The sequence below is a fragment of the Zychaea mexicana genome, assembly GCF_025766255.1.
Source record: "Zychaea mexicana strain RSA 1403 chromosome Unknown BDB00scaffold_18, whole genome shotgun sequence".
Taxonomy (NCBI): domain Eukaryota; kingdom Fungi; phylum Mucoromycota; class Mucoromycetes; order Mucorales; family Lichtheimiaceae; genus Zychaea; species Zychaea mexicana.
The window spans coordinates 439514-510071 of record NW_026516681.1 but is presented as its reverse complement, the minus strand read 5'-3'; the positions used below and the strand labels follow the sequence as shown (position 1 = coordinate 510071).

The window sequence follows — 70558 nt, the reverse complement described above, 5'->3', positions numbered from 1 at the left end:
AGCCGAGGTGCACCACCGTGGCCGCCAGACGGAAGGAGTTGGCCATCACGCCTCGGTTGTTGCGGTACTTGGAGATTTGGAAGTTGCCGTAGCAGACCACGGCGTGGCCTTCCGCGACGTTGTTTTCGACCAGGTACATGAGCACGTCCGGGCGCGAGGCAGAAACCTGTCACTCAGTGTAAGTCACTCAGAAATAGAGACAGAGTCAAACCACTTGAAACGCCACAAAAACAACTGTCGCAAAGCACGGTAAACTTGGCGAAAGGGTCTCTTGTCGCCGTGTTTCGCACTGCGAACTCTACGCTCTGGGTGACGACGCCACCGATAATGCTTGAGTGAACCATTTTTAGATGAAAGTGTACGAGATAGTGTGGAATAAGAGAGAGAGAGAGAGAGAGAACACAGCAGAAACAAGGTAGTACCTCAATTTAACTTGTACTTGAATTTTCGTACCACTGGCGTCATCGAACATGCGATATAACCTATAAACATCTGTCGGACAATCAGCCAGGGTGCCAATACAACTCTAATTGCCTTACGACGGTCGTAGCACAACTTATGGGAACGTGTAGCTCAAAAACGACTTTTACTGCCTTTGTACGGCAACCACACGACACTGACCAATTGGTAAGTAGCAAGTTCCCAATGCACTATCCGGTATACCAAACTTCAGCCTGTCCTTTTTTGTAAGGCTTACAAGTAGAATTTTTGGTACTGCAAGGTTGGGTGCATCGAATGCCTGAAGTTACAAAATTTTGTGCAATACGTATTAAAAATACATATCAGTGTATCTACGTGTGCAAAAAGAGCATTTGCTTTTGTGTACTCTTAAATACTTTAAGGCTTGATAATCAAAGTAATACTATAACTCGTCTATTTTTGCTCGCTTAAAAAGATTTTTGAACTTACGCGACCTCCTCCCCATTTGCATTGGTTTGGTCTGGTTTGGTTTTTACGAGGCAGTGCGTTTGTCGATCTATGATATAATACTAACAATTATTCGTGATATCCATGGGCGGCGGATACCATTCAGTTTTAGGTGAGTATCTTTTATAATGTTTAGTGATGCTGCAGAAATTGTCATTACGTGCTTTGTTTTTAAAAGGATGTGTCGGCTGTCATCATAATATGTTATGAGGCTAATAAAGTCATAAGCAACACGGTATGCCTCAAATTTTGCTGCTGGTTGTTCGTTTTTGTGCGTTTTGACTTGGTCGTATCGTGTTCTGCAAAAATAAGACATCGAGTAATTTAGTGTTAAAACGATACAGAAAGAGTCGATATTAAACGACTAGTAGTAGCACTATTTTAATACCTTCTGTGCACTTGCGTCGTGACTGCAGTATCATACAGTAACAACTAGCACTACTTTTTGAATGTTTTTGTATAGTGAAGGATAGACACTGGTCCTTTGACTGCAAAAGTATTTTTTCCGAGCTTGACCTCAAGCTTGTTGTACCAATATCCTATAACGTCTTGATGACGTAGAATATATTTTAATGCGGGAGATTTAATCCAAACACCAAGCACAGTAAGCAGTTTGATATGTAAAAACTTGTTTATATGAGGACATCCATGCAATGAATTCTTTGGCTTATATTTCTCTTACCCAAACCGGATCTTGTGCTCCTTACTGCATAACGAACGTATGCCTTGTTTATATTCCTTCACGCCGTTCGAAGAAAGCATAGCGCCCAGAAAACGTGATTACTGAAGGGTTTGTATCGAATGTTGAAGGCATACAAGAGTGTCTTTATTCGTCATTTTTGGTGATGTGCGATTAAAACAATATATAAAAGGGACAATTGTCAGGGAAAGGAGTATGATAAAGGGACCAACACTTTCTCTTCTTCTCCGGTGCGGCGCATGCGCTCATGCATAACGCTATAGGAATACGCGTATGAATTTGAGCTGTCGAAGACCAGTGCTTGTGGGTGGCCGACCATAGGAGATATTGCCTCTCATACCACTACTAACAAATCAATCAACTGCGAAACCAGCCACTATAATTCACTCTCCCAGTAAAGCTGGACGTTTGCAATTCGATAAAAGTCGTGATAAAAAGGCGCTGCCGGTCTCTATCTCTCTGTTCTTTTTCTCTTAGCATTTCTACTGACTCTTCTCCGCGTTGTTTCTTCACACTGTCATGACGATCCCAGTTTTGTTGCTGGTGAGGCCAACGTATTGTCGAGATTCTCAATCCTACTTATTGTGTATTGGAAGCATGAGCACATCTGTACGGGTGAGTACTTTGTGCTTACACGGCTCTGATATAGGCGGTTCGGTTTGACCGTACATATGCATTGTAAAAGCATGCCACTTCTCGATGTTATTCTGTTGCAGCTGGCAGGTCCGAATATATGCTTACATCCTTCAAGGGAGCAGCTTTGTAATTAAGTTTATGCTATTCTCTAGATTTGTATGTCTCAAAGGTAGACAAGCAGTCAAACGTGTTAATTGAAGAGGGTAGGTTGCTTCATACGGAGACGCCTTGTGTTAATCAGTGCTTGGAGGGATAATCTTCAGTTTGATCACTTACAGCTTTTTCGAACCATTTCACATAAAGTGTTTCATCCACGATTACAACATAGTCAAGATTCAAAGGATGGTATTCCTAGATGTGACGCTCTTATAAAGAAATGAAGTTGCAAAGTTGCCACCATGGCTGCAATATAGGCAGTATTTTGGAAAAGTGCCTTCATCTGATAACTCCAGTTGTATTCATACTGTACATAAATGTTGCCTCTAGTGATGATGGTTCCTTTATTATATAGAGACAGGTAGAATGTCCTGTAAAAGTTTAACTTTCCCAAGCACACAAGCTTGAGTTCTCACTTTGGCTACTCGAGATTTAGAGCTCGAACCAATATAAAGAGCAGATGATGTATTATCATGTTAGTATTGCTTATAAATAAAGAATACAGTTATTTTCTACCATTTGATCGCTATGTGATTTTTTCTGCTGACCACATGGCCAACATGATCCACACCAAACAAAGTATTATTGATTAAACGCTCCCTTTGCGACAAGTGGACCAGGTCCCATGTCAGCAAGGACTCTGCTCCTGAAAACAAAAACAGCTGACCCTCTGGATTTCCAGGTAGTAGTGTGCCCGGGCAAGGAGGGTTCCCGGGAAAAGACTTTGCCGAACACGAATCCGAAAGGAACCTACTCGACTTTACCACACAGGTCTCTTCTTTCCCTCTGCAAAAGACCGAAACAAAGAAACACACACCTTTTTACCGCCACAACAATAGCAACAACAGAACACGCACACGATCAAGCTCAATTGCAAATCGTTCGAACTTGCCTATCCGCACACATCCCGCGTCTTTGCTTCTTCTTCTTTGCCTCCTGTTTTTGCTCTTCACAAAGCCGTCTGCCACTTGCCCTGATTGATTGCCGTTGCTTTTAATTCTCATTTTAAATCCTTGATTTATTTATATTCGCCTGCCTTTCTCTCCACCCCTTCGCCACATGGACAAGTCTTCCCAGAACAATCTATACGCTGGATTATTAATTTATCGGTTGCAGAGAAACGTTGAATATCTATTATTAAACGACTCGTTTACAAACAAAAAACACTGGTTCTGTCCCAAAGGGCAAGTGATTGGTCAAGAAGACGAAGTCAAGTAAGCTTTTTTATATATATCACTTAGAATGACAAGGGCATAGAAGCACAAAGGAAGATAAATTTAGCTAATGTCAAAACTGTTTCCAATCCACATTAGATGTGCTTTGCGTGAAACGTTTGAAGCAACTGGCTTGAGCCCCAAGGATCTTCGCGTGGAAGAAGGTTTTAAAATTGAACTCAAATACCTTTCTGGTACTCGGTAAGCATTTGAGGGTTGATGATAAGTTTCTTTTTGGGAGACTACTTGATGTGGAAAGTGGGGAAATTAGATCAGGGTTGTTGATATGCAACGTACATGTCTTTGTCGTTAGTCCCAAGAAAGTCGTTTATCGTTTGGCTCAGATACTGGACAACCATGCTCGTTTGCTCCCTAATGCAGACGGCGTGCATTTTCAATGGTGTAACCAAACTGTTGCCACCGAAAAAGTAATTTTCAAGAGCATGGAGGATGTCTTCAAGTACGCCCAACAGTTCATCGAAAACAAGTTGAAGGCGCGTCAGCATAATCGTCGCAATAGGGAGAACAATGCTGGGGACTCGATGGATCATCGTCAGCGAAATCATCATCATAGCCACCACCGTCAGCAGCAGCAGCAGCAGCACGGGCCTGCAGCGATGCGTAACGGGTCCTCTCCTCAAGTGAATGGTATGGTGACGCACCATCAAAATCACCATCATTCGCAACAACAGTCGTCTCCCTCTTCACAACATCATCAACAGCAACAGCAGCGACGTCAAAACCAGCAGAACGAATCTGCTGCAGCCATGAACCCGTTGTACAAGACGCGACTTTGTGAGCGTTTTGAAAAGGAAGGGACGTGCTCGTACGGATCCAAGTGCACCTTTGCCCATGGTATTGCTGAATTGCGAGAGCGTGCCCCAGAGGAGGAACAGCAACAGCATCATAACGGTGGCATCAGCAGCAATGGCAATAGCCAGAACGTTTCATCTTTATCGCCATCGCCTGGTAATGCGTCTGCGTCTGCTGGTACGACCGCTGCTTCTGTTGGCTCAACCAAACCAGCAGCATCATCATCCTCAAATGCCGAGAGCAACCCTTTGTACAAGACCAAATTGTGCGACCGGTTTATGAAGGACAACTTTTGCCAGTATGGGCCAAAATGCCACTTTGGTGAGTGATTTCTCCTTGCTGTTGGGAAGTGTTACAGGAACAGAAAAGGGATGGTAAAGATGGTTGGAGAAAGCTAACAGGAAATATCTGCAAAACTTTCTCATGTTAGCGCACGGTTCACAAGAGTTGAAGGAAAGACCCGTGTTCAATAATAACAATAACAATAGCAATAGCGAGAATGGTAATGGCAGACGGACTGAAGAGGAACAAGAACAAGAACCACAGCACCACCATAACCAAAACAATCAGTTGCAGCAGCAACATCGTGTCGCTTCACCGCCTGTGGAGCAACAGCAATATCAACAACAACAACAACAACAACAACAACAACATCAGCAGCAGCGCTATTCCAGGCAGCAGCAGCAGCAGCAACAACAGCAACAATATCATCAGCACGGAGAAGAAAGATCGGTGGCGGATGGCTCGTGGCGAACTCGAACTCACAATAATAACAGCAACACACTAAATAATAACAATCGTAACAACACTACCAGCACCAATCACCATCACCATCTCAACAATGGTAACAAGGTTGTCGATGAAAACCTAAAATATCATATTAATGGCAACCCGAAGCACACGGACGTGTCAAGGAGGGATATGGTCGAAGATATACCCAAACCGATTGCTGTGAAACACAATGGCCGGTCCAACAGCAACAACACTACTACAACTACTAGTATTACTACAGTTACAAATTCTACTACGACCAATAAGAGCATTGAAAAGCTTGGGGTCACAGAAGAACGTAATTCCAACAACTCGCCGTTGCAAGAAGTCATGAACGGTAGAATTAGCGTAAGGTTTCTCCCCTGATCAGATTATATCGCATACGAGGCATCTTTTGATTGGAAACTCATATACATTTTCCTCAAAGCCAACCAACAAATCCTGGATGAAGGTGGTCCACTTGTCAAAGGAAGAACAAGCAAAGCTTGAAATGTAAAGTATCTCTTGGGTTGCTGCGCTAAGGAAGGATATGTGAAGGTGCTTCTGGGATACCGGATATTCTTGGTAAACTGGAGAAAATAATTTACACATGGCATCGACATCGTGCCTTTTTTGCTATAGGTCGCCTCCTGCCAAAACACCTTCGCCAACACCTGCCAAAGCAGCTCAGGAGGAAGCCATTATTGGTGACTTGAAAAGGTTCTTTGCCGAGCACAGCGCTAGTCAGGCAACCAGCAACGGCAAGCTTACAGATGACGTAAAGGAAGTGACCAAGCTGGAGATGCGCAACGACTTGTCGAAGCGCCAATTGTTATATATCCTTTTGGCTAGTTTGCTTGAAGATAGTCCTGCAGCTGTCGGTGCAACACTCAAGACACGTATCTCGCTTTTCAAAACGGTAAGTCACTGTTCATTGTGATGACTCTTTAGCGCTTTATGTGTGTTTGGTTTTTTATGTATATATTTGCTGATGACAAATATTTGTAAACAGTTTGTGAAAACAATGACGGACCAACGCACGTTGCTGAAGGCCTGGGAGAAATTTGTGACGAACCGTAGCCCTGCTTTGTTATCAAAGACCGTCATGGCATTCTCGACATGGTATGATTGCGATCTTGTGGATGAAGAGGCCTTCCTTATCTGGTACGATGTACTACCGGATGGTAGCGACCTGAAGATCAAGAGCACCAAGTTCATCGAATGGCTAAGCACTGCGGATGAAGACGATGATGAATAGTTTCATTATTATATTGTTATTCTCTTTCTCTCTCTTTCTGCGTCTGTCCGTTTTTCTGGTTTTTCTCTAATTAATCCAAACAAACAAAAAAGATTCCATTTGGTACTTGTTATTTAAAGTTCTCTTCATGTAAGAACTCAAGTACGTCTATGCCAAATTTTTTCATGCAAAGAAATAAGATGTGGCGGGCATTACTACACATAGGATTTGCCGCGTTTCTTTCTATTTCTTGCCACACGCATAATGGAATCAGTCCTATCAACATACACACCAACCATTCCCCAGAAATGCATTTACAAGCAACCCGATATTGATGTATTTACGCACAGTAAAGCTTTCGAGCGACTGATGACATTTGTTGGCTTACTGAACTCCAGCGTCACGAAAAAAAAGATTTCAGATCCATGTCACATCTCTGAGGTAAAAGAAGGAACTTGGCACTTTACTTGTCACATTACTAAGGGTTAGAAGTACCAATTCAAGTTGACGCCAAGAAACTAAAATATACATTTTGAGTGTAGCAAACGCAGAGAGTTCTTGACATGTTGGACGAAATGGATGACTGGCTTGCAGAATTTCCACCCCTTGATAACCCGCAGCGATTTGGAAACAAGGCGTTTCGACAGTGGGCAGATAAAGTAGAGAAGGTAAAAAAAAAAGAATAAGGGCCATCGGTTGTATTGGTTGGGACGATGTTGGTACTGGAAGAAGAAGAAGACTACTGACAACATACGATATAGGAATCCGATAATCTGATGCGCAAAGCACTCCCCGAACGTTTGCATCCGGCGATCCCTGAATTGGCTGTGTACCTGACTGGTGGATTTGGCAACAGCACGCGGATAGATTATGGCTCAGGGCACGAGTTGAGTTTCTTTGCATGGCTGGGCGGCATCGCCTTGCTCGGTGGGTTTACTGCGGATGACTATCAGGCAATTGTTTTAAGGATATTTGTCAGGTAAATAGAGCAACAGCACCTGGCGAGTGAGGGTGGATGCCAACATATAAGAACGAAAAAGAGAAACTAAGCAGAGGTTCCTTAGGTATCTGGAGTTGGCGCGCAAGGTGCAGCGAACATATACGTTGGAGCCGGCAGGAAGCCATGGTGTGTGGGGACTGGACGACCATCAGTTTCTTCCATATGTTTGGGGCAGTGCTCAGCTCATAGGTAAGAGAGAGAGAGGGAATGGAGTGATAGTCTCACTTTTTCCACGACTGAAAAAGGGATATGACTTAGATCATCCACGGTTGAAGCCCCGGTCGGTCACTAGCAGAGACACTGTGGATGCCATGGCGGACGAATACATGTATTTCCGATGCATTCAGTACATCCATGAGGTAAAGAAAGCCGAGAAGGAGGGGTTGTTTGTGGCAATAAAAGTAATCTTTTGTGGTGGTGGCAAAACAGGTCAAGCGCGGGCCATTCCACGAGCATTCGCCTATGCTGCATGATATCTCAGCGGTGCATTCATGGAGCAAAGTGAATTCGGGGATGACGAAAATGTACGTTGCCGAAGTGCTCAAGAAGGTGCCTGTGGTGCAGCACTTTATGTTTGGGAGCCTTTTCCCTTATGAAAAAGCAGCAGCAGCAGCAGCAGCAGCGGAGACTTAAGGCGATTGGTTGGTGGCATCGCGATAAGATAAAATAAAAGATATGATAAAATAAACAAAAACTTTCCCACCTTTGCCTTGATCCACCTCGACCGTCACAAAGCCTTCCTTTCTCTCTCTCTCTCTCTTCTCTCCCTCGCTTTCTTCCTTCTCACACACACACACTCACACACACACCTAGAATGAAGCGACTCACAGCATCCGCCTCCAGCACAACGAAAAACCTTCCTCCAGTCGACCTGGTGGTGGATGACGCACCGGTTCACTTTATTGGTCCTGCCACCCGAGACAATCCAATGGCGCACGTCCGCACACGCCTCATGGGCAATGTTGTCTTCCACGATCGCAAAATCAAATGGAACCGAATCACCCTGCAGCTCACGGGCAAGGCTGGATTAAAAATCCAGGCACCGATGTCTGCCTTACCTCGCGATGCCATCACTGGTCCTGCAGACATGACAGGCACGACTATACTGCAAACAACCGTTACGATTTGTGAAGTCGAGAAAGAGCTGATCTTCACAGGTGCCCCTATCATTGATTTTGGTCTGCATATGCCCACCCATCTGCCGCCATCCATCAAGGCCAACCATGCGTTTGTCGAATACACCCTCGTGGCGAATTTCTCCGCCGGTTCTTTCTTTAAAAAATACAGGATCCAACGGACGGTCAACGTCAGGCGCCATTACTTGCCTAATCTGTCTGCGTTGATACCGAGTGTCGAGTATCATGGGGTGCGCGAATGGTTCGAATGGTCAGCTGAGGTGCCCAAAGCCGCGTCGGCCGAAGTAGGCGAGTTGGTTGTAGCACTGCGATGGAGCGTTGAAAAGGAGCGAGTGGAGGTGGACCGTGTAGAGTTGGCGTTAGAAGAGTTGGAGACATACAGGTAAGAAGAAGGAAGGAAGGAAGGAAGGAAGGAAGGAAGGGCTGGGAAAAGCGTCTCTCGTCTCTCTGCTAAGCAAACGTCGTCGTTTCACATATTGGATGCTTGTAGGTTCTCCATTAAATCTGGTGTGCACAACCTCCCACCCAAAGTCATCCGATTTCCAAGTACCACATACCACCCGCCCTCGTTTTCGACAAGCTCAGAAACACATTTTATTCGCACCCCACTGCACTTAACGCAACACCAACAGTTGTCGACTTGCAAAAGCACACAGCCTGTTCGCATGCACACATTCAACCCATTCTTGGAAATCTCTCACAAATGTCGACTCACAATTCATTTCACTCCTGGTAGCAATGCCAAACCGTTTTCCTTGGAGTTTCCTGTCATTATCACTGATTGTCCGCCCACAGGAACCAATGTGTCACAAGAAGAAGAAGAAGAAGAACAACAACAGCAACACCAGCCGAGAGCTAGGCCCGGAATCGGAGGTGATGATGCTGTCACTGTGGATTTAGATTTGCCCGAGTATACGCCGCGCTATGAGCAACAATTATCCGTGGAGTAGTAAACCCTCACACCATCACAGGTTACTTGTACTTATAAGAAGAACAGACCATTCTTCTGCTTCTTCCAGTCCTTTTTCGCCCTTTGCTGTATAAATTAATGTCACTCCAATTCCTTCCTCTTAATCACATCACTTTCTCTGTATATATATAATTTCATACTAATACTTAATAAACAATTGAGATTGAAAAGGCACGCCAATGGCTCAGCTAGTCGATGCAGCAGAACAAACCATGGATGACAAAAGAAGTAGATGCCTCTGACCGTCGCATCAAGTACAATGTAGCCTGATACTGTATGATTTAAAGTTAGACAGAAAATAAGCTTCTATATGCATTACAGCAAACAAACAAGGGGCCCCGTGAGGAGTTCATGCAGGAAACCTTACACATCTATGTGATCATACATACATATTTTCTGCCTCCTAACCTTTTTCATTGACAGGATGTTGGATTTCTTGGATATAACATATTAAGATGATATCGTTCCTATATACCATGACAAGCTTACATATTATTTCCGCTCTCAATTGCCTGATACTGTAGGTGTAATCCTAAGCGTGATATCGCTTACGTACTAATATGAAAGATTCGAGTTGAGATGCATTGTAAACATAGCATCTGTCAATGTAATATACTCAACCAGTTAGTATGCACTCCACAATATCTACCTACGAATACAGTACATAGTGAGCTGAGTCATCAAATTAAATATATATTCGCTTTAACAAAAACGGACAATCGGTCCAACCGTTCTATACACATAAGCATATGGCATGCCATACACTCCATGTTATGACTATTGCGAATGTAGTACATACAAAATATAAATCACAAATTGGGAGAAGTTGTATTTTTTTAAAAAAGCAAAGTTGCAACGCTTTTAGCCACCAGCAAAGCAAGCCATACTGATGTTACCAGGAGCCACTACGTGGAAGTCAAACGTTGCTTCGGCTCCCGCCCCTCCCCACACCTAGCACATAACACCGTCAAGGCTGGTGTGGATCATCGGTCCCGACAACAACCAACCGTAAATCCGTTTCCTTCCTGTCCTTCTGCTGCTAGTCGTAACTATTTAAGAAAAAAGGGAAACTATACAAAAAAAGATCTAATAACCACTATCCTACTTCTTCTACCCTTACCACCAACCACTCCTATCGCTATTTACAAAGATACAAATATAATAGCGAATATGCTGTACAATGCTAGCTGACTTTCCTGAAAAGAAAAACCAGCCAGGGAAGCCACTCTTGAAAAGTAACATGGGGCTTACACACACGGCGGCCCAGCTTCCTAGCGCTTTACTCAGCAAAGTTCACTAGCTTCTACTATACTTACAGACATCGATAATAGCGGCTGTGCTGTCTTGTGCTAGGTGATTTTTCTGAAAGAAAAACCAGCCAGGGGAGCCACTCTTGAAAAGTAAGACGGGGCTTACACACATGGCGGCCCAGCTTCCCAGCGCTTTATTCAGCAAGCTCACTTACAGTGACAATGACAATGGCGGCGATTATCACAGGTTGTTGGTACTTAAGCGGAGGAAATGGCTGCACAAGTTTGAGGGTTCAATAAGTTGGCCAGACTAATCTAACGCCACTAAAACTGTCATGTCACTATCAAAGCCGTTTCCCTGCCATTGAACTAGCATGCAGCTACAGCTGGTGTGTCGGATTTCTGAAAGACCTAGTTTTGAAAAGAAAGGATCCAAACGTTAAGAATAAACAAGTTGCAACTCACAACGTGAATCGTCTTCAACATTAACCAGTACTTACAATACTTTGATAACGTTCACTGCCAACAGCAACGAATGCGGTAAATGTGCATATACACAGAGAGAAAGAAAGAAGCTGCTCAAAGATCTTTAGATGGGAGCACGAAGAGGGTCTAAATTTAATAAAAATAAACGCGATTACTTTACTTTTGAATCGTTTACTTACCATAACGACAACAATGACGTTTTTCCACCCGAAGGTAGAATACAGCACCATAATTATGGCAACTGTTGCTATAGAAACACAAAAAAAAAGAGTTTGAATGGAGTTTCTTCAAAATTTGATGCATAAAAAGGAAGACGTACCTGATCAAAACGCGAAAAGCAAAGGAGTGAAAGCAAGTGAAAGAGATCATATGCGCGGTTCTTTATAATCCCTCGCTGGATGTCAAAAATCATTATGCAGCCAAATTTTTAGAATGATGTTTTTATAAAACAGGAATTCTTTATTATTTTGTCAGATGATTGTATGAGTGAGAGTGTGTTTCAACATGTTAATATGTTACAAAAAATTGATGAAGAAAAGGAGGAAAAATGGAAAGGAAAAATGGAAAGGAAAAACTGTTCTATTATGAACGATGGTTCTTTGAGGCTTTGTTCTGCTGTCGTTCAGAAGCTGACTCGGCTGCCCGGTTAAAATCTTGGGCGTAAGCGACCAACGAAGCGAATCGGTTGTTTGTGGCTGATCCGGGGCTGTTGCTGCCGTTGTTGCTGGTAGGAGGAGGGGAAGTGTCAGAGCGTACGGCGCCATAGCGAGGAGGGGAGGTGCCCAACAAGCTAGATCGAACGCTGTTAAGCGAATCCGAACGACTATGGCGGCTGCGCGGGTGACGCGAACGACGAAGCATAGAGTAAACACGCAAACCATTGCGAACTTCACCAATAGCACCCTCCCAATGCATACGCGAGTAGGTTGCGAGCTGACGGGCTTCTTCACGGAACCGGCGTTCAAATCCACAATCAGGCAACAGGCGAATGATAGTACCGACAGGAATCGAAAGAGCACCAATCAAGACGGTCACGAGCCATTGCATGGGTGTCAGAGGGGTCGTCTTGAATGCGATGCCGCCAAAAGTGACGATCAAATACTGGCCGAGGACGACGGCGACTTGTACAGCAATAAAGATCCAATTATTGAAGATATCCTTGAATACGTTGATGGAACCGTCAATGCGGCGGCAGTTGATCTCGTTAAAGACTTGCAAGAAAACAAAGATGTTAAAAACAATGGTGCGCAATACTGCTTGGTCGTGAGTGCTGTCACCAAGATGGAAGATGGGCTTGCCAAGATAGATAACACACAAGTTGATGATGATCTGGAAGATGGCCTGGCCGAGGATCATTTTACCCATTTTAAAGTTGATCAAATGAGCGTATTTTGAAATGGGCTTGCGCTGGAGTAAGTCGTCAGTAGGTGGTTCGGTGGCCAGGGCCAATGCAGCGAGTGTATCCATAATCAAGTTGACCCACAGCAGTTGGACAGCACTCAACACACTTTCAGAATTTTCGGATCCGACGGCACTGATGAACGACAAGGCAACAGCGGCAATGTTGACGGTCAGCTGGAAGGTCAAGAACTTGCGCACACCGTCGTTGACAGCACGGCCCCACAGCAAAGCCTTCATGATCGAGTTAAAGTTGTCATCCATGAGAATGATATCAGATGCTTCCTTGGCGACCTCGGTGCCAGCAATACCCATACTAAAACCAACATCGGCCAACTTGAGTGCAGGTCCGTCGTTTGTACCGTCGCCAGTCATGCCAACCACCTGTTCCTGTTCTTGAAGGCGTGTTACAACAATCGTCTTGTCAGTAGGCGAGGAGCGGGCCAGCACTTGCAAGCGGGGAATCACCTTGCGCTGCTCTTCCACCGACATAGCGCGCAACTCAGGTCCAGTCAATGCTTCACCGCCCTTGGTAAGAATGCCTGCGTTACGAGCAATGGCCTTGGCTGTGTTCAAATTGTCACCAGTAATCATGCGGACAAACACACCAGCCTCGCGGAACTTGGCAACAGATTCCACAACACCAGGTCGCAAAGGATCCATAATTCCCACAATGCCGATCAAGGTCAGTTCTTCAAGTGGAGGTTCGTCGTCGTCAGATGCGTTTTCGAACTGGTCGGTCTTGATATCGCGATAGGCCAAAGCAATTGTGCGCAAAGCATTGTTGGCGTACTCCGTAATGATGTTGTTCCAGCGGGTGAGGACATCCTTGTCAAGCTTCTTGGTGTTACCTTGGGCATCCAAATAGCGAGTACAGGCGCCCAGGACAATCTCGGATGCACCCTTGACGTGGATACGGTAGTCGGCCTGGGACTTGGTCGAAGCAGTGTTTTCTAGCACCTCAATGACAGTCATCATGGACTTGCGCTTGGATGAGAAGGGGAACACCTTGGTAACCTTGCTGTCGTGGCGGATATCCTCGTAGCGGCTGCCGAGCCCCTTGGAAAAGCCGAGCAGAGCACATTCGGTCTTGGAGCCAACAAAGTCGACGTTGCCATTTTCGTCCTTTCCTTCGAACGCTGTGGAGTTGACTGCAATGTTTTCAAACACCAAGTTTTGAACAGACTCGGAATGGACCTTCTTGCCCCAGTCCTTGATCTTCTCAACAGTCTCAAAGGACTCGTCGGCCAAAGTACCGCGTACGACAGTCATTTTGTTTTGGGTTAGCGTGCCAGTCTTGTCAGAGCAAATGGCCGTGGCATTTCCCATGGTTTCACATGCAGCCAAGACGCGGACCAAGTTGTTATCCTTGAGCATTTGCGTTGTGGCAAAGGCAAGTGCCATAGTAACGGCCATGGGCAAACCTTCAGGCACAGCAACGACGATGATGGTGATAGCTTGGATGACGATACTGATCATGGCAGCAGCGATTTCGCCACCGGGAGGGTATTCTTCCTGGAGCGAGGCAGTAACAAAGTATTTAATGACCAATGTCAAAAGCATGGCCAAGGCAGCAGCAAAGCCGAGTTTTGCGATTTGTTCGGCCAACACATCAAGCTTGACTTGGAGGGGAGTGCCTTCTGCTTCGTCGCCACGCATGGACATCATGGTCTTGCCATAAAACGAATGCTCACCAACAGCAATCACAAGCGCACGACCCACGCCTTCCAAAACCTTGGATCCGGACAGGATGAAGCAGTCAACACCATTGCCTTCGGCTTGCTTTTTCATGGTATCAGTTTCGCCCGTAGCCGAGGACTCGTCGCACGCCATGTTGTGACCTTGGAGGAAGATGCCATCGACGGGAACAATATCACCCGGCTCTAGTTCGAGAACATCGCCGACATTTAAATCATAGACGCTAATTTGCTGTTGTTTGCCACCCCGCAAGACCTTGACTTCACGGTCTTCTTTCTTGGCATTGAGTTTCTTGAACTGAGCTTCCTTCTGGTAGTCGTTGATGGCGTTGGTGAACACGACTGCTAATACAGCCACGAGAATCGCCGTGCCTTCCACCCTAATTTATTTTAGTACACAAGTCGGAGAAATACCCACCGCGCCACTCTTTCTCCATTTTCGTTTATCACCCTGTGTCACCTATATTAGCCACGAAACTTACCAACCAACTCTGGGTTCGTCCGGATCGTGGCGTGGGCTGTAATCTTCGTAAATGCCAACGGCAAGGGACACGAATGACGCAATGGTCAGCATGACTAAAGTTCAATAGTTGACGTCGGGTCATTTAGGAGTGAAAGTTTAGCTCATTATGTTTTGTTTGTGAAAAATGACTGTCCCGTCAAACTTTGGCAACAATCTAAAACATACTCAAAGTCTTGTCATTGTAAGCAGCCCACAGTAATTCCGAAAAGGTTTTGCTTTGTGCTTCAGGCAAAATATTTCGGCCAAAGACAGCTTGACGTTCGTTGAACGGCTCGTCACTTGATCGCTCGACACCTTCGTCAGCAGAGAGACCCACGCGCAGGTCAACACGTAGCTTTCGAGCCAGCTGCTCGGTGCCGCCAAGACGTTTAAGCAAGTCTGGATTTTTAGGATCGACAAGGTGTGTGAGTTCATCAGCAGATACCCCAAAGGAGCCCTGGTGATCTTCGTTGATCAAAGGCCTCCGTTCGTCTCGAGGCATCCTTTTTGTTCCTTCAAGACGTGGAAAAGTGAATAGAAGAAGAAAGAAAGAAAAGAAAGGAAGGTGATTATTATTTTTGTTGTTGTTGGGGGAGGGAGGAAGGCTTGTTTGCTTTATGCGTGTAATTTCGCGGTACAAAGCCCGACTTATATTTCCCTGCTGGAACCCACGAGCCAATTCTGTGCAGTGGGACTCAGCGTTTTCCTTTGGAATATTCTGTTGAATTATGTGGCCTTTAATATTGGTTTTTTCCAGTGCTGGGTTATTCACCGTGAATATTCGGAGAGCTAATAATTCACGGCTCCAGCGTGAATAAACCTTCTTTATTTGGAAATGCTTAAGGGAGAGCAAGAGAGAGAGAAAGCAAAGACTCGAGAGTCCATTTGTAGCGCCTATCTTTGGTAGGGAGTGGGGTCTGACTCGTCCAGCATATCTTCCAGGCTCTCCTGGCCCGCCTCATTGTGCTCATCATTCAGCATGTCGATCCACTCGTTTGCGAGTGCCATCCACTCATCGTGCAAGATCTCCGTCGACTCCTCGCTGCTGTTGACCATTGCGAGCAAGTCCTCCTTGGTGGCTGCTGTTGCCAGCTCATCTTCTTCAATCGGGTATTCACGCGGGGTTGCCCGCTCCTTGATTTTTCCTCGCTGGTTCTTGAGATCTGCCCTGATCTGCGCCATTCGCAGCACTTTCGGCCAGCCCAACCGATTCCGTGGATTCGTGTGTATGTACCCCATGTCGGTGAATAGACGCTCGCAAGATGCCGAGTTAACGACAATTTCGTGAGCGCGCAACGCCACGAATGCCAGCTGCTTACACTATCCGTCGCCCAATACGCTCTTCCAGTACGGCCTGAGCGCCCCGTCCTTGTCCTCTACCTTCAGGAACGGTTCGACCTGCGTCGGGTGAAAAAAACCCCCTCTCCGGCAGCATAAGCGGCTACTTGCACAGGCAGCATGCTGCAGTCCTCGCCGGTCCACATAGTGTAGTATTTGCGGATGAAGGCGCCATACACGAACGGGCTCAAGTGGATTGGCGACTCCTCAGGATGGTATTGGCCGGGGGTGTTGGTGACAAGGCGATCCTTTATGCCGGGATGCAGGAATGCAGCCACTAGCAACAGTGGCTGTTCCCAGGAGTACCAACGTTTCTCCAGTCGACCGACAAGTGATTGAGTTGGGCACATGGTAAGTCGAGGACAAAGCGTGGCTTGCGGGTGATGAACATGGGGGCGATATCTTGAGCAAAGACGCGCACAACATCGAACAGCCATGCATGATTTGATTGCAAAATATCGAGCGTCTTAGCAAAAGATGCCATCATCTTAATCAGTGCAGTGCAGGTATTCCATAGCTGGTGGAATTGACAATGTTTCTAACATCGCTGGGTGTTTGTGGGGATGCGATCGCAACGACCTATATGTAGATAATGCATGGATCAGTGATATAATAAAATTGTGGTGTTTGAAGGCATGAGCATATCTTGATGGCGTCTTTACTGCCCACAGTGCGTTGGAGGCTATCATAGTAGCTGGTCCATCATGTGGCGGCGGGCTGGCGTAAACTCTTGGTCTTGCTGTACTGGTTGAGCTGCGTATCTCGCAACGCGCTTGCAAGGATAGTCGATCGGTTGAACGCCTCAATGACTTTTATGGACTCCGTGATGCATGCCTTGAGGTCTGGGAACAACTTTAGGAGATCAGCAATGCAAAGGTTCAGCTGGTGGGCAAAGCATGGCAACCAGACAATGTTGGGATACTCCAGACGCAAGGCTTTGCCGGCGGCCGTGTAAGCACTAGCGGAATTAGTCACTACAGCGGTGACCTCGATTGTAGCAGCTAAAGCTTCTTGTCAGGATTGTGGATAATGTGTTCCAGCTTTCTCTTGACCTCCTCCGTGGTAGCGACATCACAAGAAATGTCCTTGGCATCCCATACGATGCTCTCGCCCTTGTCCTAGCTGAGGACGATACCGAGGATTGATTCCTTGGAAACATTACGCCAGCCATCATAAGTTAATGTCACACCGCTCGTTTCCTTGGCCTTCTTCGCGATGTTGCCGTTGGCCATGTCAGCAACTCTATCCAGAATGCGTCCCACAAGGGCTTTGCGGCTTGGAATGCTGTTTTTGATCAACCGCATATGCATATACCAGGTTAGTGTATAGAGCTCAATGACTCAAGTAGTAGATGGATGGGACAAACATTCAAGCGACTATTCAGGTGGTCAAACAATGCAATAGTCTCAGGGTTTTCAATCCATCGAAACGTGAAGTTGTTAGAAATAGCGACGAGCAATATCAAGTTGTGCAGCTTCTCGATCCAATCCTGGTCTTCCCACTGGCCATAGGTGTCAAGGGCTGATTGCCGAAGTAGCCTGGTAACTGAGCACTGGTGGATGCGGAATGCTCAGACTGTACCTGTCTGACCGAGTCTTCCGGTCGATATCCGATACGAGCGATCGCTGTCGACTGTCGACAACACTGTTATAGGCATTTACGAGATTTTACGCAGACAAATGTCGGATAATACTTTATCCGAAATAAAAAACGCAACATCAAAGTTTCGACTCGCCAGCCTGCCGTTTATGTCCTGCGGTCGAGGATGAGCAGCATTTTTTCTGGTCCTGTCCCGTGAAAGCACAAGTGTGGTCGACCATCAGCGTGCGCTTCCTTGTCGACCATGGGTCTTTGACGTTTGATCACATTAGGTCTCTCAACACCTCCCCGCTCACGGTCAAGCCAGAGTTCAAACTGTCCTTCATATGTATCATCGCCACTACCATACTCCACATATGGAACTCCCATTGGCATCAAGTGTTTCAAGGATCAACCTTTTGGCCCGACGGTGTAGCAGCCCGCATTACATTAGCGCTTCGTAGGATACATACTATTTCATAGTGCGCTTGTCAACTCCCTTTCTGATATCACATCAAAGTCGAGAGCTCGGATAAATAATGGGCCGTCATCGTTTTTATTTTTTGGTGCTTGCTCGTTTACAAGGGTCCCCTCTTCCTTTCTTCTCCCCCCTTTTTGCATCGCGCCTGTATTCTTGCCATGTCTTTAACTAACTCTACCAATGCTGCTGGTCCCATACCGAAGCTGTGGAATTGCTTGGTGATCCCGATCGTTACTGCATGGATTGCAGAAAAACGAAACCGTTTGCCCTTTTTGCCGGTAGAACAAGACCGTGCAGGACGTGTATTGTCTGTCGTGACAGACAGACACTGAGAATGCCAGTTTCACTCGACTCAATGATCTTCATTGACAAGTTGGGCAACTTTTACCCTTTTGCTGTCCGTAATTCCACTGGTGATGTCACTACTGAGGTCTTCTCTTTTTCGGACTATATCATTTACGAGGATGAAATGCGCACATGGTCAGATCAGCGTATCATTACACGTATTTTGGAAGCAGTGCAGCTCTGTGACAACTACAGATATTATGTGATGAACACTGGCGATCCGGCACTTCGTGAAGCTATTTCATTTACCGCAAGATGCGTTTAATCTGTAGCTATACAGAATTAAGTAAGCTAATCAACCGTTCAAGAAAGGCATCAATAAAAATGAACAGATGGGCAAAGTGTTTGCGTACAGTTTCGTTGAGAACGGATTAATTTTATATGTTAGATACCTGTTCGTGAGCGCCGGCGTGTCACTCTACGGATGGTGACCGATCGGGATCTAGGAACGATCGAGCTTACCGTTCGCCATCCATCGCAACATGCAGCCGCTCCAGCTCCATGCCCAGAAGGTGTATCACATGAGGTGCGTGAATTTATTGCAGCACATGCAATGACTCGTTCAGCGCCAGATATACATAATGATATCATCGATGAATGGGGCTATCATGCGGCGACGGCGGCACAGATGTATTACGTGGGGCGAGACGTTCCGTACGTGGTATATGCTACACGATGACCAGTTTGTTTCCTCCTGGCTCTTGGTACAGCAGTATATGATTCAAGGATATACGGAGGTAAGTAGGTTAATACAGAAAACGAACTCGCCTTCTGTAGACCCTGTTTTTGCTTTAGTAGATTATCTAGAAAAAGGTAGTGTTTTTGCCTTATTGTATGAATAAAAAATAGATTTATTCTGACACTGCTGATGGTATTGTTGCTGTGGGTTTCGTCACTCCTTTTTTTGCCCCTTTGGCTGGTTGTGTTCATGTGGAAGAGTACCATATCAACTCCACTTTTAAGACAAATCGTGCTGGTATGGAGCTATATGGTGTCATTGCCTATGTGAATGATGCTGGATTCCCTGTTGCATATATGCTTTGTGACACAAGCAATGCAGACGCCACAATCGAGCATCCAAAAACACAAACCTTAGAGCGGTTTTTAGGAGAACTCAAAGACAGGAGACTATAACCAGAGTTTATGTTTAGTGATGGTGATGCTGCGCAACTTGGTGCGATCCACGCGACATGGGATAGTCGTCGTTGTCTATGTCAATGTCTTTGGCATATAGAGCATTCTATGGAAAGGAAGCTTTCTTCTAGAAGAAATGCCACATCCACTTATTATGACGTCCAAGAAGCGATGGTCCAATTCCCGTTTGTCTCGCATCAATTCACACCGTCCGCCACCACTGATTTGAATCGCATTATGTGTGATAAACCAAGAAGAGAGGAGATACTGAAGATGGTGGGCAGGCACTACAGCCGTCATCCAATGATGGCTGAAGGTATTCATAACACGTGGTGCAGAATTATTAGGTAGATGTATAAACACTCATTGATATACTTATACACCTGTTTCTGTCATTCTTTTGCTTGGTTCTATATATAATAGGGACAGTATTTGCTAATTCTAACGATATATGGCAACAATGCGCCCAGGAGATGTACGACTACTGCGTTATGCATAATCTGCATCGTGCATGGGCTTATATGTTTCGCCGATATTACCAGCTTGACAAGTGGATAACATAGGCAGCTAGCTCTGTCCCTGATCGCATCCCACTGTCAAGAACAACCATGCTTGTCGAAGCACACTGGAAAGTGCTTAAGCGTAATCATATGTATACGTACAACCGTGCTAGATTGGATCTCTTGGTATTCGTCATTATACATAGCTATATACCAAAGCTAATTAACCGTTTCAATACCGAGATCGTGCTTCGTCAAAACCTGACACGCTGGGAGAAAGGATTTATCCAAGAATGGAACGCGGCATTTCTTCGTGCAAACTACATAAACCCAAACCTGGCTCAAGGCACATACTTGGTATGTAAACACATTGTGCGTGCTTTTCATAATCTGTTCTTCATCGACATCCATACAGTATATATTGTTTCGCTACTACTATAAACAGATTCAGTGTGATGCACAATGTCAGCAATAAAAGCGGTCTGCTGTTGTTGATTCTTTAAAGGTTCGCTTGTAGCATTTGGCGGTGTAGAGATTTCTTGTCGGCTATTATTAGTTGGTGGGCTTAAGCAAGTTCGCATATGAGCATAATATTTGTTTTCGGTACAATTTAGAGTGCACTTTGGGCAAATCATGTTGAGAAGTTAAAGAAACTATACCCTTCAATCAGTTTCATTATATTTTTATCAAGTACGCACGTCCTATAACTAAATGCCTGTACCTGCATTTGCATACATATTTTAATTAATGCCAATTCTCTTGAGTTATGTGCCCCTTTTTTCTACATTTCTTTCTCGTTTTCAACTGGTAAAACCACGATGTACACACAAGACTACGCATCATCCTTACACGAGCCCATGGTATTTGATGAACAAGACCAGTATTCAGTCTTACGTAGCCGTATAGACGAACTTGATGAACGTCAGCAGCGTATCGAAGTGATCTGCGCTGAGATATTGGAGATGTTGAAATCAAATGACAGCCAGCAGCAGCAACAAGTTGAAGAGACAGCAACTACAGCCAATAGCACGGTCAATTGGATAAAGGAGTCTAAGACACATAATATCAAGAAGGAGCATGTTATGCACCTGGTTATACAGCAAGCAGGTGGATTGGAGGGAGCAGCTGCTGAGCTGGCTATGGGTATGCTGACAAAAAGCGTCGTCAAAGGATCCCTAGTAAGATTGAAGATAAACTTCCGTGCTCCAGAGAAGAGGCAAAAAAAGTTCCGTTGAAATCGATCAAGCAATCCTTGGTTGATAAATGCATCAACGAGGTTGAGCGGCTTGCTGTAGAACATGCCAGAGTACCATCGGACCGTTGCGTCAACCATTGGGGTGCTCGTCATTTTGTACGTCAAGCGTGGCGAAACTTTACCAAAAGTGGCGACGATGAACGCAACTCGCGTAAAGAAACGCAAAGGTAATGAAAAAATTCATTATGATAATAGTTATTACCTTGCCTTTTTGTTTTTGCATAAGACTGGTGTATAAATGGAGCCAACAACGAAAGACGCCGCCAAAGATAAGCAACAAGAAAGAGGCGGCAAGGAAAAAAACGAACAACACCGATTTCGCGTGGCCGCAAGTCGAAAACGGCACGGCATTCAAAAATGTAAGTGTTGTGATAAGCTGAAGAATGACCAACGATAGCAATAGCAGTTAATTCATTGTCAATACCAAATTGATTATGCACGAATGTATATAGATATGACTTTATGATATATCCGCCTCTCTTGTCCCTCAACCTTAACAGTGCATTATTGTACGATCAATCACACATTAAGAAGAAGGCCTCGCGTTATTGAATATGAACAAAATTAACTAGAAATGAATGGTTACACTATCATAATACCGCTCAGAAGTAAAATAGCATTTCCTGGTTGTTCTTGGTTTCTTTTATTTTGATGAAATCTGGTAATATATGGTTATTTGTATTCTGATGCTATCTGGTTTTTTATGGTTTATTTCTTTCTGATGGATTCTGCTTGTTCGTGTTCCTGGTTTTTGCTGGTGAAATCTGGCTGTTCATGTTCCTGGGTTTTGCTGGTGGAATCTGGTTATTTATGGTTCTGCTGGTGATTACTGGTCAATTCTGGTTCTGGTTAATTCTGGTTATTTACCCCCAAAAAACCAACCAGATTTAACCAAAATTTTTCCCACAGTGATCATTGATAACGAAGCAGCGCAAATCCGTATGGAAAACCGCATGCGTTTGCTTCGACGGCTCGACCGTGAGGATGAGGCAGCCATCTGCGAACTACGCGCACAAATCCGTCTACGGGAAGAGAATCTGCTGCAGTTAGACGAAGAATACAGGGAAAGTCTTCGGCCACTTCAGTTGGGGCGCTATGAAGCTCAACAGCACGATCCTGATCGATATCTAAACAATACTTTGACAGAACGCACTCAACGCGTACAATACAGCAACCACCATGGTCCAGCAAATGAATGTGTGGACATGCTTAGCTTTCTTTCCTGTTTTCCTTTCTCTCTCTCATACATATACTTCTTCTTTCTTCTTATCTGTTCCTTCTTTTTTCTTTTGATAAATTCTGTTTTAAATTATATTGTTCTACTTCTTTTATATACACATGTCTTTTAGGATTGCTTTTAGTTTTTACGTCGGTTGTCGCATAGTATATTAGATTGAGCGATCTATTGGTAAGTGCTAATAAGCAAAAAAGTAACCGAAAGAAACGATGACTGCTCATATTCTTCTCGGCTAAATATGTATCCGAGCTCTCGTCGACTTGAATGTTACGTTTTTCAATTCGGATACATATTTGCCCGTTATTTGTCTGCGTGAATTTTCGTAAACGCCTTAAGCAGGTGGCCGGTCCTGCTGCTGCCGCATTTGCTGAGACACTTCTTGCCATTGGCGATGGACGTGCTCCTTATACAGAAAGCATAGAAATTCCTCAGGAATGGCGTATGGATGCAGCAGACACCATGGGTCTTATAGACGGCATAATATCCCAACATCCGCAATCCACAGCCGCAACCTGAAGATTTCAACGCTCGCGCCATAGTGGCAGCCAAAAACGTCCACGTCGATGTGATTAACGAGGCTGCCTATGGTGTTTTTCCAGGTGAAGGGCGCAATTATGCTGCCAATGACCGTATCATAGACGCTGATGAGCCAGAAGCAGCAGTAGTCAACTATCCCGTCGAGTTTTTGAACAATCTCAGCGCTAATGGCATACCTAGCCATACGTTGCAGCTCAAGCCTGGCATGCCTATAGTGCTCATGCGCAACTTTGATCCCGACGCCGGCCTATGCAATGGAACCAAACTTTTCTTGACAAGGCTTCTTGATCGGTGTATTGACGTGAAAAGAATTAACCAAGGGCATCGTGGTCCGGAATTTTTCCTTCCACGTATCAATATGTGTACAATGGAAGGAGATTATCCCTATCTTCTGCCGCCGCCAATTCCCTGTCCGCCCTGCCTTACTATGACCATCCACAAAGCGCAAGAGCAAACCCTGCAATATGTCGGTGTCCGCCTTGCAGAAGATGTCTTCGCTCATGGCCAACTATATGTTGCGCTATCTAGGGCGACTGACCGTAACAATCTTCACGTTGCCATCGATATGTCGGGGTCTGGACCACCACAAACCACCAACATCGTCTACCAAAAAGTTCTCTTGCATCCGCCGGCCTCTGTTCCTGAGCAAGCCGAAAATTCACCACCAACCTCTCCCACAACAACAATCACCGCATCTCCTCCACCTCCATTACCTTAAAGCCCTTTTCTGCTCTTTTTCTTTTTGCTTCTATTCTCTTAATTTAACTTATCATCAATTAACGTACAATAAAATATTCTCACCTTTTCATGGTATTTTTGTAAGTAGATCTGATGCGAATCGATAAGATATAGAACTGCGTGCGTGTCAACTCAATGGTGCCGTCATCTTTCAGCTAATTACGACAAGCAGCAATAACTTAATACTACGATGTTCAAATGAAAGCGTACACATTAATGAATCTACAAAAACATGTAAGAGCTGTCGATAGCAACAAATATGTAAGTTATCTTCATATTAACAGTGAAAATACCAGTCAAAAGTTCCTCTGTCGTCCCTTTCAAATTTGACAAACCAATGTGTAGTAGGGTTTCGTGTCATAGCAATAATGCTAACGTTTAGGGTTATATGTAGTCATAGCAATCAATAAGCTCGCGAAGCGAGCAGTTTCGGGTTTAGAAAAGGGGTGTGGGGGGAAAACCCCCCCCCCTTCGGGGTCTGGGCGAACCCCCAGAAAACATCAATGTTGATAATGATATGAAACAATAGCCAATGTAGTGTATCATAAATGTACAAAATGCCTAAGATTCAAATAATGATGTTGTGTATGTATGTTGTTTATGCCAAATTTTGAATAACCATGTTTTTTTTTCCGTAAGGTAGTCTGTTATTGTAGTAAAGAATATTCGATATTCAAATAATGATGCTGTATATCTGCTAAGTATATTCGTTGTTGATATTTATGAAATGATTTTATTGATGGATTTTGGATCGTTTAGATGCGAGTGATGATGATGACCGATCTTTTGAATTTGATTCTGATGTTGTTGCGGTAGTAGTTGTTGTAGATGATGCGAATGGTAAAAATGGGTTGGGTGGTAAAACAAAGGAGCCATGTTTGGCAACTTTCAATGGAATTCGAGCTGTTTGGTATATTTCGAGGGTGGTTACCATCTTCTTCTTTAATATTGATGCCAATTCAATCAATGGGCCGATTCGTGCAACATAGTCTTTTGTACAACTTGGATATTCGATTGGCACTGTGTGACGGACTCGAGACACATAGCCCTTGGGCGAATCCATGTCAAGCATAGATACTTGTTGACCTAAATTTAGCTATAATTCAGTAACAGGTTGACATGATAATACCCCTACCCCAACCAGAATTATTGCTTACCAATAATCATATATCCTATCATGTGCACACGTCGTACAAGATTTGGTGCTCTTTCCACAATTTCACGCAGCATGTCCTTCATGACAACTGGCATCTTCATACGTGCATCCTTGAACTCTTCCGTTTGATCAGCCACTGATCCTACTTCCATACACCCAAGCTCCTTTAAGCTACCAGTATATATACAGTCCATGCGCCGACCGATTGCTTTGCGTTTTACTTCTTCAGTTGCAGACAGTGTTCGCTTGTTGTTGGTTTGTGTTGCGTTAGTTTTGCTCGTTTTTTCTTTCCTATAACCCCCCAAACAAAGAATCCATGCCAATGTACTTAGTATACGACCTACGATGACTGTCCCTATTTACCATTAAATATTATTACCCTTGTGCGGCGATATTCGATCCAATAAAAATATCGTTAAGGAATCCCCATGACAGATACTGTTTGTCTGATTCCAGATATGTGCTTATGTCCACATCATGGATGAATGGATAGGCCGTTTTCACCAACGTCATTGCAAACCAAGCTAACCACGGCTGTTTCTTTGGGTCATGCTCAATGGTTCGGGAGTAGCTATAAGCATCCTCGGCAGTATTCTATGAACAGAATAGCCAATAGAAATGGAATCGTTTGAAAAAGAAAAAGAAAAAAAGAAACCGTCGTAATCTAGAGAGAGAAGAAAAAAGAGAGAAAAGACTGCCACTAGATTTTTAAACTTACCAATTCATTAAGTTCATCCAATTTTCCTTCGATAGCGTCATCGACAGGTGTGAGTACTTCATCACCAGTTTCCTGAAGTTCTTTTAACTCCTCTTTGGTGAACACATCTTCCCAATGTTCATCACTTAAGTCAAGAATAAACCACTGGCTCGGACTAACTTTAGATAAAGGTACCAAATCAGTCCATCACAGCTTTATAGCAAAAACACACTGCCTTTTTTCTGCTTCTACTTACTGCCGAAAATTACAATTTAAAGCAAATTGCAGCATCTTTTCTTCAACTGATATTACTTGATCGGTTTCCGCCTCTTGACTTGCTGCTGCACGTTTTGTTGCTTCCAGAATCCAAAGTCTATTTTGGTCCATTTCGTCGAATAACGCTTGCACGCTTGTTTTTTCTTCTTCAGTTATCCCAAGGTTGAGATAACTGGTATTGGTCTTTTTTGTGCTATTGGGAGATTTTTTTTTTGAAGGACTTGGATTTGGAGTAGATTTATTATTGCTACTTTCGGTGTTGTTGATGTGCTTTCTTTTAAACTCTTTTTCGATCATTTTCCACGATGGCTTTTGACGGATCTACATAGTTGCAAAGAGAATAAGAAGATTTGATTGATTTTTCGTTTGATTCACTCTTACACTATAAAATAATAGTCATAGCAGCCAATGCTTTTATTAAAATAACGTACCAACTGTATTTCATCACAGCTAAAAGCTTCAAGCTCTCTTGACCATTTTGTCATGATGTCATCGAATTTATCGCCTTCTTCATTTTCAATGATGATCTCAACAAGAGTATCTATTATTTGCTGATAGGACACAGCCACTTTCCCGTCAATGTCGTCGTCGTTGTTATTGTTATTGGTGGTTAAATTGCTATTGCTGTTAAAAAAGATTACAGTGAAGTGACATGAATATTTTTTCCGTGTTTAGGTACGAAGTATATGAAAACTACGTGTACCTTTCTTTATATGCTCAGAATAGATCATGTTGGGTTTCTAAAAGCGAGCAACATATTTTTTGGTTAGTATTCGTTAGCATGGTTACCAAAATTACACACTGAAACAAACAATGCATCCTATTTTTTTAACAAAAGAGAAACTTACAGCAAATAATAAGCTTGCTATATGATTGATAACAATGAACAAAAAGCACCAACGTTGACGAAAGGGAAGAATGACGAAAAAAATATAGAAGGTACGAAGAAAAAGGCTTTGGTTACGGGAACGGCTATTTGCACCACCCCACCTGCACCACCCCTCGGGTAGTGACTAGCTTTTCGGAGGTGAATTGGCATGGCGGGTGGTGAGAAACGATGAAGGGTGGTGAGAGATGAATGTGAAACGAGACTATGGCGTATTGTTTGTTTAATGCATAAATATGTGTAGCAGTACCACCACGTTTTTCAATTGTATCCATAACTATAAGAAACATAGTGATCATACAAACATTACGAGTTTGCTGCATAAATGTCTATTTTTTTAAAAAAAAGGGACCATAGTGAGAAAAAAAAACGCGACTAAATACACTATCTGTCAAAATAATGTAAATCATCAGTAGTAGCCTACAGTCATCGCAGTATTGAGCACTATCGTTGATGAGAACGTTTGCTAAAGACTATGACACACTAATCAGGATGTTGCTACCGAAAGAATCAGAGAGTCTTGAGTTGAGAATTAAAGATGTGATCCTTTTTATAATTTTGTGTGACAAGGAAAAGAAAACGCGTCCTTCCTTTTCCATTCAGCAAGCATGTCGACATTACAGACGAGATCAGCGAACATCCCCGAGGAAATCAACCAAACGTACGAATCGTACGACATTGCAATTACATCCTTGCAATCTTGGGCGTTGAAAAACAAGTTCCAGCTTTCAGTAATCAGAGCTGATAAAACAGGCCCCAAGCGAAGGTGCCAACTTGGCTGTAAGCACTTTGGTCAGCCCCGTGACCAGACACCGAAAGAGCAACAATCGCAGCAGCAACAAACAACAATTGTTATTGACGAGGAAGGCGGCATTCTGAGCAGCAGCGAGAAAAAGAAGAAAGGACGTAGCAAAGATTCTCAACGGATTGGTTGCCCTTTTAATCTGATGCTACGACCATTAGACAGTAAGAGCCAGCAATGGCGTGTGGTGAGTATCTATGATGGCGGACACAATCACCATATGGCTTTGGAACCTAGTGCCTACCCACTGCACCGCCGTTTGAAAGGAGACGTTCTCCAGACAGTGCGTACCTTAATCCTCAACCATGCCACGAACAGAGTCATCACAGACTTCCTACGCAGCAAAGGCCATTCTGGTACCACCGCAAAGGATATTTCAAACATTCGTCAAACAGTGTTCAACAACGACCCTGACGGTGCAATGTTCAACCTGATCAACCTTCTGCAAGAGAACGATTACCACGTCCGTTTTGACTCGAGACAAGAAGGGGAAAAGATTTTCCTCAATGCGTTGTTCTTTGCCCATGGCGATGCTATAAAGGTTGCAAACCAATTCCCGGAGGTGATCTCCATGGATGCCACCTACCAGACCAATCGCAACAAAATGCCATTTATAAATGTGATTGGTACCGGAAATGTTGGCGTGAAGGCGTTAAGAAGCTTTTGTGTAGCTGGAGGATGGGTCTCGAATGAGACCACAGGGTCGTATATGTGGTTTGCTCAACAGCTAAAGTCAGTTGTTTACTCGTCTTCGACAGCGGTTTATCCAAAAGTGTTCGTCACAGACAGTGAAGCGGCATTAATGACTGCGCTTGATTCCACTTTCCCTGAGTCTACGAAGATACTGTGTAAAATCCATTTGCATAGAAACTTCAAGACGAACCTTCGAAAGCTTTTTGACACTCAAGAACAATGGGACCAGGTAGAAAAGGCGCTCAACCTTTTGATGTCTAGCTCTTACAAGGACAAGTTCGATGATATGATGGAGAAGGTGTCCGATGTAAAACTAGAGCAAAAGGCGCTTACTATGTTTGAAAATGCAATACTGTGTTGTTCAGACCCTGAAAAGGCACGAAGCTACTTGAAAAGGTAGATGATTAGTGTACCTTTGAATGTTGTCCAAATCCTTGTGGGGCTTTATGATTGATCTAGCTCATATACTCTTTCTATAGTAAACTTGCCTTTAGGGAAAAATGGGTTGGCAGTGAGACTGGCCAACTGCGACACCTTGGAAATACCAGTACCAACCAGGCTGAAGATGCTCACGCCGAAATCAAAAAGTACATCGATCCATCCAGCAGCCTTCATCTTTCTTTCACACATCTGAATATGTGGTATAAAGACAAGGTATATATACATACGTTTTGCTGAGAAATGTTCGCATCAATTCATGTTGTTGCATACTTATATTTAAGTATCGGCACGTTTGGGGTTTGCGATAAGCAATACTGTGTAATTGATGATAGACGCTTTTGTAGAACACCAACTGGAATCAGCAGGTTGATAAGGAAGCATTGAGTGCTAATTCTCATCTTCCTGAGGCATATAAAACGCGACTTGAGCTCCTCAGTCGTAATATATCTCGCTTTGCTTTTGAAGCCATCAAAGACCAGTTGAGATTTTCGAACGTGCTGAAGACGATGCATTGCAAGTGTGCCTTAAAGATCCATTACGGAATACCATGCTGTCATATGTATCCAGCTGACGGGCCCATTCCATTGTCGATTATCCCTCGGCGTTGGCACTTGTTCCCAGAAAAAACAGCATCGAATCTCAATGGTATGGCTATTGCAGAGTTTAAGACAATGGTGAGTATGTTCACCGACGATTTATGAGCCGGTTTTCTTTTCTTCTTTTTTGCAATAGACGAATTTGTCGATGTGCTCTCTGCACCTAACGTTATAGCAGTTGTGGACGACCACGAGAAGCCAACGATCGAAAAGCAAGTCGCCGCTGAGCTTGTCCGGATTGAAAACCTAGGATTCAATCTCCAAAACCAGCAGCAACTAGCAGATCTTTTGCATAAATTGAAGGCAATCAGTAATGATTCGTTCATTGATATGCATGAACTGCAATCTCCACCTGTGCCAACAAAGAAAACAACAGCTCGCACTACTGCAAATAACGCCAGCAGCAGCAGCAGCAGCCACAGCAGTAATAGCAACAAACGCTTGCCAATTACACTCGAAATCCAAGATGAGCAAAGCAAGAAAAAGGCCAAGACGGGCTTCGGAGCTGACGCAGCAGCCACATGGTATGTACCAATCATTCCAGTGTATAATATAAGCTGATTGTGGTGGGCCGTTAAAATAGGGAAGGAAAGGGCAAGGATCTGGCGGTGCCATTGGCTGGTGTCTTAAGCACCGATGTACCCAAGCAGCAAGTCGCCACTATTGTTAGTCCTCAGCCTGATGGTAATTGTGGTTTTCGTGTCTTGGCTTTGGACTTGAAAAACGATGAGGATATGTGGCCATCCATCAAAGACGATATGTTTGTGTTTTTGCAGCAGAATCGCGCTATTTTCTTACATCTCTTTAGAGAAGATGAACTGGCTTCAGTGGAGCATAAGTTATCCGATCGCTCCTCTCCTTGCAATACTGCTTCATATTTCAATCATTCTTGTGCAATTCTAGCTGCCAATGCGTTCTCAAAAGCCATTGCTTGGTATTCTGTTGAATTCTCAACTCTATACATACCTTTCCTTTCCGCTCCTACAGGTAAACCTATCAGTATGCAGTTGAGCAATTTTCATTTCTACCATGTCTCTTTTAGACCAGCTGCCCAAGTTGTGTACCCTTCTGTCCATCGCTCCCATAATCTCTTTTGTACCCGCCACAACTTCACCAACCATTCCTACTTAATCGACCACAAAAAATAGACCTCTTCCCTTCTCTCTTACTTTAATAACGTCAAACAACCAGCTCGCAAACAGAAATATTGCTACAAGATGTGTAATCGAATAACGTAAGCAAAAAGAAAATAGTGTCAAAGAAGTGTACTAATTATCAATCAGACCATGAAAACATGATATATTATGTAAACACCCATAATACAATAGTTATGGTCTTGCTGTAATCGTACTATTGCAGCACTTTGATTTATAAGAAAATTGAAGATCACTTTAAAGAAGAACCGGTACTTTGCTGATAGTTAACGAGTAGTCTAGTTACCTTGAACAATAACAGATAGACCTATTATAAAGATTTCATTGAAATACATGCCTCCTCTCACCACCCTTCATCGTTTCTCACCACCCGCCATGCCATTTCACCTCCGAAAAGCTAGTCACTACCCGAGGGGTGGTGCAGGTGGGGTGGTACAAATAGCCGTTCCCATAAATTGACCAGTGCGCTGGTTAATCTTAAAAAAAAAATCGCCTTCCCCCATTCTTACAAATGCTCCCCCACCACTGTTCCTTTTTGGGAAAAATCTGGTCATTGACCAAATAAAGTTTTGGTCATTGTTTGGTCACTGTCATTTCACTTTTCCCTGCTTAAAGGTGTCCGACATAGGTTTATAGTTCTCTTTTGTTTATATATCGAAAGATATATAATAAATAACAAGTGAACACATCCAGTGAACACATTCTTGCGGACACCTCCACAAGTATATATTTTTAGGATGTGTGTAACCTGACGAGGATTGAAAATAGAAGGGGGTGTCCGTATCAAAAGCCTAGTTTATATTTACTATGTTTGTTACAATGATGGAGATACAGGTACTTATATAAAAAGTATGGTATGTAAAGGCGATGACAGTTATTTATGATAATGAAGACAAAGAAGTTACAATGATGAAGGAGGTATGGTATTTATATAAAGAAGAAAAGAAAAGACTTTTTTTAAACAAATGGAAAGGCAAGTAGACGTATTACAACATGACAACTATGATACACTCGTTTTTCTCTTTTTGGATGTAGCACCAACGGGTGTATTCATCGCAGAGGGTATAATTAGCGTCTTGATGGTTGGTGTACTCGGCACGTATCCAGTTCCATCGTCATCGTCTTCGCCATCACTTTCACCGTTCACACCAAACACCACATCCAATGTTTCCTTGACAACTCCCTAATTATATTTTATAGATTAGTATTTGATATCACCAGCTACTATAAAAGCTTTGTCATTTCACCTTTATCCTGATAACTTGTTCAAGAAATGGTATATATGTCTTGGAAAACGGTTCTTCTAATGTAGCAGCAATGCGTTTCTCTTGTAAAGGTCGAATTCTACACACATAACCATCAGGCATGTCAAGTATCATGGCGTTCATCCGGAGATCTGATAAAAAATGAGCAAACATTAGTAAAACAGTAAACCCTGCCATATAATTGACACGCTCAAAGGAAAGCTACTTACGCGTGTTGACCATACCCACAACTCGAATCAGCCGAATCTTCTCTTCATCATTATTGACAGCCGAAGCAAGTCACAAAGCCATGTCTTTCAGTGTCTTCGGCAACTTCAAGAATTTTTCTTCTATTTCTTTTGCTCCTACTCCTGCTTCGTCCGCGTAACCATGCTCACTGGCACCGTACTCCAATTGGTCTTTTTTCAGGATCATGTCTGGTTTACATGCTTGAGCTTTGCCTTTGATGGAGCCATCTGCTCCTACACGTCCTTCATTGCATCTTGCCGAACCAGCGGCAGATTGTTGGTCGCTTCTAATAATTATTAAACACTTTCAGTCCCGAGAACCCTACTATACCAATTAAAATTAACCTTGAGATTTACCTTAATGAATCCACTTTAAGGTTCTGAAAACACATATCCACAGTACGCCAAATCAATATGATGAGGTCACATTCGCCGCCTGACACTGCTGCACGCTGAACGCTGCCCCAACGATAAGAGGAAAGGATATCGAGGATCGAACGTCGAGACCAGTCGAGATCAAATTTGGCGATTGGATGAAATCGATGCTCTTCAGCAATGTTCCAAAGTTGTTCCACATCAGTCTATATATCGATCAAATCAATGCTCTTGTTACTTGTTTTCTTTTGTTGTTCAATACAATTATAAACAACGTACCATGTTCTTGAAGTTTTTATGAAAAGTCTTCATTTCTTGTTGTACAGGTGGCAACTCTTTCACGTAGTCGTTATGGATCTTGGTTAATTGAGATGGTTTAAAGACTTTGCTCCAACAGGGATCGGAAATGTTTAATATGAATGAGTGAACCACACTAACATTGTCGAGGGGACCGGTTGAGGTTATAATGGTTATGCTCTGGTTTATTAGTACTAATTAAACAAATAGCCACAATAAGTTGGTGTAACCAAAATAATTTTCATAAAATCAAATTATATATGTCTTAGCATGCATATATTTAAAAATTTTGAAAAAATAAAAATTGAATTATTTTTATTATCTAAAAATAACACCTCATAATATTGAACATGAACAATACAATCACATTCAACAATGACAAAATCGTCCTTGATACCAATAAATTAAGTATGTTTTTAAATAATAATAATATAAATATTAAAGAATTTGCTGAAGAAACGATTTATAAAAAATATGATATAAATTATAATATTAAAAAGAATAAATTATTAATAAAACGTAAAGCATCAAAAAAACAAAAAGAGACATCTAAAAATAATTTAAATAAAGCGAATATTGAAAGAGATATTATTTCTGTTAAAAAAAGTAAAGAGAAAACATTAACGGAAAATATAAAACTAAAGGAAAAATTACATAAATATGAGAAATACTATGAAAACTCCGATACATTAGGGGTATTCAATTACAAAAATGAAAATTTCGTATGAAATGAAAATCCGAACGGTTTCTAAAAATGGTACTCGAAAATTTTCATTTTCATTTTCAGTTTTCATTCGGATAAGAACGTATAGGAAATCAAAAAATGAAAATGAGAATGAACCCATTCCCTTTTCTGGTATTTCGTGACACCTTTACCGCAGCCATTTTATTTTGTGTTGCGCAGTCGACCATTACATCATAGCTTAGCAAAGTATGCGCAGTCGACCATTACATCATAGCTTAGCAAAGTATGCGCAGTCGACAATTACATCATACCTTAGCAAAATATCGGATCCGCAGCAGGGTTAGCAAACATATAAATACTTTGTTTGTCGCGTAAATAAACGATATCTTTTTAATATCTTGCAAAAACATACTCTTCTGATTTTTCTGGCCTTATACATCAACATCATGCAACGCGAAAACTCCATCACTGAACCATCCTCGGCGACTGTCATCCCGGAATCGCAATTATTTACATTTAACAGTAACAGCAGTTCAATGTCGAACGATGGAAACAAGAACAAGCGGCGCAAGGGAAATCCATCTAATGCGGACGAGTCTTCAGGTAACATGATTTTTTCTGTCATATTGCTGTCATGCTGTGTATAGTTCTAATATTTACAAACATTGCATTTAATATAACAGAGAAGAAGAAGACTAAATCATGGAGTAAAGATAACGTTACCCCTAACAGCAAGTCATCCGAGACAATACTGTTGGAATGGTTGCTTGAACCTGGTAACTATCAACGCTACCGAGGTACTGGCGGCAATACGGCCAAGAATTCGAAGACGCAAGGAAGCAAGGGCAATTCGAAGGACACTAGAAAGGTGATACTTACCGAGATCGTCTGAGAGCTGCACAGTCATGGTTTAACCCATCGAACAGCACACCATGTTTCGTGCAAGTTAAACGAATGGATCACCAACTTTAACAAAGCCAATGACTTGATTGGAGAGACCGGTGGCGGCGGACCTTATGGTGATGGGGCTATTGACAATGACGAGAATGGAGCCGATGAAGACAAGACCGGTATGTAGTAATCAAAATGATAAGAACAAACTATCGACCAATGTATACTTGTTTGAAGCTAACACATTATATGCAAAATATATAGACAAAAACGTTAAAGCCGCCTTCAAGTACTATTACGAGTTGGAACAGATAATGAGCGATAACCACGCCAGTCGCCCCCTCTATCTTTCAGAAACTCTGCACATGCCAACAAACCGCTCAGGTGAAGCCATAACAACATCTTCACCGCCATCTTCATCATCACCATTACCCTCTTTACCAACTCAACACCGTCCAAGCTTCGACAATGACCTTGACAACATATACGACGACGATGACGGAGAAGACATTGATGAGGGCAACTCACAGCAACAGCAGCCCCAACAAGCCTCGTCGTCACAACCGACTCGTGCTCAAATCAAAAAATCTGAAAAAATAAGAAAGAACCCCTTAGCAGCAACACTCTGGGATATAAATAATGACAACAAGCGGTTTATGGAAGAAAGTTTGAAGCTCAAGCGAGAACTCGCAAAGCACAAAATGGATGTTTTTGAGCATCAACGCAAACTGGATATCTATCAACAACTACAACAAGAGCGAATGGATCGTCAACGGCAGCAATTAGAGGCAAAGAAATTACGGATCCAGGATCGTGAATCCAAAACAGCAATGATAAAGATAATGGTAGAAGCTGGTTTCACCAACAACGCAATTCAAAGAGCCGTATTTGACGATGATGATGACAAGACAAACTCGGGTAATGACGATGATGATGAGTCGTTGGCAAGCGAGCTGCAGGAAATTGTAGACAAGAATGATCAGGACGACAATGATGACAGCGATAATGACAGTGACGAGGAGGAGATGGAAGAAGTAGTAGTAGTAGAAGATTGATGTTGATCCGATAAAGAGAATAATGATAGTAATAATAGAATAAATATACGATACATGATGACAGATATAATGACTAATTGTGATCGTTAATAACATGATGGAAGAGCTCTTCCCTTCTGGCCTTTCCTGGTGTCAGTCTATCACTATTCGGGATTGTCCAATTCACATTGTTTTCAGGCTGTTGTTCTTGCTGATCATCAACGACAGCCCGAAGTTCTTCGTCGTCGTACATGTCTTCGAGATTGTGTTTAGTTATGATGTTGTGTAGAACAAAACAAGCCTTAATCCAATGGATTATTGGCTTCGCATCATCTTCATCTATTAAGCGCAGCGGTAGTTCCCGAAGGCTTTGGAAGCGCATCTTCAGCATTCCAATTGTATGTTCAATCCGAATTCGTACCTTTGATTTTGAACAATGTTAAGTGAATACAATTCTATCCTTACAGCACACCATACTGTATATTTTCTTACCGAGCTAAGTTTGTAATTGAACATTTCTTGTTCATCTGTCAAGCTGCCGTTGCGTGGCTTTTTGAATGGCACAATAACGTTTGGCAAACACTCAAAACCTGAGTCACCCAGAAGGTACTCTTCAGGCTTGAAGTATTGCTCAGGATGATGGCGGAGAGCGCTGTTGCTGAAGATGCGGCTGTCGTGAGTAGAGCCTGGCCAGCCGATGTATGAATATATGATTTGTCTCTGGCTATTGCATACCAAAATGCCAGAAATACCATACTTCTTTTTATACGAGAAGTAGCTTTGCGGCTGAATGCAAGGCTCGCTTGCAAACGGAAAAAGAGTGCCGTCAATGATACCGATGCAATCTTCAAAAGCAGATCCACGACTTATATCACTTTTAGATAAGGACTTTTCTGCATCGTTAGGCCATTGGATATAGGTACTTTCAAGAGCCAAGATCGCCTCAATACACCTATTTGTGTAGTTGATCACAGAGCCCTCTAAAACGTATTACAGTGAACCCCCGCTTTTTGCAACAGCGGGAATACCGTCAAAAAAGTTGCAAAATCTGAGGAACTGCAAAATGTGAATATGTTACACAAGTGGGATCGATAAGTCGGCAATCACATCTTTCCTTATTTGGTTTAAAAGCTCTTAAATAATAGAATACAATAGTGTATCTCTTTTGTCACTGGTTCGAGTCTCACTGTCTCTGAAGTTTGAGATTAATATACAATATATAAGGCTGAAGCGGGAAATTGCAGGTCCTGATTTCCAAGTTGCAATCTGCAAAAACCGAGGAATCTGCAATTTTACTAAGTGTTGAGCGGGAATCTGCTCGAAAAAGTTGCAATAAGTGGGGATCTGCAATAAACGGGGGTGCAAAAAGCGGGGGTTCACTGTACATTACATAAGTCTCAAGTGTAAAGACGTATGTATATAACTAAGTTTATTACGCGTAGTACCTCCAATCCCAAAGTATCTGGCAACATTCCCGATGCTTGCACCATTTCCGTAGAAACCAAGACGGCGCAAAGCGACAAGCAGTTGCACAAATACAGGTTTTTGTGGTTTCTGGCCACTTGAAACAAAGATCGCATTCTCTTTAATCAAATCGAGAATTAAGAAGAATGCATCTTTAGACATCCTAACTTCTTGGATAAATCGTTGTTCGTCCAACTCGTTGAAAAGCCAGTGAATCCTACTAGGAGCACGAGCGACTTTTTGTGCTCTATCAAGGTATCGTCGACTGCAACTTGCGTTATACACTTCCGTCCAAGGAATAGACAACAGTAAATTATGCGATAGCAAGACATCATCTTTATCGCTATCAGAGTCGCCTGACATATCTTCATCATCGTCAATCATGGCCATCGTACTCTCGATTTGCTGTAAGCATGCCAAAACTTCCAGGACACGTTCGTTTTGCTGTTTTTCACTGTATCTGGGCATACTTGGGAACAAAGATGAATGTTTTGATGAAAGAATTGAAAGAGGGGAAGTTGAATGAAAATGAAAAAAAAATTGAGTAATTGAGTACCCCAATTATTGGGTTTGAAATGAAAACTGTATTTAGTAATGGCGAGATTTTTCATTTCATACGAAATTTTCATTTTTGTAATTGAATACCCCTATTACCTCCAAAAGAAATAGTTACCAAAAATTTAAATTCTCAGCAATTTGAAATTCCTCATATTTCAAATACACAGACAAAAGAAACTGATGTCAAAAATAAATCAACAGATACTAATATAAGTACAAGTATAACTAATGAATGCATAAAACATAAATATAATTGGGCAAGTAAACAAAAGGTTGATGCGGTCAGTTTCAATATGAGATTTTTTAATAAGCAAATAAGTAAGAAATTAATTTAGAGCTGAATACCATGTGTGGCCATATATTCATGTAGCATTTCCTGGGAATTAAACTTATCAACTGTTAACCAACTATTATCCTTTACACTATATCCAACCCACTTAACCTCAAATATGTACTTATTATCAGTATACACATGTCCTACAATCTTCTCAATTTCATATGAATTACTATATTCTATATTTCTCTGTTCTCTTTGATTTTTTCTCTTGCGTTTAGATGTATTATTTTCAGTTTCATCCTCACTATCTATAGCCATATCTATTGATTGATTAATGTTAAGCTGTAGAAATTTCTGCTGCATGTCAACCATTTCGTTATATTCAGTATTTACTTTTTGCTCATTTGAAAATACTAAGTCAAGTTTGTTTTTCTTACTTGGGAATTCAAAATCTTTTCCATACCATAATTTATGATGTAGTTGTATCTCTATATTATACTTATTTACAAATCGCCATATATTAGTAAGAATACAAGCAACACGAAACTGAATATTATAATATCTTATATCAGTTATTCGCAATGCTGCACGATTATTATTAAATCGTTCAAATTTAGAGCCTAACATAGAGAACTGTGCTTCTATTGCTGAACGAAATGATCCAAACTTGTTATTAAAGTATGTCTCATTGATTGTTAACTTTTGTCCTGGTTCTTTTCTTATGGGATGTAAAAAATTACGGTCATAAAAACTATATCCAGCATCTGTCGCATTATCTTTAAACTTTTGTATAAATAAGTTATATCCACCATCCATTCCTAAACAATCTGCCTCACTTATTTTTTTATATAGTTTCATATTAATAAACATAGTACCATCATTTCCGATAGCACATTTTTCAGATACTGAAACATGTGTAATTATTTCATTCATATCCTGTATAACTTGTGTACGTACAGCTGGCCCTTTTAATTTATATGAATATAATTGTGAATGTGACTCATTTGGTTTATAATACTTTATTTTACTGTCATGTCCATCAATAAATAGTGTAACATTCTTAAAACCATCTAGATTGTTTATTATTGCTGATAGAATGCGAATATGTGGTGATGAGAACATACTATCTAGATCTTGTTTTACCTTTTTATTCAATTCATTATAGTTAGTAATCCAGAACCGCTTATATAAATCATAAAATGTTGCATATGGCATAACAGTATGCATATCCTTTCCTGATATACCTGATACCATATGATATAATAATGCAAGTCCTTTTTCAATCTCGCAGTATGGCCCTGGATATTCAATATTCCTATATAAAACTGTAAGAAAATAAAATACAGGTATAAATCCAAATCTATTAAGTAATACATCCTTTATATCATTTATTGTATTATTCTTCATATCTTTAATAGCTGTTCTATGATTAAATCTATGTTGCATTTCAGGCCAAGATTTATCAAGAAAAGTCCATTTATTATTAATTAAATTTTTAATTTCAATATCGAGTTGTTCAGTGTGTTGTGTTGTGTTCATTTTTATTTGTTGTTATGTACTTTAAACAATCGCTCTTTTTTTTCTCGTGGGAGGCTACCAATATAAATAAAAAAATTCAATTTTTATTATTTTATTGTAGATCAATAATTAATTCGGCCACTGATGGTTATACCAATCATAGCAAATTTATTATCTATATTACAGCTAGTAGATTATAATTGGTTAGACAACTAATAGTAGGACGCCCGATTTTAAATAAGTATATCAACCGGTTCCTTTTATTATTGTCTTATATTTATTCCAAGAATCCACGAGAGACACAAAATATACACTTACTGTTCGTACGGTACTGTCAATCCATACTCGTACATCTTCTTCTCCACGAAAACTCCCTCTTCTACTTCCCACATTCTTTTTGGGTCCATTGACCGGTATTTCTCTTCAAATGCTTGCTTCTGACTTTCTGTGAGCAGCGACTAGAAGAAATACAATTTGGAGTTAGTAACACTTAACATGAATAAATGGCTATCATAAATAAATCCTTCTGCAACTAACATTGCCATTTGAGGAGGGAGTTGACGAGGAGGAGACAGTAGTTGCACGCGCCTTGATTTCGGGTGCTTGGTTGTCGTACTTTTCCTATTCAATATGTACGACAAGTTCCACAAGAGTCAGCAAAGAAAACCGCGTTTTGTTTTTTAGCTTTTATATATATATAAAAAAATACCTACTTTCAAGATTCTTTCAATAATTCTTTCCAGGATGTGGTTCCAATCAGGTTCTTCAATGCTGTATTCCTATAAATTATAACCAGGTTAGGCATTTGTATAAAAAACAGCTCCAAAAGCGGGAACGGCTATTTGCACCACCCCACCTGCACCACCCCTCAGGTAGTGACTAGCTTTTCGGAGGTGAAATGGCATGGCGGGTGGTGAGAAACGATGAAGGGTGGTGAGAGATGAATGTGAAACGAGACTATGGCGTATTGTTTGTTTAATGCATAAATATGTGTAGCAGTACCACCACGTTTTTCAATTGTATCCATAACTATAAGAAACATAGTGATCATACAAACATTACGAGTTTGCTGCATAAATGTCTATTTTTTTAAAAAAAAGGGACCATAGTGAGAAAAAAAAACGCGACTAAATACACTATCTGTCAAAATAATGTAAATCATCAGTAGTAGCCTACAGTCATCGCAGTATTGAGCACTATCGTTGATGAGAACGTTTGCTAAAGACTATGACACACTAATCAGGATGTTGCTACCGAAAGAATCAGAGAGTCTTGAGTTGAGAATTAAAGATGTGATCCTTTTTATAATTTTGTGTGACAAGGAAAAGAAAACGCGTCCTTCCTTTTCCATTCAGCAAGCATGTCGACATTACAGACGAGATCAGCGAACATCCCCGAGGAAATCAACCAAACGTACGAATCGTACGACATTGCAATTACATCCTTGCAATCTTGGGCGTTGAAAAACAAGTTCCAGCTTTCAGTAATCAGAGCTGATAAAACAGGCCCCAAGCGAAGGTGCCAACTTGGCTGTAAGCACTTTGGTCAGCCCCGTGACCAGACACCGAAAGAGCAACAATCGCAGCAGCAACAAACAACAATTGTTATTGACGAGGAAGGCGGCATTCTGAGCAGCAGCGAGAAAAAGAAGAAAGGACGTAGCAAAGATTCTCAACGGATTGGTTGCCCTTTTAATCTGATGCTACGACCATTAGACAGTAAGAGCCAGCAATGGCGTGTGGTGAGTATCTATGATGGCGGACACAATCACCATATGGCTTTGGAACCTAGTGCCTACCCACTGCACCGCCGTTTGAAAGGAGACGTTCTCCAGACAGTGCGTACCTTAATCCTCAACCATGCCACGAACAGAGTCATCACAGACTTCCTACGCAGCAAAGGCCATTCTGGTACCACCGCAAAGGATATTTCAAACATTCGTCAAACAGTGTTCAACAACGACCCTGACGGTGCAATGTTCAACCTGATCAACCTTCTGCAAGAGAACGATTACCACGTCCGTTTTGACTCGAGACAAGAAGGGGAAAAGATTTTCCTCAATGCGTTGTTCTTTGCCCATGGCGATGCTATAAAGGTTGCAAACCAATTCCCGGAGGTGATCTCCATGGATGCCACCTACCAGACCAATCGCAACAAAATGCCATTTATAAATGTGATTGGTACCGGAAATGTTGGCGTGAAGGCGTTAAGAAGCTTTTGTGTAGCTGGAGGATGGGTCTCGAATGAGACCACAGGGTCGTATATGTGGTTTGCTCAACAGCTAAAGTCAGTTGTTTACTCGTCTTCGACAGCGGTTTATCCAAAAGTGTTCGTCACAGACAGTGAAGCGGCATTAATGACTGCGCTTGATTCCACTTTCCCTGAGTCTACGAAGATACTGTGTAAAATCCATTTGCATAGAAACTTCAAGACGAACCTTCGAAAGCTTTTTGACACTCAAGAACAATGGGACCAGGTAGAAAAGGCGCTCAACCTTTTGATGTCTAGCTCTTACAAGGACAAGTTCGATGATATGATGGAGAAGGTGTCCGATGTAAAACTAGAGCAAAAGGCGCTTACTATGTTTGAAAATGCAATACTGTGTTGTTCAGACCCTGAAAAGGCACGAAGCTACTTGAAAAGGTAGATGATTAGTGTACCTTTGAATGTTGTCCAAATCCTTGTGGGGCTTTATGATTGATCTAGCTCATATACTCTTTCTATAGTAAACTTGCCTTTAGGGAAAAATGGGTTGGCAGTGAGACTGGCCAACTGCGACACCTTGGAAATACCAGTACCAACCAGGCTGAAGATGCTCACGCCGAAATCAAAAAGTACATCGATCCATCCAGCAGCCTTCATCTTTCTTTCACACATCTGAATATGTGGTATAAAGACAAGGTATATATACATACGTTTTGCTGAGAAATGTTCGCATCAATTCATGTTGTTGCATACTTATATTTAAGTATCGGCACGTTTGGGGTTTGCGATAAGCAATACTGTGTAATTGATGATAGACGCTTTTGTAGAACACCAACTGGAATCAGCAGGTTGATAAGGAAGCATTGAGTGCTAATTCTCATCTTCCTGAGGCATATAAAACGCGACTTGAGCTCCTCAGTCGTAATATATCTGGCTTTGCTTTTGAAGCCATCAAAGACCAGTTGAGATTTTCGAACGTGCTGAAGACGATGCATTGCAAGTGTGCCTTAAAGATCCATTACGGAATACCATGCTGTCATATGTATCCAGCTGACGGGCCCATTCCATTGTCGATTATCCCTCGGCGTTGGCACTTGTTCCCAGAAAAAACAGCATCGAATCTCAATGGTATGGCTATTGCAGAGTTTAAGACAATGGTGAGTATGTTCACCGACGATTTATGAGCCGGTTTTCTTTTCTTCTTTTTTGCAATAGACGAATTTGTCGATGTGCTCTCTGCACCTAACGTTATAGCAGTTGTGGACGACCACGAGAAGCCAACGATCGAAAAGCAAGTCGCCGCTGAGCTTGTCCGGATTGAAAACCTAGGATTCAATCTCCAAAACCAGCAGCAACTAGCAGATCTTTTGCATAAATTGAAGGCAATCAGTAATGATTCGTTCATTGATATGCATGAACTGCAATCTCCACCTGTGCCAACAAAGAAAACAACAGCTCGCACTACTGCAAATAACGCCAGCAGCAGCAGCAGCAGCCACAGCAGTAATAACAACAAACGCTTGCCAATTACACTCGAAATCCAAGATGAGCAAAGCAAGAAAAAGGCCAAGACGGGCTTCGGAGCTGACGCAGCAGCCACATGGTATGTACCAATCATTCCAGTGTATAATATAAGCTGATTGTGGTGGGCCGTTAAAATAGGGAAGGAAAGGGCAAGGATCTGGCGGTGCCATTGGCTGGTGTCTTAAGCACCGATGTACCCAAGCAGCAAGTCGCCACTATTGTTAGTCCTCAGCCTGATGGTAATTGTGGTTTTCGTGTCTTGGCTTTGGACTTGAAAAACGATGAGGATATGTGGCCATCCATCAAAGACGATATGTTTGTGTTTTTGCAGCAGAATCGCGCTATTTTCTTACATCTCTTTAGAGAAGATGAACTGGCTTCAGTGGAGCATAAGTTATCCGATCGCTCCTCTCCTTGCAATACTGCTTCATATTTCAATCATTCTTGTGCAATTCTAGCTGCCAATGCGTTCTCAAAAGCCATTGCTTGGTATTCTGTTGAATTCTCAACTCTATACATACCTTTCCTTTCCGCTCCTACAGGTAAACCTATCAGTATGCAGTTGAGCAATTTTCATTTCTACCATGTCTCTTTTAGACCAGCTGCCCAAGTTGTGTACCCTTCTGTCCATCGCTCCCATAATCTCTTTTGTACCCGCCACAACTTCACCAACCATTCCTACTTAATCGACCACAGAAAATAGACCTCTTCCCTTCTCTCTTACTTTAAAAACGTCAAACAACCAGCTCGCAAACAGAAATATTGCTACAAGATGTGTAATCGAATAATGTAAGCAAAAAGAAAATAGTGTCAAAGAAGTGTACTAATTATCAATCAGACCATGAAAACATGATATATTATGTAAACACCCATAATACAATAGTTATGGTCTTGCTGTAATCGTACTTTTGCAGCACTTAGATTTATAAGAAAATCGAAGATCACTTTAAAGAAGAACCGGTACTTTACTGATAGTTAACAAGTAGTCTAGTTACCTTGAACAATAACAGATAGACCCATTATAAAGATTTCATTGAAATACATGCCTCCTCTCACCCCACCCGCCATGCCATTTCACCTCCGAAAAGCTAGTCACTACCCGAGGGGTGGTGCAGGTGGGGCGGTGCAATTAGCCGTTCCCCATTTTAGTAATTGAGATAGCGAACCGTGTGTCTACAATTTAGTAAAATGGCGAACCGGGTGTCTACAATTTATTGAGATGGCGAACCAGGTGTCTACAATTTATTGACATGGCGAACCATGTGTCTACAATTTATTGAGATGGCGAACCATGTGTCTACAATTTAGTGACTTGGCGAACCATGTGTCTACAATTTATTGAGATGGCGAACCGTGTGTCTACAATTTAGTGACTTGGCGAACCATGTGTCTACAATTTATTGAGATGGCGAACCGTGTGTCTACAATTTAGTGACTTGGCGAACCGTGTGTCTACAATTTAGTGAAATGGCGAACTGGGTGTCTACAAATTATTGAGATGGCGAACCAGGTGTCTACAATTTATTGACATGGCGAACCATGTGTCTACAATTTATTGAGATGGCGAACCGGGTGTCTACATTTTAGTGACTCGACGAACCATGTGTCTACAATTTATTGCACAAAATTCCCTGCTGAAAATTGCCCGGTAAAACCTTTTATTTGCGAAAGTTAGCAGTTTTCGAACCAGAGTTAGTCACTAATTTTGCTAACTTTCAATTTAGCTGACTACCCCCTTTTGCCTAGGTGCCATTTTTCCGCCCATATATAATGATAGAAACACCTGCTTATTGTATGTCATCACATACAATGTGTACTTTTTTTACTCTCAAAATAATTGTTCTACAGCAGCCTAAAGGTATGACTGTATGCATATATGTGATAAGAAAAACATGAATGGAATTAATATACTACAGCTTACTATCTATTGATTCTAACAGACAGACAATTTAATAGTGTTCTGTGTTTGCTCATTGTTACATAAAAAAATTGTGAGAAGAGCCATTTATCATATGAGTTATAAATATAAACAAACAAATAGCTTATGGAAAATGGATTCTTTGCATAGTTGAAATGTGAAAGGTAACATAATAGCAAGTAAGGGCGTATGAACATAATACCGAGGCATAAGTAAAGTACAGTTATTAGCGTATGCAGTAATACAGGTCTTTACTCTGGCACATCATTTTTATCAAAATTTTCGTGGATGCCGAGCTCGCGCTGCAAGTCTTCAACGTTTTCTTGCCCGCTCTGCGCAAGCATCAATCTCATAATGATATCAGCGAAAGATATCATCAATCTGTCCTCAGGACATTCTTCCTCCTCGTCATCCTCTTCCGCATCGTTTTCGATTCTCTTGAGAACCAAAGGCTCTTCCTGCTCATGTTGTTGCTGGTAATATTGCCTGGAATGGCCGTGCACCTTCTTGTAGAGTTTTTCAGCCGCTGGTAACTTGCAGGAAATGAGGTTTTGATATGCTTCCCTGCGTTTTTCTTCTTCTAATGCTCTATAGATTCGCTTACATCTATTTAAAGCATAGGATTTAAGCTGCTTTTCTTCGTCCTAAAAAGCAGTTTTACATTGCAATCAGTACGTCAACCATATCTGACGTCTTTTTACTACATAAATAGGTTTATTGATACAACAAAAGCTCCTCAGTAGCGCGTTCTACGTTCATGAACTGTCGAAGGGCACGGAAATCGACATCTGTGATCGCATCTGGTTCCCAAAATGAACTATTATCGAAGGATTTGATGTCATTGGACTTCACTTCCTGAAAGCTAGGGTTCAGCGCTTTACTGGGGGAACATGCGATGCATAACGAAATTGCTAATGATGCTTTTGAGCGTTCTGTGGAATCTGGCTAGGGGCGCGTTAATGACACGGAGTACATGCCATAGTTTAGACAGTATAAGAGTGTTCAAAACCGTAGCTCTGCCACGCACCGATAATCCTCTTCCCAGATGTATGTTGCAATGGTTCTTAATCGTTGCGAGTAGACGATCTATGAAGGTCTGCAGTTGTGGGTTGGATGAGGAAAGTGGGTATCCTAGGTACACGATAGCGTCTGGCTTGGTGCGGTCATGGCATGTTGGAATGCCAAATTGTTGTAACCTTGTGTTCCAGTCAGGTTGCGGTGAACCACTGAAGGATATGGCTTGGGTTTTAGCCTTGTTGAATTTAGCATTGGAAGCTTGTTGGTATTTCTTTATATAATATACCACTCTGTTCACCATGGGAAGTTTGCTGAACAATCTGAACAATCTGAACCATCTGAACTTGGTATTCAAAACCAGCTGAGAGAACTATCTGTATTTGGCAAATTGTGTACCCAAACATAAATCTAAAATCAGGAGCGGCACCATTCATCAATTATTATAGGGTTTTTTAGCATAATCATAATTTATTATTTATCAATGCTATCATATAGTTGTTCATATATTTTTCCATATTAGTTTCGACGTTTGCGTTGTGGAGGCGGGAATGAAGGTGTTTTGCGCTTACCTTGCTGCAATCTGACAGTGTGTGATGCAGCGGGCTGTTGTGGTAGGGGAGCTACAGAGGAAGGAATGGAGAAGACGGCGGATGGAGAAGTAGGTTGATGTGATAGTGCAGGAGCTGATGATGGAATGGATGGAGAGGCAGTGGTAGGTTGTTCGGATTCTTGTGGTAGAAGGGGCAGTTGGGATAGTTGACGAGTCGAAGAAGAAGATGGTGATGGCATTGGGATGGATGGTGATTCTGAAAGGAGTGGTCCAACAAACTGATTCGATTAGAACACAATAAAATGTAGATGCTAGTTTGTTATCACTTACGTTTGTTCTTGACCAGCAGGATTCACTTGATCACTTGTCCTATAAAAGCATACTTTACTAGTATGCATAGTTTAACATAATATCGTACATAACTTACATTGACATAAATGATCCTTCAGTTTGCAATGTTGGTGCAGGGGAAGCTCCTCGTTGGCTGGTTAAGTCCATACGACTCCTAGTCATATCTATTAGTATAATCCATACGATTCTGTTGACCATTCATTTGCTTACATTGCAGACCGAGCACCAACCGATGAACCAGCATCAGAAACATTGGTGTTGTTTCTAATATTTTTGATTGTAAAAATAATGAGATTACACTATTGAATGATGACACCGAAATCACATATACCTGGTAATCGTTTTGAATACAGCATGGATAAAATAATCCACAACCCAATGCTGTTCACATTTGTCAAGAGGCAGCTTGTACATGTATTTGACATTCTCTTCGAATGTCTTCCATTCTGTCCTCTTGACGTGATCGGGAACCTCGCGATAAGTTGCAGCATGTGCACTTTGCAACCGTCCTCTTAGTCTTGAACTCATCGCTCAGCGAGTGGTACATAGCCACGGCCTTTTCTTGATCAAGGCCACCAAAGTCTTTCAAAATTGCACTATGTGCGACTTGGTGACCGTTTGGCTGTTGCCCATGTACTGCACCTTCTTGATATTCTCACTTGGAGAGAGCTGCGCAGTATGCGAAAGTTGGTACGACTGCGCCATCCGTTCACGTACATCTTGCTCATTGGTGAGAAGTTGTTGCAGTTGAGATTGCTGCGGATGAGGACGCTGCTGTTGCGGATTGAGACCCAACGCGTTTTCAATGTTGGTCATACGACGTTCCAGACTAAACAGACTGTCGCGAATCTCCGTAAGTACAGTGAGGAACGGTTTGTTTTGTAAAAAAGTTGGATGCTGGAAGGGATTCATTGCTAAAAAGAAGTAAGATTGATCGAAAAAGTAAAAGAGTTAGAAAAAAACAAAGTAAGAAAAAGCAGAAGCAAAAAAAAATCAAACACGTAAGAGGCCACCACCAATCGCTGCAGTTGGCCATAGACGCACAAGCCGTCTCCATAACTGTATCCGTTTGTTCAGTTTGCTCAGATGTTTTATCCTCTACTGTACGAATATAGAAGCCTTGTGTTGCAGGAAATGTTCAGTTTGTCTAGTTTGTTCAGTTTGTTCAGAAAATGTCTCATTGTGGAAATTTGTGTAACAATATTTGTTCAGTTTGTTCAGATTGTTCAGATTGTTCAGAAAGTTTCCCATGGTGGATCCATAGCCTTTCCTTAATCTCTCTCTGTCTGTCTCTATCTCTTTACAACAAAGTTGTACTGTGATGATAGAGCTCCAATAAAGATAATAAGGGACAAGATTAAGTATCGTTGAGATGATGTTTCATTCCAACAAAAGATAAGCTCTTTTATATTCTAGCTATTACTGTAAGACAGCAATAACAATTCATCCGACTAATGGATAAACTATGTGATAGAGGATGGATCAAGACGTATCAGAACTTCTCTTGAAGTCGTTATGTTAATCGGGCACATCTTTTAAATAGGCGTTAGCTGATGTAATGGCTGAGGTACCTGTTGATAGGTTCATTGTCCTGCTCACGTAAGGTGGATCATCTGAGTAAGAGGTTTTATTCAATAGTGTTTAGCCAGAATGCCGTAGTGTCCATACGCGTGTGCTATAATGCTTAGCCGACTATCTTATTGTTGATATCTTAAGCAGTGTATTAATGTGGTGCACCACAAGTACAATTGATATCATATAAATATATATCTACATTTATTAGTTTTTGAGGATAGAGTATAGTCTACTTTTTATATACTCCTAATCAATGTGATGCTGCGCAGTAGATGCATATGAATGTATTTCTGTGAGTGACATCCAAATCAATTCACTATATATACTTCCCAAAACCAAAAGAATTAATTCGGCTAAGCCCAGACATGTCCATAGTGCCGTTTTTTCCAAATGATTCGCGTCCCCCATTTTATTTCAGAGCTGCGCGAGTGACCAAATTTTTACTTAAAGGAGTTTAACATCCATTAGTTGCAAACAGTTATATTTTAAGAAATAGTTTATATTTATAGGCAATGAATATAATTAGAGAAACAATAACTGTATAGAGAAACAGAATATAAGAAGTAGAATTTTAGTTAATGAAATAATGAAACATTTATCACAGCTCTTGTAAAGAAGTAGCTGGCACAGCCATGTTTCAAGGAAATTCTTGAGTATTTGTGCCTGTAGCTGACAAGTCACAATGGAGTATCTGCTATCACTATTTAGAGTTTTTTTTGTCTACACAAGGAATGACAGATTGTAAGGAAAATCTGCAATTGGTGTAGGGAGAAGTTGTTTGGTCTACTGAAGGAGTGAAGATAGTAGAGGGGACATGTGTAACGGATGTCTAAACTCCTATATATAAAAATTTGGTCTACGCAAGGAAACATTTGGTCACTTAAGCAGCTCTGGTTGTTTTTTCTGTAAGGTAGTTTGTTATTGTAGTGAAGAATATTCAATATTCAAATAATGATACTGTATATCTGTTCAGTATATTTGTTGTTGATATTTATAAGATGATATTATTGATGATTTTTAGATCGTTTAGATGTGGGTGATAAAATTAACCAATCTTCTGAGCTTGATTCTGATGTTGTTGTGGTAGTAGTTGTTGTAGATGATGTGGATGGTGAAAATGGGTTGGGTGGTAATACAAAGGAGCCATGCTTGGCAACTTTTAATGGAATTCGAGCTGTTTGGTAAATTTCGAGTGTGGTTTCTATCTTCTTCTTTACTATTGGTGCCAATTCAATTAATGGGCTGATTCGTGCAACATAGTCTTTTGAACAACTTGGGCATTCAATTGGCACTGTGTGTCATATTCGAGATACATAGCCCTTAGGTGAGTCCATATCAAGCATTAATACTTGTTGACCTAAATTTAGTTATAATTCAGTAACAGGTTGATATGATAATGGGAATTGATTAATAACAATTAAATATAAGAGATAATCTTTGATGATCCTTATATTATTGTTTATGATTAATTCAATAAAGGAATCATTTTCATGTTAAAATTTATAAGTTATAAAAATATTAAATAATCTATAAAAATCAAGAACTTTAATTGTTAAACTTTTCTAGATATTATAATTATTTTTAAACATTATTAATCTGTTTTGATCAGGGAAAAGGAATCACCTTCAAAGTAAACAACATGGAATAGGCTAGACCTACTGAACTGACGCCTACTAGTTACATAATTTTTGATGAAATACAAAAATTAGTAGATCCTTGACATCTATTGATAACAAATTAATCTACTGTTTATAGTAAAATTATACTTGTTATTGCTTAGATCTCAATACCTCTACCCCAACCAGAATTATTGCTTACCAATAATCATATATCCTATCATGTGTACACGTCGTACAAGATTTGGTGCTCTTTCCACAATTTCACACAGCATGTCCTTCATGATGACTGGTATCTTCATACATGCATCCTTGAACTCTTTCGTTTCATCAGCCACTGATCCTACTTCCATACACCCAAGCTCCTTTAAGCCACCAGTATATATACAGTTCATGCGCCGACTGATTGCTTTGTGTTTTACTTCTTCAGTTGCAGACAGTTTTCGCTTGTTGTTAGTTTGTGTTGCATTAGCTTTGCTCGTTTTTTCTTTCCTATAACCCCCCAAACAAAGAATCTATGCCAATGTACTTAGTATATGACCTACGATGACTGTCCCTATTTACCATTAAATATTATTACCCTTGAGTAGCAATATTTGATCTAATAAAAATATCGTTCAGGAATCCCCATGATAGATACTGTTTGTCTAATTCCAAATATGTGCTTATATCCACATTATGAATAAATGGATAGGCTGTTTTCATCAACATCATTGCAAGCCAGGCTAACCACGGCTGTTTCTTTGGGTCATGCTCAATGGTATGAGAGTGGCTATAAACATCCTCAGTAGTATCCTATGAGATTCAATCATTAACAATTAAATTTGCTGTAAACAGCAATTTAATTATATTAATTGATTTCATGTCAAGCATGTACTAACTTTTTGAACTCGTTCTAAAAAATTATGTCACTAGTAAGGCGTCGACCGTAAAGGTCTAGCCTATATGTCTAAATATAAATAGTGTTATCTGTTCCGGATTAAACACATTTATATAAAATATATTATTTAGAATTATAATAATAAAAAATTAAAAAATTAAAATTTTTTTATTTTTATTATTTATAATCCACCGTTAATATTAATTAATTAAAGTTCTAACATATCAAGATTTGTTGAATATTTAATTATTAATGATTAACTCCCTATGAATAGAATAGCCAATAGAAATAGTATTATTTGAAGAAGAAAAAAAGAAACTGTAATAATCTAGAGAGAGAGAAAAAGAGAGAAAAGACTACAGAAGAACATTTATCATTATATTTTTCATTATCATTTGAACTTAATCTTTTTCTCTAATTATTAAAATTATTGTAATTTTATAAGTATTTTAAATTTTGCAAAGACAAAAAATTTTATTTTTTTATTAAAATTTAAGAACTTTTCTCTAAGAGAAGAAACCATAAAGAGTCACGTTATAAGTTTTAAATAACTTACACCTTCTAAAACTATAATTATATAGAAAATCATATTAAATAAATAAATATAATTGTTTCTCACAAGAATGGGAATCAATCAATAATAATTGATGATCCCTATATCAATAAAATCTTGATTAATCTATTAATTAATAATATATATATAAAAATATAAAAAATTTTAAAATTTTTAATGTTTTTGAAAATAATTTCATATATATTTCATCATATGAACATGATCTGAGTTTAAATCTATAAGAGTAATATAAATATCGTTTTTTTTTTCATATCTTATTACTTATTTTACAATAAATATATTAATAAAATTAAAAATCTAGTAGATTTTAATTTCTATTACTAATATATAAAACAGTGAATTACTAAAAAATAATTTTGGTATTCTACTGTTTAAAATATATTCTTTTAGAATATATCTAGATAGATAGGAAAAATAAAGAATAGTTTTTTTTCTTTCTAATAATATTAATATAAAAAATAGTAAAATACCATTTTAACTTTTTTTTAAGTATAATCATATAATAATATAATATGAAAAAGAACATTCATTCTTTTCCTTTTCTGTCTGGTCATATATCCAAAAATTTTATTTCTGAGATATATGTAATAGTAGAATGCCAAAATTATTTTTTGGTAATTCACTCTATCTCTAAATATTTTTAAAAAACGTTAAAAAGGTAAAATTTTTTATATTTTTATATAATAAGAATAAATATATGAATTAAATACAAGCAATTAATAGTTTTCCATTAACTATACTTTTATTAATTTATGAATAAGAATTAATTCTCAATAATAATCTTACCAATTCATTCAGCTCATTCAACGTTTCTTCAATAACATCATTGATAGGTACAAGGACTTCATCACTAGTTTCCTCAAGTTCTTTTAGCTCCTCTTTGGTGAACACATTTTCCCGATGTTCATCATATTTTAGCATCTTTTCTTCAACTGATATTACTTGATCAGTTTCTACCTCTTGACTTGCTGCTGCATGTTATGTTGCTTCCAAAATCTAAAGTCTATTTTGGTCCATTTCATCGAATAACGCTTGCACGCTTGTTTTTTCTTCTTTAGTTATCCCAAGGTTGAGATAACTAGTATTAGTCTTTTTTATGCTATTGGGAGATTTTTTTTTCGAGGGACTTAGATTTGGAGTAGATTTATTATTACTACTTTCGGTGTTGTTGATGTGCTTTCTTTAAAACTCTTTTTTGATCATTTTCCACGATGGATTTTTGACGGATCTATATAATTGCAAAGAGAATAAGAAGATTTGATTGATTTTTCGTTTGATTCACTCTTACACTATAAAATAATAATCATAGCAGCCAATGCTTTTATTAAAATAACATACCAACTGTATTTCATCACAGCTAAAAGCTTCAAGCTCTCTTGACCATTTTGTCATGATGTCATTGAATTTATCGCCTTCTTCATTTTCAATAATGATCTCAACAAGAGTATCTATTATTTGCTGATAGAACACAGCCACTTTCCCGTCAATGTCGTCGTCGTTGTTATTGTTATTGGTGGTTAAAATTGCTATTGCTGTTAAAAAAGATTACAGTGAAGTGACATGAATATTTTTTCTGTGTTTAGGTACGAAGTATATGAAAACTACGTGTACCTTTCTTTATATGCTCAGAATAGATCATGTTGGGTTTCTAAAAGCGAGCAACATATTTTTTGGTTAGTATTCGTTAGTATGGTTACCAAAATTACATACTGAAACAAACAATGCATCCTATTTTTTTTAAAAAAAAAAACTTACAGCAAATAATAAGCTTGCTATATGATTGATAACAATGAACAAAAATCACCAACATTGACGAAAGGGAAGAATAACGAAAAAAATATAGAAGGTATGAAGAAAAAGGCTTTAGTTACGAGGATCTTAACAGTGCAAAGCTTGCGTAAACTTGTGCAAAACCTGAATTTTGCACTTATATTCTACTGGCTATCAATTAAAAATATTCCCATGGCAACGTGAAATTTTTTTTTATTTACTACTGTTTTTTTTGGTATGACAGGTGAGTAGCCTCTGAAATTTTATAATCATACAGGATTTTTCATCTCCTAGTGGACGTTTGAACTTTTATTTAGGCAGAGTGGACATGAATGTTAGTCTGAGTGGACATGAATGAAAGTTAATCTGGACATGAATAATAATTGATCTGGACATGAATGAAAATCGAGCTGGACATGAATGAAAATCGAGCTGGACATGAATGAAAATCGATCTAGACATGAATGAAAATCGAGCTGGACATGAATGAAAATCGAGCTGGACATGAATAAAGATCGATCTGGACATGAATATAAAACGATCTGGACATGAATATACATCGACCTGGACATGAATATAAATCGATCTGGACATGAGTAAAATCAATCTGGACAAAATAAAAATCAATCTGTACATGAATGAAAATCATTCTGACAAGAATAATAATCAATCTAAACATGAATAATAGACAACCTGGACATAATAACAGTCAACCTGGACATAGTTTTAGTCAACTAAGACATAATAAAAGTTGAAGTAGATAATATATTAAGTGTAGCAGAGCAGAATATATGAGTACTTAAGATTTTCAATTCAAGTCAAGACATAATAGAAGTTAAGCAGTACAAAGCCAATGTCAAGATATAGTAGTATGGCTGTTTCACTCGTGACAAGAAGCTTGTAGTAGGCTAATGTATAGGAAATGGCAAGGGTGCGTCAGAGACTCACTGTGCGCATAAGGCATAAGCCTATTTTGCTGCTGTGGGAATAGGGCCTGAGCGTTTCCCCTCATTTCACTTTACCCGGGTTGAGTTTGAAACAAATTGGAGGCTGGTGGCAGAGGTAGGTGGAAAGTGTGGGGTTTGTTAGCAGCAGCAGGGATCTTTTTTTTTCTCATTACCATTCGCCATGGCAAATCAACAGCTGCGACGCACACTTGTAAATGGCTCCTACTCTCTTCACGATGAATAAAAAACAAAGAAAACAAAACGGTACAATCCATAGATTTATTTGAAAAACGAAATGAAGGTAACTGTTTTCTTAAAAAAAGCATGTGCTCAAGATTTATAAAGGAGTAGACCGCCGTTACTGCTGCTTAAAAAAACCGCTGGATAAGTGAACAAGGGAAGGAAAAGGTTATCGGTTGTGCTTGAGGTATAGCTTTAGTGGAGATATTATCATCCAGAATTACTGCTTCTTTCTCATTTTCTCTGTATATACTTGATGCACCATCTTGCACCAATCCAACGTCAAACTTACGTGCGTAATACAACATCGTCCTCTACCTGCACAAACCATTCGTACTCACAACAAGAACGACGCAACAATTTTCTTCTCCATTACTCATACACAATTATATACAACATGACGCTGATCCGCCATTGACTTGCAAAATATACAGCCTGACGCGATTACTTTTTACCTTTTGCATATACCAACGTTAACATCGCCGGTCTTTATGGAAAATGAGCTTTAGATAGCAGGAAGGATAACTGACGGGTTTCTTTCCTTTTGTGTTGCTGTGGATTGGATGAAAATAAAGTATGTTGACCATTATATAAGAAAGACAACGAAGAAGGTTCTACAAGAGTCATACAGGTGCGAAGGATGTTGTTTCGTGGTGAAGGATGGTTATTGTAATTATTGATATTGCGTGGCAGAGCGTCTGGTGCATGCACAGTCTCGCGTTTGTGAACCCATTTGTAGCCACACAATTCCGAGATGCGATCCTTGAAGATCTGCCATCGAGCAGCAGGAACGCACACGATTTCATTAGGATTGAGTGCAAGAACTCCACGTACAGTCGAGTGAGAGAGAGCGTAGCGAGTCGTCAAGGGTAGTAACTTGTCGGTTGTTCATAGTTGTTGTTGTTATTAACAACAAATAAAGTTGCTGTTGTAATAGCAAAGAAACTTCCTCCTTCATAACAACAAACGCCTTTTCTTCTTTGTCCCTGCCATATTATCATCACCGCTCAGAGCTATATCTATAGTTTTTATAGAAGCACTTGTAATAACATGCAATCCCATCTCACACCCGTTTATGCAGACAACTGAAACATGATGACTACATAATGTATGATCTTTTACTTTTATTTTTTTCATCCCAACCATACCATCTACAGTAACAATAATAAAACCCTACATACCACCCATCAGCATATATAGCTACCTTATCCATCAAGACCGGCAATGTTCGTGTTGGCATATGCAAAAAGAAAAAGGTAATCGTTGTTGCCATCGTGTGTGTGCGAGTACAGCGAATTGCAGAGGAGAATTATAGTTGTGGTGGTGTGTATGCATCATAGGAATATAATTATCATCGCATTGATGTGAATACAAACAGCAAAGAAAGAGATGACCGTCATTACGATGATGATGTGCTTGAGCGTACAAGTATTAAAACAAAAAGACCGGCGTCATAGTCGTCATCGTGTAATATGGGCGTACATGATAGTGAAAAATAAATGCGTCAGGCTGTATATTTTGCAAGTCAATGGCGGATCAGCGTCATGTTGTATATAATTGTGTATGAGTAATGGAGAAGAAAATTGTTGCGTCGTTCTTGTTGTGAGTACGAATGGTTTGTGCAGGTAGAGGACGATGTTGTATTACGCACGTAAGTTTGACGTTGGATTGGTGCAAGATGGTGCATCAAGTATATACAGAGAAAATGAGAAAGAAGCAGTAATTCTGGATGATAATATCTCCACTAAAGCTATACCTCAAGCACAACCGATAACCTTTTCCTTCCCTTGTTCACTTATCCAGCGGTTTTTTTAAGCAGCAGTAACGGCGGTCTACTCCTTTATAAATCTTGAGCACATGCTTTTTTTAAGAAAACAGTTACCTTCATTTCGTTTTTCAAATAAATCTATGGATTGTACCGTTTTGTTTTCTTTGTTTTTTATTCATCGTGAAGAGAGTAGGAGCCATTTACAAGTGTGCGTCGCAGCTGTTGATTTGCCATGGCGAATGGTAATGAGAAAAAAAAAGATCCCTGCTGCTGCTAACAAACCCCACACTTTCCACCTACCTCTGCCACCAGCCTCCAATTTGTTTCAAACTCAACCCGGGTAAAGTGAAATGAGGGGAAACGCTCAGGCCCTATTCCCACAGCAGCAAAATAGGCTTATGCCTTATGCGCACAGTGAGTCTCTGACGCACCCTTGCCATTTCCTATACATTAGCCTACTACAAGCTTCTTGTCACGAGTGAAACAGCCATACTACTATATCTTGACATTGGCTTTGTACTGCTTAACTTCTATTATGTCTTGACTTGAATTGAAAATCTTAAGTACTCATATATTCTGCTCTGCTACACTTAATATATTATCTACTTCAACTTTTATTATGTCTTAGTTGACTAAAACTATGTCCAGGTTGACTGTTATTATGTCCAGGTTGTCTATTATTCATGTTTAGATTGATTATTATTCTTGTCAGAATGATTTTCATTCATGTACAGATTGATTTTTATTTTGTCCAGATTGATTTTACTCATGTCCAGATCGATTTATATTCATGTCCAGGTCGATGTATATTCATGTCCAGATCGTTTTATATTCATGTCCAGATCGATCTTTATTCATGTCCAGCTCGATTTTCATTCATGTCCAGCTCGATTTTCATTCATGTCTAGATCGATTTTCATTCATGTCCAGCTCGATTTTCATTCATGTCCAGCTCGATTTTCATTCATGTCCAGATCAATTATTATTCATGTCCAGATTAACTTTCATTCATGTCCACTCAGACTAACATTCATGTCCACTCTGCCTAAATAAAAGTTCAAACGTCCACTAGGAGATGAAAAATCCTGTATAAGTCAGGTGTTCAAAAGAAGTAATGTACCTATAGCGTCAAAGACTGATGAGCGAAAAGAAACATACACATAGTAAGAGAGATACAAGAAGGGGTTCGGTGTAAATTTTTTAAAGGTCTGTATAAGTTTGTATGGCATGTATGGCATCTGCGGCGTCCAGCTGGGTGCCACATGATAGGTTCATTGTCCTGCTCACGTAAGGTGGATCATCTGAGTAAGAGGTTTTATTCAATAGTGTTTAGCCAGAATGCCGTAGTGTTCATACGTGTGTGCTATAATGCTTAGCCGAATATCTTATTGTTGATATCTTAAGCAGTGTATTAATGTGGTGCACCACAAGTACAATTGATATCATATAAATATATATCTACATTTATTAGTTTTTGAGGATAGAGTATAGTCTACTTTTTATATACTCCTCATCAACGTGATGCTGTGCAGTAGATGCATATGAATGTATTTCTGTGAGTGACATCCAAATCAGCTCACTATATATACTTCCCAAAACCAAAAGAGTTAATTCGGCTAAGCCTAGACATGTCCATAGTGCCGTTTTTTCCGAATGATTCGCGTCCCCCATTTTATTTCAGAGCTGCGCGAGTGACCAAATTTTAACTTAAAGGAGTTTAACATTCATTACACATGTCCTCTCTACTATTTTCACTCCTTTGGTAGACCAAACTTCTCCCCACACCAATTTCAGATTTTCCTTACAATCTATAGTTCCTTGCATAGACTAAAAAAAAGTAGAAGGGTAATTCTTTGTGTAGACCAACTTTTATTATGTTGCCTTGTAGTGACGCTCAGTAAGTAAGATATAATATCCAGTGATAGCCATTTACCACGTAAGTTTGACAACCTTTTCTAAACATTATTTTTTTTTCTTTTTATATTAGAAGAATATAGAGAAAGAGAAAAAATTGTGAGGATTAAGTGAAAGTGTATAGAGATATGTTAGAGAAGATGATGTATGGTTTTGCTTTTTATTTACAGTATCAGAGTATATGATGCTCTTAGTTGCCCTAATCTTCTTGTTTGAGTCATCATCATCTGGATATTTAAGATAGCCGTAGTCAACACTATGCTCCACGTCAAAAAGCGCCATATTGCTAAGGGGATTGTGTTCTTCTGCTAGGCTATCATAATCTTCTTGTGTCTTACTGGCTGACTCAAGATCTTCCCTACTAACTAGGCGCATACCAACCTCTGGAACAAAAACATACAGAGGCTATATATTCTAGGGTATCCATCAGTTTGATGTGCTCATTTGTAGCATCATCGATCTTGTGTACCAGTATGTCTTGGAGTTTTTTTTACGATAATTTTCTTACCTTTAAACCTATAGTATCCAGGCTATAATACATAGAGATAATTTTTATTATATCATAGGATCTACTATATATATATTTTAATGTTGCTGTAAAATTTCAGACAGATACACATTTATTACAGTAATAAGATATAGAGGAGTATTAATAAAATATGCACTATTTTAAAAAAGCATGTTTATGTATACAAACAGTTATATTTTAAGAATAGTTTATATTTATAGGCAATGAATATAATTAGAGAAACAATGACTGTATGGAGAAACAAAATATATTTTAAGAAATAGAATTTTAGTTAATGAAATAATGAAACATTTATCACAGCTCTTGTAAAGAAGTAGCTGGCACAGCCATGTTCAAGGAAACTCTTGAGTATTTGTGCCTGCAGCTGACAAGTCACAATGGAGTATCTGCTATCACTATTTAGAGTTTTTTTTGTCTACACAAGGAATGACAGATTGTAAGGAAAATCTGCAATTGGTGTAGGGAGAAGTTGTTTGGTCTACTGAAGGAGTGAAGATAGTAGAGGGGACATGTGTAACGGATGTCTAAACTCCTATATGTAAAAATTTGGTCTATGCAAGGAAACATTTGGTCACTTAAGCAGCTCTGGTTGTTTTTTCTGTAAGGTAGTTTGTTATTGTAGTGAAGAATATTCAATATTCAAATAACGATACTGTATATTTGTTCAGTATATTTGTTGTTGATATTTATAAGATGTTATTATTGATGATTTTTAGATCATTTAGATGTGGGTGATGAAATTAACCAATCTTTTGAACTTGATTCTGATGTTGTTGTGGTAGTAGTTGTTGTAGATGATGTAGATGGTGAAAATGGGTTGGGTGGTAATACAAAGGAGCCATGCTTGGCAACTTTTAATGGAATTCGAGCTGTTTGGTAAATTTCGAGTGTGGTTTCTATCTTCTTCTTTACTATTGGTGCCAATTCAATTAATGGGCTGATTCGTGCAACATAGTCTTTTGAACAACTTGGGCATTCAATTGGCACTGTGTGTCATATTCGAGATACATAGCCCTTAGGTGAGTCTATATCAAGCATTAATACTTGTTGACCTAAATTTAGTTATAATTCAGTAACAGGTTGATATGATAATGGGAATTGATTAATAACAATTAAATATAAGAGATAATCTTTGATTATCCTTATATTATTGTTTATGATTAATTCAATAAAGGAATCATTTTCATGTTAAAATTTATAAGTTATAAAAATATTAAATAATCTATAAAAATCAAGAACTTTAATTGTTAAACTTTTCTAGATATTATAATTATTTTTAAACATTATTAATCTGTTTTGATCAGGGAAAAGGAATCACCTTCAAAGTAAACAACATGGAATAGGCTAGACCTACTGAACTGACGCCTACTAGTTACATAATTTTTGATGAAATACAAAAATTAGTAGATCCTTGACATCTATTGATAACAAATTAATCTACTGTTTATAGTAAAATTATACTTATTATTGCTTAGATCTCAATACCTCTACCCCAACCAGAATTATTGCTTACCAATAATCATATATCCTATCATGTGTACACGTCGTACAAGATTTGGTGCTCTTTCCACAATTTCACACAGCATGTCCTTCATGATGACTGGTATCTTCATACATGCATCCTTGAACTCTTTCGTTTCATCAGCCACTGATCCTACTTCCATACACCCAAGCTCCTTTAAGCCACCAGTATATATACAGTTCATGCACCGACTGATTGCTTTGTGTTTTACTTCTTCAGTTGCAGACAGTTTTCGCTTGTTGTTAGTTTGTGTTGCATTAGCTTTGCTCGTTTTTTCTTTCCTATAACCCCCCAAACAAAGAATCTATGCCAATGTACTTAGTATATGACCTACGATGACTGTCCCTATTTACCATTAAATATTATTACCCTTGAGTAGCGATATTTGATCTAATAAAAATATCATTCAGGAATCCCCATGATAGATACTGTTTGTCTAATTCCAAATATGTGCTTATATCCACATTATGAATAAATGGATAGGCTGTTTTCATCAACATCATTGCAAGCCAGGCTAACCACGGCTGTTTCTTTGGGTCATGCTCAATGGTATGAGAGTGGCTATAAACATCCTCAGTAGTATCCTATGAGATTCAATCATTAACAATTAAATTTGCTATAAACAGCAATTTAATTATATTAATTGATTTCATGTCAAGCATGTACTAACTTTTTAAACTCGTTCTAAAAAATTATGTAACTAGTAAGGCGTCGACCGTAAAGGTCTAGCCTATATGTCTAAATATAAATAGTGTTATCCGTTCCGGATTAAACACATTTATATAAAACATATTATTTAGAATTATAATAATAAAAAATTAAAAAATTAAAATTTTTTTTATTTTTATTATTTATAATCCACTGTTAATATTAATTAATTAAAGTTCTAACATATCAAGATTTGTTGAATATTTAATTATTAATGATTAACTCCCTATGAATAGAATAGCCAATAGAAATAGTATTATTTGAAGAAGAAAAAAAGAAACTGTAATAATCTAGAGAGAGAGAAAAAGAGAGAAAAGACTACAGAAGAACATTTATCATTATATTTTTCATTATCATTTGAACTTAATCTTTTTCTCTAATTATTAAAATTATTGTAATTTTATAAGTATTTTAAATTTTGCAAAGACAAAAAATTTTATTTTTTTATTAAAATTTAAGAACTTTTCTCTAAGAGAAGAAACCATAAAGAGTCACGTTATAAGTTTTAAATAACTTACACCTTCTAAAACTATAATTATATAGAAAATCATATTAAATAAATAAATATAATTGTTTCTCACAAGAATGGGAATCAATCAATAATAATTGATGATCCCTATATCAATAAAATCTTGATTAATCTATTAATTAATAATATATATATAAAAATATAAAAAATTTTAAAATTTTTGATGTTTTTGAAAATAATTTCATATATATTTCATCATGTGAACATGATCTGAGTTTAAATCTATACGAGTAATATAAATATCGGTTTTTTTTCATATCTTATTACTTATTTTACAATAAATATATTAATAAAAGTTAAAAATCTAGTAGATTTTAATTTCTATTACTAATATATAAAACAGTGAATTACTAAAAAATAATTTTAGTATTCTACTGTTTAAAATATATTCTTTTAGAATATATCTAGATGGATGGGAAAAATAAAGAATAGTTTTTTTTCTTTCTAATAATATTAATATAAAAAATAGTAAAATACCATTTTAACTTTTTTTAAGTATAATAATATAATAATATAATATGAAAAAGAACATTCATTCTTTTCCTTTTCTGTCTAGTCATATATCCAAAAATTTTATTTCTGAGATATATGTAATAGTAGAATGCCAAAATTATTTTTTGGTAATTCACTCTATCTCTAAATATTTTTAAAAACCATTAAAAAGGTTAAAATTTTTATATTTTTATATAATAAGAATAAATATATGAATTAAATACAAGCAATTAATAGTTTACTATTAACTATACTTTTATTAATTTATGAATAAGAATTAATTCTCAATAATAAATCTTACCAATTCATTCAGCTCATTCAACTTTTCTTCAATAACATCATCGATAGGTACAAGGACTTCATCACTAGTTTCCTCAAGTTCTTTCAGCTCCTCTTTGGTGAACACATTTTCCCAATGTTCATTAAATTTTAGCATCTTTTCTTCAACTGATATTACTTGATCAGTTTCTGCCTCTTGACTTGCTGCTGCACGTTTTGTTGCTTCCAAAATCCAAAGTTTATTTTGGTCTATTTCGTCGAATAACGCTTGCACGCTTGTTTTTTCTTCTTCAGTTATCCCAAGGTTGAGATAACTAGTATTGATCTTTTTTGTGCTATTGGGAGATTTTTTTTCCGAAGGACTTGGATTTGGAGTAGATTTATTATTGCTACTTTCGGTGTTGTTGATGTGCTTTCTTTTAAACTCTTTTTTGATCATTTTCTACGATGGCTTTTGATGGATCTACATAGTTGCAAAGAGAATAAGAAGATTTGATTGATTTTTTGTTTGATTCACTCTTACACTATAAAATAATAGTCATAGCAGCCAATGCTTTTATTAAAATAACATACCAACTATATTTCATCACAGCTAAAAGCTTCAAGCTCTCTTGACCATTTTGTCATAAAAGTATAAACAATATCTATAATATTGTTATAAATAACAATATTATGATATTTTATTATACTGTCAAGCTAGCCTGCGTCCAAGTATTCCTTGGCTAGAGGAGGGAAATGCTCACTACTGTTCCATTACCATAAGTGTTGATTAAACATAATAGTTGAGAATAACCCTATTGGTTGAGAATCTTATAGTGTTTGAGAAATTATTTTTTTTAATTAAAAAATTAATTTCATCACCTATATAGTAACTTTAAAGTTATATTACTTATAGTTTTTTACATATTTATAATTCCTTTGAAATCACAACACTAAGGGTTACCCCCCATGATCTCATCAAATTTATCGCCTTCTTCATTTTCAATGATGATCTCAACAAGAGTATCTATTATTTGCTAATAGGACACAGCCACTTTCCCATCAATATCGTCGTCGTTGTTATTCTTATTGGTGGTTAAAATTGCTATTGCTGTTAAAAAAGTTTACAGTGAAGTGACATGAATATTTTTTTAGTGTTTAGGTACGAAGTATATGAAAACTACGTGTACAGGATTTTTCATCTCCTAGTGGACGATTGAACTTTTATTTAGGCAGAAGGGATTTAATTTTAGGCAGAGTGGACATGAATGTTAATCTGAGTGGACATGAATGAAAATCGAGCTGGACATGAAAGAAAATTGAGCTGGACATGAATAAAGATCGAGCTGGACATGACTATATAATGATCTGGACATGAATATAAATCGACCTAGACATGAATACAAATCGGTCTGGACATGAGTAAAATCAATCTGGACAAGATAAAAATCAATCTGTACATAAATGAAAATCATCCTGGACAAGAATAATAATCAATCTAAACATGAATAATAGACAACCTAGACATAATAACAGTCAACCTGGACATAATAACAGTCAACCTGGACATAGTTTTAGTCAACTAAGACATAATAAAAGTTGAAGTAGATAATATATTAAGTGTAGCAGAGCAGAATATATGAGTACTTAAGATTTTCAATTCAAGTCAAGACATAATAGAAGTTAAGCAGTACAAAGCCAATGTCAAGATATAGTAGTATGGCTGTTTCACTCGTGACAAGAAGCTTGTAGGCTAATGTACAGGAAATGGCAAGGGTGCGTCAGAGACTCACTGTGTGCATAAGCCTATTTTGCTGCTGTGGGAACAGGGCCTGAGCGTTTCCCCTCATTTCACTTTACCTGGGTTGAGTTTGAAACAAATTAGAGGCTGGTGGCAGAGGTAGGTGGAAAGTGTGGGGTTTGTTAGCAGCAGCAGGGAGGAAAAAAACAACAACCAAAGATCTTTTTTTTTTCATTACCATTCGCCACGGCAAATCAACAGCACTTGTAAATGGCTCCTACTCTCTTCGCGATGAATTAAAAAACAAAGAAAACAAAACGGCACAATCCACGGATTTATTGAAAAACGAAATGAAGGTAACTGTTTTCTTAAAAAAAGCATGTGCCCAAGATTTGTAAGGAGTAGACCGCCGTTACTGCTGCTTAAAAAAACGCTGGGTAAGTGAACAAGGGAAGGAAAAGGTTATCGGTTGTGCTTAAGGTATAGCTTTAGTGGAGATATGCCCATTCAGAATTACTGCTTCTTTCTCTTTTTCTATGTATATACTTATGCACCATCTTGTACCATTCCAATGTCAAACTTGCGTGTGTAATACAACATCGTCCTCTACCTGCACAAACGATTTGTATTCACAATAAGAACGATGCAACAATCTTCTTCTCCATTACTCAAACACAATCATATACAACATGACGCTGATCCGCCATTGACTTGCAAAATATACAGCCTGACGCAATTACTCTTTTCCTTTTGCATATACCAACGTTAACATCGCCGGTCTTTATGGATAAATGAGCTGTAGATAGCAGGAAGGATAACTGACGGGTTTCTTTCCTTTTGTGTTGCTGTGGATTGGATGAAAATAAAGTATGTTGACCGTTATATAAGAAAGACAACGAAGAAGGTTCTACAAGAGTTATACAAGTGCGAAGGATGTTGTTTCGTGGTGAAGGATGGTTATTGTAATTATTGATATTGCGTGGCAGAGCGTCTGGTGCCATGCACGGTCTCGCGTTTGTGAACCCATTTGTAGCCACACAATTCCGAGATGCGATCCTTGAAGATCTGCCATCGAGCAGCAGGAACGCACACGATTTCATTAAAAATGAGTGCAAGAACTCCACGTACAGTCGAATGAGAGAGAGCGTAGCGAATGTCGTCAAGGGTAGTAACTTGTCGGTTGTTCATAGTTGTTGTTATTAACAACAAATAAAGTTGCTGTTGTAATAGCAAAGAAACTTCCTCCTTTATAACAACAAACACCTTTTCTTCTTTGTCCCTGCCATATTATCATTACCGCTCAGAGCTATATCCATGAAGCACTTGTAATAACATGCAATCCTATCTCACACCCGTTTATGCAAACAACTGAAACATAATGACTACATAATGTATGATCTTTTACTTTTATTTTTTTATCCCAACCATAACATCTACAGTAACAATAATAAAACCCTACATTCCACCCGTCAGCATATATAACTACCTTATCCATCAAGACCGGCAATGTTGTGTTGGCATATGCAAAAAGAAAAGGTAATCGTCGTTGCTATCGTGTGTGTGCGAGTACAGCGAATTGCAGAGGCGGATTATAGTTGTGGTGGTGTGTATGCATCATAGGATTATAATCATCATCGCGTTGATGTGTATACAAACAGCAAAGAAAGAGATGACCGTCATTACGATGATGATGTGCTTGAGCGTATAAGTATTAAAACAAAAGACCGCCGTCATAGTCGTCATCGTGTAATATGGGCGTACATGATAGTGAAAGGTGAATACGTCAGGCTGTATATTTTGCAAGTCAATGGTGGATCAGCGTCATGTTGTATATAATTGTGTATGAGTAATGGAGAAGAAGATTGTTGCGTCGTTCTTGTTATGAGTACGAATCGTTTGTGCAGGTAGAGGACGATGTTATATTACGCACGTAAGTTTGACGTTGGATTGGTGCAAGATGGTGCATCACGTATATACAGAGAAAAAGAGAAAGAAGCAGTAATTCTGAATGGGCATATATCCACTAAAGCTATACCCCAAGCACAACCGATAACCTTTTCCTTCCCTTGTTCACTTACCCAGCGTTTTTTTAAGCAGCAGTAACGGCGGTCTACTCCTTACAAATCTTGGGCACATGGTTTTTTTAAGAAAACAGTTACCTTCATTTCGTTTTTCAATAAATCCGTGGATTGTGCCGTTTTGTTTTCCTTGTTTTTTGTTCATCGTGAAGAGAGTAGGAGCCATTTACAAGTGTGTGTCGCAGCTGTTGATTTGCCATGGCGAATGGTAATGAGAAAAAAAAAGGATCCCTGCTGCTGCTAATAAACCCCACACTTTCCACCTACCTCTGCCACCAGCCTCCAATTTGTTTCAAACTCAACCCGGGTAAAATGAAATGAGGGGAAACGCTCAGGCCCTGTTCGCACAGCAGCAAAATAGGCTTATGCACACAGTGAGTCTCTGACGCACCCTTGCCATTTCCTGTACATTAGCCTACAAGCTTCTTGTCACGAGTGAAACAGCCATACTACTATATCTTGACATTGGCTTTGTACTGCTTAACTTCTATTATGTCTTGACTTGAATTGAAAATCTTAAGTACTCATATATTCTGCTCTGCTACACTTAATATATTATCTACTTCAACTTTTATTATGTCTTAGTTGACTAAAACTATGTCCAGGTTGACTGTTATTATGTCCAGGTTGACTGTTATTATGTCTAGGTTGTCTATTATTCATGTTTAGATTGATTATTATTCTTGTCCAGGATGATTTTCATTTATGTACAGATTGATTTTTATCTTGTCCAGATTGATTTTACTCATGTCCAGACCGATTTGTATTCATGTCTAGGTCGATTTATATTCATGTCCAGATCATTATATAGTCATGTCCAGCTCGATCTTTATTCATGTCCAGCTCAATTTTCTTTCATGTCCAGCTCGATTTTCATTCATGTCCACTCAGATTAACATTCATGTCCACTCTGCCTAAAATTAAATCCCTTCTGCCTAAATAAAAGTTCAATCGTCCACTAGGAGATGAAAAATCCTGTACACGTAGTTTTCATATACTTCGTACCTAAACACTAAAAAAATATTCATGTCACTTCACTGTAAACTTTTTTAACAGCAATAGCAATTTTAACCACCAATAAGAATAACAACGACGACGATATTGATGGGAAAGTGGCTGTGTCCTATTAGCAAATAATAGATACTCTTGTTGAGATCATCATTGAAAATGAAGAAGGCGATAAATTTGATGAGATCATGGGGGGTAACCCTTAGTGTTGTGATTTCAAAGGAATTATAAATATGTAAAAAACTATAAGTAATATAACTTTAAAGTTACTATATAGGTGATGAAATTAATTTTTTAATTAAAAAAAATAATTTCTCAAACACTATAAGATTCTCAACCAATAGGGTTATTCTCAACTATTATGTTTAATCAACACTTATGGTAATGGAACAGTAGTGAGCATTTCCCTCCTCTAGCCAAGGAATACTTGGACGCAGGCTAGCTTGACAGTATAATAAAATATCATAATATTGTTATTTATAACAATATTATAGATATTGTTTATACTTCTATGACAAAATGGTCAAGAGAGCTTGAAGCTTTTAGCTGTGATGAAATATAGTTGGTATGTTATTTTAATAAAAGCATTGGCTGCTATGACTATTATTTTATAGTGTAAGAGTGAATCAAACAAAAAATCAATCAAATCTTCTTATTCTCTTTGCAACTATGTAGATCCATCAAAAGCCATCGTAGAAAATGATCAAAAAAGAGTTTAAAAGAAAGCACATCAACAACACCGAAAGTAGCAATAATAAATCTACTCCAAATCCAAGTCCTTCGGAAAAAAAATCTCCCAATAGCACAAAAAAGATCAATACTAGTTATCTCAACCTTGGGATAACTGAAGAAGAAAAAACAAGCGTGCAAGCGTTATTCGACGAAATAGACCAAAATAAACTTTGGATTTTGGAAGCAACAAAACGTGCAGCAGCAAGTCAAGAGGCAGAAACTGATCAAGTAATATCAGTTGAAGAAAAGATGCTAAAATTTAATGAACATTGGGAAAATGTGTTCACCAAAGAGGAGCTGAAAGAACTTGAGGAAACTAGTGATGAAGTCCTTGTACCTATCGATGATGTTATTGAAGAAAAGTTGAATGAGCTGAATGAATTGGTAAGATTTATTATTGAGAATTAATTCTTATTCATAAATTAATAAAAGTATAGTTAATAGTAAACTATTAATTGCTTGTATTTAATTCATATATTTATTCTTATTATATAAAAATATAAAAATTTTAACCTTTTTAATGGTTTTTAAAAATATTTAGAGATAGAGTGAATTACCAAAAAATAATTTTGGCATTCTACTATTACATATATCTCAGAAATAAAATTTTTGGATATATGACTAGACAGAAAAGGAAAAGAATGAATGTTCTTTTTCATATTATATTATTATATTATTATACTTAAAAAAAAGTTAAAATGGTATTTTACTATTTTTTATATTAATATTATTAGAAAGAAAAAAAACTATTCTTTATTTTTCCCATCCATCTAGATATATTCTAAAAGAATATATTTTAAACAGTAGAATACTAAAATTATTTTTTAGTAATTCACTGTTTTATATATTAGTAATAGAAATTAAAATCTACTAGATTTTTAACTTTTATTAATATATTTATTGTAAAATAAGTAATAAGATATGAAAAAAAACCGATATTTATATTACTCGTATAGATTTAAACTCAGATCATGTTCACATGATGAAATATATATGAAATTATTTTCAAAAACATCAAAAATTTTAAAATTTTTTATATTTTTATATATATATTATTAATTAATAGATTAATCAAGATTTTATTGATATAGGGATCATCAATTATTATTGATTGATTCCCATTCTTGTGAGAAACAATTATATTTATTTATTTAATATGATTTTCTATATAATTATAGTTTTAGAAGGTGTAAGTTATTTAAAACTTATAACGTGACTCTTTATGGTTTCTTCTCTTAGAGAAAAGTTCTTAAATTTTAATAAAAAAATAAAATTTTTTGTCTTTGCAAAATTTAAAATACTTATAAAATTACAATAATTTTAATAATTAGAGAAAAAGATTAAGTTCAAATGATAATGAAAAATATAATGATAAATGTTCTTCTGTAGTCTTTTCTCTCTTTTTCTCTCTCTCTAGATTATTACAGTTTCTTTTTTTCTTCTTCAAATAATACTATTTCTATTGGCTATTCTATTCATAGGGAGTTAATCATTAATAATTAAATATTCAACAAATCTTGATATGTTAGAACTTTAATTAATTAATATTAACAGTGGATTATAAATAATAAAAATAAAAAAAATTTTAATTTTTTAATTTTTTATTATTATAATTCTAAATAATATGTTTTATATAAATGTGTTTAATCCGGAACGGATAACACTATTTATATTTAGACATATAGGCTAGACCTTTACGGTCGACGCCTTACTAGTTACATAATTTTTTAGAACGAGTTTAAAAAGTTAGTACATGCTTGACATGAAATCAATTAATATAATTAAATTGCTGTTTACAGCAAATTTAATTGTTAATGATTGAATCTCATAGGATACTACTGAGGATGTTTATAGCCACTCTCATACCATTGAGCATGACCCAAAGAAACAGCCGTGGTTAGCCTGGCTTGCAATGATGTTGATGAAAACAGCCTATCCATTTATTCATAATGTGGATATAAGCACATATTTGGAATTAGACAAACAGTATCTATCATGGGGATTCCTGAATGATATTTTTATTAGATCAAATATCGCTACTCAAGGGTAATAATATTTAATGGTAAATAGGGACAGTCATCGTAGGTCATATACTAAGTACATTGGCATAGATTCTTTGTTTGGGGGGTTATAGGAAAGAAAAAACGAGCAAAGCTAATGCAACACAAACTAACAACAAGCGAAAACTGTCTGCAACTGAAGAAGTAAAACACAAAGCAATCAGTCGGTGCATGAACTGTATATATACTGGTGGCTTAAAGGAGCTTGGGTGTATGGAAGTAGGATCAGTGGCTGATGAAACGAAAGAGTTCAAGGATGCATGTATGAAGATACCAGTCATCATGAAGGACATGCTGTGTGAAATTGTGGAAAGAGCACCAAATCTTGTACGACGTGTGCACATGATAGGATATATGATTATTGGTAAGCAATAATTCTGGTTGGGGTAGAGGTATTGAGATCTAAGCAATAACAAGTATAATTTTACTATAAACAGTAGATTAATTTGTTATCAATAGATGTCAAGGATCTACTAATTTTTGTATTTCATCAAAAATTATGTAACTAGTAGGCGTCAGTTCAGTAGGTCTAGCCTATTCCATGCTGTTTACTTTGAAGGTGATTCCTTTTCCCTGATCAAAACAGATTATTAATGTTTAAAAATAATTATAATATCTAGAAAAGTTTAACAATTAAAGTTCTTGATTTTTATAGATTATTTAATATTTTTATAACTTATAAATTTTAATATGAAAATGATTCCTTTATTGAATTAATCATAAACAATAATATAAGGATAATCAA

General features: G+C 38.9%; 14 protein-coding genes across 14 annotated transcripts in view; 7 read left to right on the top strand and 7 right to left on the bottom strand.

Moving 5' to 3' along the window:
• The window catches only part of BDB00DRAFT_870121 (uncharacterized protein), a gene marked incomplete at both ends in the record, with an annotated part of 583 nt that extends 239 nt beyond the window's left edge, over nt 1-344 (bottom strand). Inside the window, 2 exons of the mRNA XM_053126669.1 lie at nt 1-166; nt 249-344. The exon at nt 1-166 is cut by the window's left edge and continues 239 nt beyond it. Of these exons, the coding sequence (XP_052982159.1) occupies nt 1-166; nt 249-344 (262 nt within the window). The remainder of the gene's footprint in view (nt 167-248) is intronic.
• A 3134-nt stretch (nt 345-3478) lies between these two features.
• BDB00DRAFT_786111 (uncharacterized protein) lies at nt 3479-6454 on the top strand (the record flags this gene model as incomplete). The annotated part of the gene is made up of 8 exons (XM_053120581.1): nt 3479-3633; nt 3733-3834; nt 3947-4767; nt 4877-4948; nt 5459-5565; nt 5645-5709; nt 5839-6115; nt 6209-6454. 8 exons carry the CDS (start codon nt 3479-3481, stop codon nt 6452-6454), a joined length of 1845 nt encoding a protein of 614 aa, XP_052982158.1.
• Nucleotides 6455-6556: 102 nt separating this feature from the next.
• BDB00DRAFT_197738 (uncharacterized protein) lies at nt 6557-8157 on the top strand. Its single transcript, XM_053116436.1, has 6 exons — nt 6557-6874; nt 6976-7101; nt 7195-7412; nt 7498-7622; nt 7692-7792; nt 7863-8157. The coding sequence occupies exons 1-6, from the start codon at nt 6698-6700 to the stop codon at nt 8064-8066; spliced, it is 951 nt and encodes a 316-aa protein (XP_052982157.1). The 5' UTR covers nt 6557-6697; the 3' UTR covers nt 8067-8157.
• A 204-nt stretch (nt 8158-8361) lies between these two features.
• On the top strand, nt 8362-9519 carry BDB00DRAFT_759484 (uncharacterized protein; the record flags this gene model as incomplete). Its single annotated transcript, XM_053119125.1, has 2 exons — nt 8362-8951; nt 9060-9519. The coding sequence occupies 2 exons, from the start codon at nt 8362-8364 to the stop codon at nt 9517-9519; spliced, it is 1050 nt and encodes a 349-aa protein (XP_052982156.1).
• A 2338-nt stretch (nt 9520-11857) lies between these two features.
• On the bottom strand, nt 11858-15374 carry BDB00DRAFT_759638 (PMCA-type calcium-translocating P-type ATPase; the record flags this gene model as incomplete). The annotated part of the gene is made up of 4 exons (XM_053119147.1): nt 11858-11987; nt 12063-14750; nt 14853-14946; nt 15059-15374. 4 exons carry the CDS (start codon nt 15372-15374, stop codon nt 11858-11860), a joined length of 3228 nt encoding a protein of 1075 aa, XP_052982155.1.
• A 2570-nt stretch (nt 15375-17944) lies between these two features.
• Nucleotides 17945-18271, top strand: BDB00DRAFT_759432 (uncharacterized protein; the record flags this gene model as incomplete). The annotated part of the gene is made up of 1 exon (XM_053119122.1): nt 17945-18271. A coding segment is annotated over one exon (327 nt), but the record flags the coding sequence as incomplete, so codon positions are not given.
• A 2795-nt stretch (nt 18272-21066) lies between these two features.
• BDB00DRAFT_786108 (uncharacterized protein) lies at nt 21067-22055 on the top strand (the record flags this gene model as incomplete). The annotated part of the gene is made up of 3 exons (XM_053120580.1): nt 21067-21426; nt 21495-21670; nt 21956-22055. 3 exons carry the CDS (start codon nt 21067-21069, stop codon nt 22053-22055), a joined length of 636 nt encoding a protein of 211 aa, XP_052982153.1.
• A 3106-nt stretch (nt 22056-25161) lies between these two features.
• Nucleotides 25162-26441, bottom strand: BDB00DRAFT_759551 (uncharacterized protein; the record flags this gene model as incomplete). Its single annotated transcript, XM_053119133.1, has 4 exons — nt 25162-25462; nt 25551-25765; nt 25890-26043; nt 26125-26441. The coding sequence occupies 4 exons, from the start codon at nt 26439-26441 to the stop codon at nt 25162-25164; spliced, it is 987 nt and encodes a 328-aa protein (XP_052982152.1).
• Nucleotides 26442-32035: 5594 nt separating this feature from the next.
• BDB00DRAFT_197414 (uncharacterized protein) lies at nt 32036-33022 on the bottom strand. Its single transcript, XM_053116435.1, has 4 exons — nt 32863-33022; nt 32566-32789; nt 32206-32495; nt 32036-32112 (listed from the first exon to the last, which is right to left on the bottom strand). The coding sequence occupies exons 1-3, from the start codon at nt 32893-32895 to the stop codon at nt 32261-32263; spliced, it is 492 nt and encodes a 163-aa protein (XP_052982151.1). The 5' UTR covers nt 32896-33022; the 3' UTR covers nt 32036-32112; nt 32206-32260.
• A 989-nt stretch (nt 33023-34011) lies between these two features.
• BDB00DRAFT_786105 (uncharacterized protein) lies at nt 34012-34643 on the top strand (the record flags this gene model as incomplete). Its single annotated transcript, XM_053120579.1, has 3 exons — nt 34012-34168; nt 34249-34433; nt 34512-34643. The coding sequence occupies 3 exons, from the start codon at nt 34012-34014 to the stop codon at nt 34641-34643; spliced, it is 474 nt and encodes a 157-aa protein (XP_052982150.1).
• Nucleotides 34644-46419: 11776 nt separating this feature from the next.
• BDB00DRAFT_812389 (uncharacterized protein) lies at nt 46420-47932 on the bottom strand. The gene is given in 4 exon segments (XM_053122691.1): nt 46420-46799; nt 47248-47395; nt 47470-47617; nt 47633-47932. 3 exon segments carry the CDS (start codon nt 47598-47600, stop codon nt 46488-46490), a joined length of 591 nt encoding a protein of 196 aa, XP_052982149.1. The 5' UTR covers nt 47601-47617; nt 47633-47932; the 3' UTR covers nt 46420-46487.
• Nucleotides 47933-50254: 2322 nt separating this feature from the next.
• On the bottom strand, nt 50255-50560 carry BDB00DRAFT_759593 (uncharacterized protein; the record flags this gene model as incomplete). The annotated part of the gene is made up of 1 exon (XM_053119139.1): nt 50255-50560. A coding segment is annotated over one exon (306 nt), but the record flags the coding sequence as incomplete, so codon positions are not given.
• A 9627-nt stretch (nt 50561-60187) lies between these two features.
• On the bottom strand, nt 60188-60493 carry BDB00DRAFT_759556 (uncharacterized protein; the record flags this gene model as incomplete). Its single annotated transcript, XM_053119134.1, has 1 exon — nt 60188-60493. A coding segment is annotated over one exon (306 nt), but the record flags the coding sequence as incomplete, so codon positions are not given.
• Nucleotides 60494-69882: 9389 nt separating this feature from the next.
• On the top strand, nt 69883-70188 carry BDB00DRAFT_759522 (uncharacterized protein; the record flags this gene model as incomplete). The annotated part of the gene is made up of 1 exon (XM_053119128.1): nt 69883-70188. A coding segment is annotated over one exon (306 nt), but the record flags the coding sequence as incomplete, so codon positions are not given.
• Nucleotides 70189-70558: the final 370 nt, after the last annotated feature.

What these genes read in the sequence shown, in the direction of transcription:
- BDB00DRAFT_197414 (XM_053116435.1), bottom strand. Translation starts at nt 32,895, where the DNA reads ATGAAGACTTTTCATAAAAACTTCAAGAACATG. An exon ending in ATAAAAACTTCAAGAACATG is followed by an intron (nt 32,790 to 32,862) that starts GTACGTTGTTTA and finishes ATCGATATATAG; the next exon opens with ACTGATGTGGAACAACTTTG. An exon ending in CTTAAAGTGGATTCATTAAG is followed by an intron (nt 32,496 to 32,565) that starts GTAAATCTCAAG and finishes AATAATTATTAG; the next exon opens with AAGCGACCAACAATCTGCCG.
- BDB00DRAFT_812389 (XM_053122691.1), bottom strand. Translation starts at nt 47,600, where the DNA reads ATGAGCAAGATGTACGTGAACGGATGGCGCAGTCGTACCAACTTTCGC. An exon ending in CGGTCACCAAGTCGCACATA is followed by an intron (nt 47,396 to 47,469) that starts GTGCAATTTTGA and finishes CTGAGCGATGAG; the next exon opens with TTCAAGACTAAGAGGACGGT. An exon ending in ACAAATGTGAACAGCATTGG is followed by an intron (nt 46,800 to 47,247) that starts GTTGTGGATTAT and finishes TAATCGAATCAG; the next exon opens with TTTGTTGGACCACTCCTTTC.
- BDB00DRAFT_197738 (XM_053116436.1), top strand. Translation starts at nt 6,698, where the DNA reads ATGGAATCAGTCCTATCAACATACACACCAACCATTCCCCAGAAATGC. An exon ending in GTTTTAAGGATATTTGTCAG is followed by an intron (nt 7,413 to 7,497) that starts GTAAATAGAGCA and finishes GAGGTTCCTTAG; the next exon opens with GTATCTGGAGTTGGCGCGCA. An exon ending in GGGCAGTGCTCAGCTCATAG is followed by an intron (nt 7,623 to 7,691) that starts GTAAGAGAGAGA and finishes GATATGACTTAG; the next exon opens with ATCATCCACGGTTGAAGCCC.